Source organism: Pseudorca crassidens, chromosome 3, assembly GCF_039906515.1.
Source record: "Pseudorca crassidens isolate mPseCra1 chromosome 3, mPseCra1.hap1, whole genome shotgun sequence".
Lineage (NCBI taxonomy): Eukaryota > Metazoa > Chordata > Mammalia > Artiodactyla > Delphinidae > Pseudorca > Pseudorca crassidens.
Genome location: NC_090298.1, coordinates 141,115,732 through 141,179,503, shown reverse-complemented (window position 1 = coordinate 141,179,503; position 63,772 = coordinate 141,115,732). Strand labels below are relative to the sequence as shown.

At 47.8% G+C, this 63,772-nt stretch overlaps 4 protein-coding genes and 1 long non-coding RNA gene across 10 annotated transcripts; 2 read left to right on the top strand and 3 right to left on the bottom strand.

Moving 5' to 3' along the window:
- Positions 1-7,945: 7,945 nt before the first annotated feature.
- On the bottom strand, positions 7,946-11,359 carry LOC137222062 (uncharacterized). 2 transcript variants are annotated; one of them, XR_010942256.1, is made up of 2 exons: positions 10,855-11,359; positions 7,946-10,628 (listed from the first exon to the last, which is right to left on the bottom strand). It is a non-coding gene; the product is annotated as an uncharacterized lncRNA (long non-coding RNA). The 2 variants fall into 2 exon arrangements; XR_010942257.1 differs by having other exon boundaries at positions 10,933-11,359.
- Positions 11,360-11,548: 189 nt separating this feature from the next.
- Positions 11,549-21,369, top strand: ARL10 (ADP ribosylation factor like GTPase 10). 4 transcript variants are annotated; one of them, XR_010942255.1, is made up of 6 exons: positions 11,549-11,862; positions 12,485-12,686; positions 15,595-15,770; positions 17,864-18,210; positions 18,643-18,754; positions 20,064-21,369. XR_010942255.1 is itself a non-coding variant. In XM_067732788.1 (4 exons), exons 1-4 carry the CDS (start codon positions 11,680-11,682, stop codon positions 18,035-18,037), a joined length of 735 nt encoding a protein of 244 aa, XP_067588889.1. In that variant the 5' UTR covers positions 11,549-11,679; the 3' UTR covers positions 18,038-21,369. The 4 variants fall into 4 exon arrangements, 1 of the variants encoding a protein (XP_067588889.1); XR_010942253.1 differs by having other exon boundaries at positions 18,643-21,369; XR_010942254.1 differs by having other exon boundaries at positions 17,864-18,754.
- Positions 21,370-23,038: 1,669 nt separating this feature from the next.
- NOP16 (NOP16 nucleolar protein) lies at positions 23,039-27,559 on the bottom strand. The gene is made up of 5 exons (XM_067732792.1): positions 27,334-27,559; positions 27,135-27,243; positions 25,880-25,949; positions 24,256-24,362; positions 23,039-23,503 (listed from the first exon to the last, which is right to left on the bottom strand). Exons 1-5 carry the CDS (start codon positions 27,438-27,440, stop codon positions 23,360-23,362), a joined length of 537 nt encoding a protein of 178 aa, XP_067588893.1. The 5' UTR covers positions 27,441-27,559; the 3' UTR covers positions 23,039-23,359.
- A 113-nt stretch (positions 27,560-27,672) lies between these two features.
- HIGD2A (HIG1 hypoxia inducible domain family member 2A) lies at positions 27,673-28,633 on the top strand. Its single transcript, XM_067732793.1, has 2 exons — positions 27,673-27,877; positions 28,216-28,633. Exons 1-2 carry the CDS (start codon positions 27,724-27,726, stop codon positions 28,380-28,382), a joined length of 321 nt encoding a protein of 106 aa, XP_067588894.1. The 5' UTR covers positions 27,673-27,723; the 3' UTR covers positions 28,383-28,633.
- A 1,815-nt stretch (positions 28,634-30,448) lies between these two features.
- On the bottom strand, positions 30,449-48,666 carry CLTB (clathrin light chain B). 2 transcript variants are annotated; one of them, XM_067732789.1, is made up of 6 exons: positions 48,480-48,666; positions 43,422-43,468; positions 36,350-36,467; positions 35,977-36,088; positions 33,515-33,568; positions 30,449-30,900 (listed from the first exon to the last, which is right to left on the bottom strand). In XM_067732789.1, the coding sequence occupies exons 1-6, from the start codon at positions 48,664-48,666 to the stop codon at positions 30,729-30,731; spliced, it is 690 nt and encodes a 229-aa protein (XP_067588890.1). In that variant the 3' UTR covers positions 30,449-30,728. The 2 variants fall into 2 exon arrangements, with proteins under 2 accessions (XP_067588890.1, XP_067588892.1); XM_067732791.1 differs by lacking the exon at positions 33,515-33,568.
- Positions 48,667-63,772: the final 15,106 nt, after the last annotated feature.

The following is a 63,772-nucleotide window of genomic DNA, read 5'->3' as shown; positions in this document are numbered from 1 at the left end:
TACACTGGGAAGGGTCCCTGGATGTTATAGGCTGACTTGTGTCCTCCCAAAATTCATGTGATGAAATCCCAAACCCCAGTGCCTCAGAACTTAACAGTATTTATAGATAAGGGCTGTAAAGGGGTGATTAGGTTAAAATAAGGCTGGTGTCCTTATAAGAAGAAGAAGAGGCCCCAGAGTTACACAAGCACAGGGAAAAGGCCATGTGAGGATACAGTGAGAGGCAATTTGCAAGCCAAGAAGAGAGGCTGCAAAAGAAACCAAACCTGCCGGTACCTTGATCTTGGACTTCTAGGCTCCAGAACTGTGAGAAAATTAATTTCTGTTGTTTAAGCCACCCACTCTGTGATACTTTGTTATGGCAGCCCTACCAAACTAATACGAGGAGACAGACAACGAATGAGAGATTATGAATAATTAAAAGCCAGATATCAGGAGGCAATAGCACCAAGTGCTATGTAATAGGGGGACTGACTCTGGAACATCAGGGGAGGGTGCCCAGAGAAATACGAGTTACAGAGGCAAGGAAGTAGGTGGAAGAGGGTGCTCCACGTGGGGCACCAAAGCAAGGGAAAAGGCCCGGAGGCAGGAGAAAGCTTGTGTCTGAGGAGAATTGGAGGGTGGGGAGCAATTAGCAGAGTCCTTGAGGTGGCAGAGCCCCCACCAGCTCAAGGTTTATAGGCCAAGGTATGGATTTTGGTCTTTCCCCTGAGAGCCATGGGGGTGAGGGGCCACCTGGAAGTGGACATAGTGTAAACAAGTCCATAGTTGGCCTTGGGTGGGGAGGGGAAGAGAGGGGAGAGTTAGAAAGGTTAATGCAACGGGCCCTGGGGTGATTTTGTTAAGCCAGGTTTTATTAGGGTTGGGGTTTATCTGGACGGCAGTTTGAGCACATTTAAATGCATTGGGAAGAATCAGCAGAGAGGGAAGTGTGCAAGATGCAGGTGAGTAAGGGGTTAAGAGCCCTGAGATGCAGGAAGGGCCACCTGGCATTTGATCAATTACCTAGGGCCTACAGGTTTTTCAGAGACCCACAAAAACATCTTTGAACGCTAAAAGTTAAATGATTTTCCAAGAGTTTTTTAAAACTGCAGAATCAAAACTAATATGTTTAATTAAATGTCCGCACAACAGAGTATTACATCAACTTCCTTTATGATAATATTTAACTCTCATAAAGATGCCGTTGCATTTGAAAACAAATTGAGAGCTAGATTTTTCTCACCTTGAAAAATACTCCCAATGAGCAACTTAGTGCTCCCCCCGAAAAAAACAAAAAGCAAAAAAACATAGTCAATCACAAATTAGACAACTTGGGACTTCCCTGGTGGCACAGTGGTTAAGAATCTGCCTGCCCATGCAGGGGACACGGGTTCAAGCCCTGGTCTGGGAAGATCCCACATGCCGCGGAGCAACTAAGCCCATGTGCCACAACTACTGAGCCCACACACCACAACTACTGAAGCCCGCGCACCGCAACAAGGAGTAGCCCCCGCTCGCCACAACTAGAGAAAGCCCGCGCACAGCAACAAAGACCCAACGCAGTCAAAAATAAATAAATAAAATAAATAAATTTATTTAAAAAATTAGACAAGTTATCTGTAGCTAAGTAATTTTTAAAGAAAAACTTTTTAATTATTTAAATGTTTTACAGCAATATGTTTAACATGGGACATGAGTACATTTGAATATGTTTGTTTGGTACAGTATGTGGTGGAATGTTGTAAGGAAGGACAGGCTAGGGCAGAGGAGATCTAAAAACCACCCTGGGGTGGGTCCAAAGCATGTGACATGTGAGGGGCTGGCCTCGGAAAGAAGGAAGTTTTCAGTGTGTTTGGTGGAGGAGATGGGCAAGGCCCCCTCTACTGGCTTTTTTGTTGTCGGTGAGGTAGGAGATGAGCTGTCTCTTCTGTCTGTGAGCAGAGAGGGGGAGGTGAGGTGAGGGGCAAAGAGAGAAGAATGTAAAGATTTGAAATTGCCATTTCAGAGAGTGGAGGAGGAGAAACTGACGGGAAAGTGTGGATTACCCAGTTGAGGCTGGTCACCATGAGTAACTGATTGTGCCAATGTGTCTAGTTGTGTGTCTTCAGGAGCATAGTTTAATGGTCTGGAAGCAGGAACACCCTGGATTCACCCAGGGCTGGGGTTCAATAGGGTGAGCAGGATGAAGGGTCAAAGGAGGTGAGGAAGTTAACATCACTTGAGTGCCTACATCGTGTGCACAAGAATAGACACTCTTACATACACTGCCTCATCCATAAGGATCATTACATTGGTTACGATGCGTTTGGCTGCAGTCAAGAGAAAAACTCAACTAACAATGGCCTAAAGGTATTTGTTGTTTATTTAGGAGTCTGTAGGAAATTAGACCTCGGATTAGTTTGGAAGCTCCATAATATCCTCAGAGACCTGGGTTTTCCCTTCCCTTTTGTGCCTTCCCTCAGCAAGTTGGGTTTCATTTGCAGGCTTGGACCTCACGTTTGAACTGTGGTCGCTCCAGCTCACAAAGCAGAGCTTCCTCACATGACCGCACTCTCTGTGGGAAGGGAGAAAATTACTTCCTAGAAGGCTAGCAGTCTTCTACCTACAACCCCTGGGTCAGAACTGAGCCAGATGCTCACCCCTACACTAAAACTGATCAACAGGAACTGGAAGGCTCCAATCATCTTAGTTTTAAGTCATGACTCCTCCCAAGGCTGAGCACATACCAAATAAATAAAGTTGGGATTCTGTTAGCAAGAAAAACAGAGGGATGGCTCTGTTGGATATTCCACCAACAGTGTCTGCACAATCATAATCCTCATTTTACAGTTGAAGAAACAGGTTCAAAGAGGTTACGTGGCATGATGAAGGTCACAGTGGGTCTGGAAATTGAGCCCAGATCCTTCTGATACCATTATGCTGTGCCCTGTTCAGGTCTTGCTGACTTTAAGACCAGTTTTCTTTGCATGTAACAATGGTTCCCAACTAGGGGTCCCTATAGGCCCTACAGAGAGTTGGGGAGAGGAGGGAACTTCCTGGGTATTTATTTCCAGTGTAAAAAAATTAATAAACAGAAACCTTAATTAAATAGTCAGGAGACCAGAAGCAGGGAGCTCTCACACTCTGTGATGATGATAACAGAGCCCAAAAGGAATAAGAAAGATTCCTCTTGGGCTTCCCTGGTGGCGCAGTGGTTGAGAGTCCGCCTGCCGATGCAGGGGACACGGGTTCGTGCCCCGGTCCGGGAAGATCCCACATGCCGCGGAGCGGCTGGGCCCGTGAGCCATGGCCGCTGAGCCTGCGCGTCCAGAGCCTGTGCTCCACAACGGGAGAGGCCACAACAGTGAGAGGCCCGCATACTGCAAAAAAAAAAAAAAGAAAAAAGAAAGATTCCTCTTCCTTCCTGACAAGGACTCATCCAGTGAAAAGCCATGGACTCTTTGTTTACTGTAGCCCTCCCAGCTTCCTTTTCCCCTTTATAAAAGAGTTCTCCTTCCCTTGCCATGCAAGGACTTGCACATGGCTTCCCACAATTGCAGGCCCCAAATTGCAATTCTCTGCTCATCTTGAATAAACCCACCTTGGCTGGAGAAATATCTGGCAGTCTTTTTATTTTAGGTCAACATTTTGGTGGCCCATATGGGGGCCAGAGATGATCCCCGCTGGTTCGAGGACTGGTGAGCAAACAGATGCAGTACCCACAGTTGAGCCCACTGTCACTCACTGCTTTTCTCACCAACCCTGGTCTTCCTCCTGGATCAAGCTCACACTCTCTTTGCCTTTGAAGCTCTCCAGGCTTTTGGGGGGATCTACTTAAAGCTTTCGTCTTTCTGGTTAAGGTCTTGTTCTGTATGCGAGTACTTTTTTTGCACTTTGGTCTGATTTTTGAGATCAGAATGTTTCAATTGAAGCTGGCTGAGAAGCTGTGGGCCCATTCCTATGGGAACAAGAACTGCTTCACTGAAACTGTGCCAGTTCAGCTGTCAGCCCATTCCTTAGGAATAGGGGCTATTCTCTAGAAACTGACTGAGAAAGTCTTTGGCCTGGCTTCTCTGGGACCAACCTGTTTCCTTAGAATTGGATGGTATCAGCTTTCAAGTTGTTTGAGCTGTTTGAAAATTGTTCTTTTACTCTAGAGAAAAACCTGTAAGAAATAGGGTATCAGTTACCTAAATAGTTTGAGGGTGTCCTCCCTATAGTGACTCTGAATGATTTTATGTTTAAAAACTGCATCATTCTTCATGCACATTTCAACAAATGGACCAACCCAACCAAAGGCAATTTAGAATATCAATGGCCATTTGGAGGAACTTTTGAAATCCACAAACTTAATTTCATTAAAACCAAATTGGAGGGCTTCCCTGGTGGTGCAGTGGTTGAGAGTCCGCCTGCTGATGCAGGGGACACGGGTTCGTGCCCCGGTCCGGGAAGATCCCACATGCTGCGGAGCAGCTGGGCCCGTGAGTCATGGCCGCTGAGCCTGCGCATCCGGAGCCTGTGCTCCGCAACGGGAGAGGCCACAACAGTGAGAGGCACGCATTGGACTAAAATGGCTCAAAAAATTTCCAGAACTGAGTTGTATGCCTATTTCAATTGGTACTTTGAGGATTCCCAATGTTATCAGAAGTCTAAAATTGCCTCTCTGAAAAATAAGATTTTAAGATTAAGTATGGCAAATGAAGAAAAACAAAATGGCTCCCAAAGCCTTGGACTCTTCTTCCTTGGCTTCTTTGTCTCCCATTCTGCCTCTGACACCATCTTATCTCTCTCTCCCTTGGTTCTTCATGTTCAGGCCCTGCTCCCAGCGCCATCTTCCTCCTTCCCTTCTATACCACCTACACCTCCTCTATACTCTCAAGTCCCCCATGCTAAATCTCTCACCAAACTTGTCCTTTTTTCTGAAACTCTCCCTACCCCCTTTTCCTCTGAACCTTTAAAATTAAAGGTTCAGAGGAAAATCTGTCCCTTTAAAATTAAGCCTCCTGAGGACCCAGAGAAAAACCCTTAATTTCTTATATTCCCTGGATTAAAATTAAACTGCGAGCCATAGTTAAAAGATTTTCCCAGAGTAACTGAAGGTCCTCCCGGATTTGCTGAGGAATTTAAAAGTATAGTCATTCAAACTTATGAACCTGGTTTCTCCAACTTATATCAGCTAGTTAATATGCTTGTCAGTGGCCCAGCCTTAGATAAAAACCCCTAATTGGGAAAATCATGAAAGGGCTCTAGAATTACAACTGGGAGAGCAGCCCACTAATTGATTATATGATCAGCCTTGTTCAATTGCTAGGTGACTTCACTGAGCAATTTCTAGGGCTTTTCCAAAGCCTATTGATTGAGACAAAATTCAAGCTTGCCCACAAAAATCTGATGAACCTGTTCATGACTATTACAGTCAACTTCAGATTATTTTTTAAGAAAATTCTCATCTTCCTTCAGATGTTGATTCCCCATGGGTAACTTTTAACTCTGTTTATTAGTGGGCTGAACCAGGACCTTTCCCTTCTAATATAAAGGACCAGGATGAAGTGGGAAATTATGTCCACTCTAGATTTAGGTAATCGGGCAAACCAGCTCTCACACTGTAGGTGAGTCACCACCAAAATTCTTAATCTTCAACTCCAAAAATGAAGTCCCCTCAATAAAATCAACACCCTCCCAGTTTCTGCTATTACTGCAAAGAGCCAGGACATGGAAAAGAGGTTGTTACAGACTCAAGCACTTCAGGCACCATTATCCCTCTAACCAGCCTTTCCAACTTCTTCCCAATTCTCACTGACAGGGCTCCAAGGAACTACAGGGCCGCTTCCCAATCCTCCCTCTTAATCAGCTTGGAGAAACACTCCTCCAGATATGGGATGGGTCTCTTCTCATCCTAACTGACACTACAGCCACACTCTCAGTGCTCAACCCCACTACTATAAAGCAGCCCCTGCCTCGGAGTACTAATACAGTTCAAACAGTGGGGATCTCTAATGAACCTCAAGCGCTTCCTGTCCCTGAACCTATTCTTTTTTATCTAGACCCTTTGAAAGATATACATGCCTTTCTCCTCAGTTCCTCCACCTCATCCATTTATTAGGCCAAGACTTCTTACAGAAGTATCACACCAGGGACTTCCCTGGTGGTCCAGTGGTTAGGACTCCGTGCTTCCACTGCAGGGGGAATGGGTTCTAACCCTGGTCTGGGTCCTGAATGCTGTGTGGTGTGGCCAAGAAATAAAAAAGTATCATGCCAGAATTTCTTTCTCCCCAAAAAAGGAAATAATTCTAGAATTTGACAGTAGTCATCAAAGTCACCCACCAGGTGAATTAAATGATCCTTTGACATCTTTTATTTGTTCCATTTCTGACAGTATTAGAGCTTATTCTAGAAACACAGATCATTTGTGCCTATTGAATCAGCTACCATCCCCCTTCTGGGCAAAATCTCCAACTGATGTTGGCAAAATTCATAGCGTACCTCCCATCAAGATTCATACAGACCCCTCAAAACCTCTCCCCAGAATTAGTTAACACCCTATAAGAAGTTCTTCAGGGCATAAGGCCCATAACAGTTACAAGGCTCAAGGCCTCATTATCCACTGTAGTAGCCCTGTAACACTCCCATTTTACCAGTGAGAAAACCTAAGGGTCAAGGGTGGAGGTTTGTGCAGCACCTCAGAGCAACAAACAACACTGTTATCCCTCCACACCCTGTTGTTCCTAATCCTTGTATGTTGCTAACATCCATTCCCACCAGATGTAAATTTTTTACTGTAATTGATCTAGGATATAGGATATATCCTATATCTAGGATCTAGGATATTTAAAGCATGGTTTATGCAGTGCATTCTTTAGTATTCTAGTTGATGAAGCTACCTACCTACCTTTTTGCCTTCACTTGGGAAGAAAAACAATTCACCTGGACAGTAATGTCTCAAGGTTCTACTTGAGACATTATTTCTTATTTCTTGCAAATCCCAGAAGCTGATCTGGATGATATAAAGTCCCCTAGAGGTTCTACTTTGTTGCAATATGTAGATGATTTACTTCTTTTCTCTCTTTCTCAAGGTTTCTCACAGAAAGACAGCATCCACTTGCTAAAGCTTTTAGCCTCAAAGGGACCGAAGTTCACCAAAGAAAAATTGCAGTTTGCCCGAACCCAGGTTTGATATTTAGGATATCTGGTATCAGAACAAGGGCTACACTCAGATCCAGATAGACTTCATGGTGTCCTAAGTTTCCTAAAACCCAAAACTAAGTGCCCACTGGGAGGTTTTCTTGGGCTAGTTGGTTACTGCCAAAATTGGATTTCAAATTTCTTATGGCCAAACCTCTGTAACATTTTACTAAACAATAACAACCTGGACCCAATTTTATGAGAACCAGACAACATAGTTTCCAAGGCCTTAAAGGAGAGTTTGATGAACCCACTTGCTCTTGGACATTGCAATTATCAGATTCCCTTTCTCCTTTTTGTTTATGAAAAGGAAAAGAATGCCCTGGGGATATTCACCCCAAAACATGGGACCACCATTGATGCTTAGGGTATTATAGCCAGCAACTGGACCCTGTGGCATGGGGACACCTTCCTTGCCTTAGAGCCATTACGGCCACTGCCCTTTTGGTTAAGAGCACCAAGAAAATTATTGTGGGATCCCCTTTAACCATCTTTGTACCTCATGCAGTAGAAGCCTTCCTGAGTTCTCATCACACTCAACATTTCTCAGTCAGCTGCCTCACCTCCTATGAAGGCCTTTTGTTAACTGCTCCTCACATAACTCATTATGCTCTAATAACTTTTAACCCTGCTACTCTTCTCTCCTCCAACACATATGAGAGACTTCAGAGCCAAACTCAGTTTTGCTTCTTTTTCAGATGAAAAGTATGATAAAATGAGTGGACCTAGGTTCCAGCAACTGTAAAGGGGGATCTAGGATATTTAAAGCATGGTTTTGCAATCACACAGACCTGGTACAAACCCCAGTTGCATCATTTATTGACTGTGGTCTTGGGGAAGTCACTTCCTCTCTCCAGGCTTCAGTTTTCTCTTTTAGGAGGTGGAGATAAGCTGACAAGTTGACAGATAGCACAAGCCAGCCCCAGGTCAGGGGGATACCCAGGAGTCACAGGGAAGTTGGCAGATCAGAGAAACTAGCCCTGTGGCTACCAGAAGAGGGCCGGGCTGGGGTGTGGACAATGGCAGCCCAGAGCAGAATAGGACACAGCCCCATCAGAGTTTTCTGATAGACACACACTTTCTTCTTCCCCACCTTGCCCGGGGGCAGACCTTGGCCAGCCCTATAGCTGTCACCATACTATTACTGCAGGCTGAGAAGGCACTGGCTGGGTGGGGTGGCTTACAGCCTCTGGGTGGGGAGGGAAGTCAAAAACAAGTACAAGGCAGTGAACTGGCCTGTACCTTAGCTTCTCTTCCACCAATCCTCTCCGCCCTCCTGATACCTTAGGCACTAGGTTATGGCAACCATGGGTGGCAGCTTCTAGTAAGAGTCCTACTTGGATAGAGAGAGGTACAGGGAGATACTACAGGGATGCAGATGTCTGCTCAGGACAGTATAAACCAGGAGGTATAGACTGTACACGAGTCTCCTTCTCAACTCACCAGGAAAAGTTCAAGCTACACTTGGGCTTTGCCCCCTCCCCCAGGCACTCAGTCCTGGCCCCAAAGAAATAGGAGCTCACAGGGGCAGATAAGAGACAGCTGAGGGACACACACCCATCAAGAGAAAGACAACATACAGGGCAACCTTATCCAGACACAGCAGAGTTCATGGACTAGGCAGGACAGGAAATGAAATACCCATTTTAAGTATTATTCTAAAAAGGAAAAGAGAGGATTGGGGAAATATGAAGGAGGAACAAGAAGTCATACAGAAGAACCAACTATAGAGTCAGACATGAAAAATGTCATAGATGAAATAAAGACCTCAAAGTCTGGGGTGAATAGCAGAGTGGATATAGCCAAAGAAATACCAAATAAGCAAGTATTGATATTAAGATCAGGTTGAGAAAATCTCCTAAAAAGCATGAAAAAGGTATAGATATTTTACATGGTACCCCAGTACGTACACACACACACACACACACACACACCCTTAAAACAAAAGTTTCATGAGAGGGTGTTATTGTCCACTGTATTCCATATATATATATATATATATATATATAACATATATATGATATAAATTGATTTCACAATTCACTAATGGTCTTAAACTACAGTTTGAAACACAGGACTGGAGTCATACTCTTAGGCTCTCTTGCTAAGCATTACTTCTCTCCAGAGGAATGATTTCTTTGAATGGGGAGTTTGGGAGAAGACAGTAGGTATGCTCACCCCAGCTGCTTCTGGGCTCTTCTGCCCTGCCCATCTGTAGAGATGGTGGATCAGGATGCGCTCTGACTGCTCGGGAGGGGCCTGGCCCTGTAAGGTTTCTAGACAGTTTCTGTTCTCACTTCAGTGCCTACCTCTTTCTGACTATTTGGTGCCTCTGCCATACTGGCTGTTAATATTCTTAGTATAAAACTCCTGCCCTTGCATGATGAGTTGAGTCACTGATCTGGTGGGTAGTCCATCTGTTTCAGGAGAAAGTATCAGCAAGTCTATTTCGGCCCCATGTCTAAGCCACTTTCTCCAATTCAGCATTTATTGACAACAAAGATGACATTTTTCTCTCCATTTGAACATCTTCTTTGTCTTCTCCATTAGTTCTAAACTTGGGGAGCAGAAGCATTCTTTATAAACCTGCTGTTATGGACCAAATGGTGGTATCCCCCCAAAATACATTATGTTGATGCCCTAATCCCCAGTGTAATAGTAATGATAGTATTTGGAGGTGGTGCTCTTGGGAGGTAATTAAATTTAAATGAGGTCAAGAGGGTGGGGCCCCACTATGGGATGAGCGTCCACATAAGAGGAAGAGAGAGCAGAGCTCACTCTCTCTGCCACATGAGTACACAGTGAGAAGGTGGCTGCCTGCAAGTCAAGAGGGCACTAGCTGGGAACTGAATCTGCTGATACTTTGATCTTGGACTTCCTAGCCTCCAGAACTGTGAGAACTAAATTCTTATTGTTTTTCACCCAGTCTGTGGTATTTTGTTACGACAGCCCAAGAAGATTAAAACATCTGCTAAGATATAACAGTGTTGGGGCTTCCCTGGTGGTGCAGTGGTTAAGAATCCGCCTGCCAATGCAGGGGATATGGGTTCGAGCCCTGGTCCGAGAAGATCCCACATGCCGCGGAGCAACTAAGCCCGTGCACCACAACTACTGAGCCTGCGCGCCGAGAGCCTGTGCTCTGCAACAAGAGAAGCCACTGTAACGAGAAGCCCGCGCACTGCAAAGAAGAGTAGCCCCCACTCGCCGCAACTAGAGAAAGCCCATGCACAGCAACAAAGACCCAATGCAGCCAAAAATAAAATTAAAAAAAAAAAAAAAAAAAAAAAAAAAAAAAAAGGGCTTCTCTGCTGGCGCAGTGGTTGAGAGTCCGCCTGGCGATGCAGGGGACACGGGTTCGCGCCCCGATCCGGGAAGATCCCACATGCCGCGGAGCGGCTGGGCCCGTGAGCCATGGCGGCTGAGCCTGCGCGTCCGGAGGCTGTGCTCCGCAACGGGAGAGGCCACAACAGTGAGAGGTCCGCGTACTGAAAAAAAAAAAAAAAAGATTTAACGGTGTTAAATGGTGCCAGGAGGTCAAGCAAGATAAGAACTAAGATGCCACCAAGGGATTTACCAACAAGGGGTTTGTTAGAGACCCTGGTGAGAACAGCTTCTCTGGGTGGGTGGGTCAAAGAATAGGCAATGCAGGGCTAAAATGGAAAGGAGAGGTAGCAACCAGAGGCAGAGGAAACAGGAGAGATCTGAGCATACCGGGGGATGACTAGAAAAAAGCCCAGAGTCCTCCCTGTTGTATAAGATGGCTTGAGGTGGTTTACAGTAAAAATATACCCATTCTCTTCACAGGGTCCTCCTCTTAAGTACCCAGGCCCGTTTCTCCTGCTTTTCCTCCTTGTGTTACATCTGGAAACTTTGGCAGTCACTGGGGTCACGGAGGACAAAGTGGTCAGGTCTAAACAGACTCCTGGACCTGCCTGCTTCATCAGGATGCCAAGAGACCACAAGAGAGCAGAACCCCTGGGAACCAGGCAGCAGCCAAGGCAGGGTAGAGCGTACAAACAGTCATGGACCTGGGTTCCAGTCCTGTTTCTGCACTCCATAACCTGCCATCCCATAGAATTCCTTTCCGAGATCTTGAGGGATGCAGGAAACAGATCGCCTGGGTTTGAATGCAGGCTTCACCAAAGCACTACAGTGTGGCTTGGGCCTCGGTTTTCCCTTCTAAGAGGCACTGTTTTAAGGGGTAACCTAGAACAGCTGTGAGCTAACCCCTTGGCACACAGCAAGTGCTCGGTAGATGCCAGTATCACCGCCTCTTGTCCTGCCCAGGCACAGCCTCTCGCTCCACATCGCACCTTGCAGAGTGGGCAGAAGGTCCCCGCGCTCCGGCCAGCGCCCCCACTCCAGCCGCCAGGGCGCGGGCGGCCTGTCGCGACAGCGGCGGTGCATTGTGGGGCTTGTAGTGCGGGTCTCGGTTGGGTGGGTGGGCGCGGCCGAGGCAGTTCGCAGCGGGGCCATCTTCGGCAGGCCGGCTGGTTCGGCCTGTGCAGCCGGTACCCGCGCCCCTCGCCCGGCCCGATGGCGCCGCGGCCGCTAAGCCCGTTGGTGCTGGCGCTGGGTGGCGCGGCGGCCGTGCTTGGTTCGGTGATCTTCATCCTCTGGAAGACCTACTTCGGCCGCGGACGGGAGCGGCGCTGGGACGGAGGCGAAGCCTGGTGGGGCACGGAGCCTGCCCGCCTTCCGGAGTGGGAGGAATGGGACGTGAGTACCTGGAGGGGATCTGCGCCTCCGTGTGCGCAGCAGAGGGGTGTGACCGCCGCCCTACGGGGCGGGAGCTTGACGCCGCAGGCCTCGCGCGGGTGGACGCGCGTCGGGCGGCCGGGAGTCCCGGAACCGAGGAACGGGTGGGCGTTTGGGGGAGTGTGTTATGCTGCGCCGCCGTAGGCCTAGGGCTTCCTCTGGGCAGCCGTAGCCTGGCGGGCCCGCGCCGGGCCCAGCCCGCGCCCGCCCGGCGCCTGCGCAGTGCGCGCGGGCCGGGGGATGCCGGGAGAGGCCCTCCGCCCCCTCACCCGGCCCGCGCGGTTCATTTGCGCCTTACCCCGACTCGGTTGTTCCTTTCGCTGTGGAATGTGGGGATTGTCAGTCTGAGGAGGCTGACGCTCCGCGAGGGGTAGGAATTTGCCCGAGGTCACTCAGGAAAAACCTGAAGAACGGGTCTTGAGACTGAGGACTCCATAGGCCCCGCTAGTCCCTTTGCAGCAGACCGGGTCTGGCTGCCCCTTTAACGGTGGCAGGGCGGGGATGGGCGCTTTGGGCCTTCGGTCTTCTATGGGGAAGGGTCAGGCGGGAGGGTGCCAACCGCAGCCTGACCCGTACCCCACAGCCCGAGGACGAGGCGGACGAGGAGCCGGCGTTGGAGGAGTTGGAGCAGCGCGAGGTGCTGGTGCTGGGGCTGGATGGCTCTGGGAAGAGCACGTTCCTGCGCGTGCTGGCCGGGAAGCCACCGCTGGAAGGCCACATCCCCACCTGGGGCTTCAACTCCGTGCGGCTGCCCACCAAGAACTTCGAGGTGGACCTGCTGGAGAGTGAGCAGACCCTCCCCCCGTGTCTCCCGCTGTCTCCCCATCATCTCAGCTGGACCCAAGCTGTGGCTTTTTATCTAAGCAAGACACGCCCCTGTAGAAAGTCCTTCCCACGCCTCCCTGCGACACAGGATATAGTCCAAGCTCTGTACTCTGGCTTGGTCGACCCCTGTCCCTCACCCTTACTGCAGCCCACATGCCTAACACTGAGATACTAACAGCTAAAGTTTCCAGTATGCCAAGCCCTTGACAGACATCACTTTAAAAATCCTCCCAACAACTCCATAAAACCGGAAACAGTTACCACCTTCATTATATGTGAGGAAAGGAGGCCCAGAAAAATAATTTTTTTTTTATTTATCGAGGCCCAGTAAAATAATTTATCCAAGCGCACGCAGCTTGCCGGTCAGCTAATGCAGACTATCTGGCTCTGGACTCTCGATGTTAAGCACCATTCGCAGTGCTTGTTTCTGAAGGGTGCTTGCTGTTTTCTTTCTAATCTTCTGAAGGGTGCTTGCTGTTTTCTTTCTAATCTTCTGTGCTTTGCATGCACACTGTTCCCCCAGTCCGGAAAGCCCTTCTTCCCTTGTTAAACTGCTGTTCATCCTTCAAGATTTAAGTCAAACATGATATCCCTCTGAAGCCTTCTCTGACCCCTATAGGCTAGATTAAGAGCTCCTCCTGCTGCAGTGTTTGCCACATACCACCCTGTGTCCCTGACTAGGCATCTGGGGCACCGATAAATCCGATCCAGCTCTGGCCTCTAGGGCCCAGCCCCAATCAGGTACCTGGGAGAGCTTGTTGAGTGAGTGATCAGAGAGGGTCTGAGCATCCTCCTGCCCTCAGTGTTAGGCCTCTTGGGATCCCAGGAGAGGATGGGAGAGAGGGTATTGAGAGCGCAGCAGTACTTAACCACCTGTGTTCAGCCACAGACTCAGTGGGGATGGACGGGTAGCCTTCCTGCCAGCCAAAGGACTCAGACCATAAAGATTAGGTGGGTTTAGTTAGGTCCTAAAGTGGTGGGATCGGACTCTGAGGACCTGGCTTTTGGCCTGAATGGGTCCAGTTCCTCTGGTCTCAGGGCCTTGCCTGCTAGCCTGCCCTGGCTACATCTTTTCTCCCTGACTGTAGCAAACGCTGACATTCACCTGAGATTTAGTCCTTTCAACAAGCTTTCCCTGTCTCCATCTCTTGTGCCAGGGACACAGAAAATTCAAGTGGGGGTTCTGCACTTAAGGCCCACTCTGTCTGGCAGAGACAGTATCCCCCTCCCTTCACCTTGGAAGAAGGGGTTTGATGTTTTCATGTTACCCAGGGGTCTGCCCTGTTAACATCCCAGGCTCAGTAAGGTCACCCAACCTGGATTCAAACCCAGATCTCCCATTCAAGTCCTGGGGCTTTCCCCTCCCACAGCACACACTTCACTGTGGTCTCCTACAGTGCCTGGCCTGCAGCCCAGCTGAGAGTGAGCACTTTGTGCATTTTTGACGACTTTTGCCTTCCCCACACCTCCTATATCCATTTTATTAGCTAGTTCTGTCAGCTTTATCCTCCAGTCGAGTCTGCATCTGTTCACTTCTCCCCACCTCCATCTCTGCCTAATTGGTCCAAGCCGTGGTCACCTGTCAGGACTACAACAGTCTCCTTGCTGGTCTTCCTGCTTCCACTTCTGTCCTCAATGTTGGCCGTAGGTATCTTTCAGAAACCCGTATCAGATCATGTCATTCTTGCTTAAAATGCTTAAGGGGCTCCCCACAGACTCACTGTGGCTTTACAGGCCCTGTGTGGTCCAGCCCTGGGCAGCCTTGCTGGTCATGGCTTCCTCCTCTCCCCTTCTGGCGGCGCCTCAGCCTTCTGTTTCTCGAACACATGGATCTTGCTCTGCTTCTCTCTGCCTCATCTCATGACTAGCTCCTTCTCGTCATCCCAGACTCAGCTCACATGCTGCCTCCTTAGACCACCTTCCCAGACCAACCAGTCCAAAGCCACCAGCACATACAACCACCTCACCCCCCCCCTTTCACTTTTTCTGTTTTACTTCCTTCCTTTGTGGAATGTGTTTATGTGTTACTGCTGTGTTGTTTCTGGTTACGGAGGGAGCTCCTTGAGAGCAGGGCCCCTGCCTGCCTTGCTCACCTCTGTATCTCCAGCACCCAGATCAGTGCTTGGCACCTAGTAAGCACTCAGTATATACTTGTTGAGTGCCTGCTATGTGCCAGGCATTGTGCTGAGGGCTTTGGGGGGATCCAGAGATAAATAGCTCTAACTCTCAAAGAGCTTAGAGCCCACAAGTGTCAGAAGTATAACCAGAAACACTAGGATGCAGGATGACCAGTGGGGACTTTGCAGAGGGACAGAGGGGAACAGGAATAACCCAGGTTGGGGGTGCTACTTGGGCAGCCACTTGGTGACACTATTGAGTATGGTGTTTCCAAGGAAAGAAAATGGGGCGACTAGACTGAACAAGAGAAGCCGAATGGAGAATGGCTGTGCACAGGCAGGGCAGGGAGCCCTGGCTGCTGACCACAGCTGCCACTGACCCAGGAGGAAGCTAGGATTTGGGAGGAGGCAAGGCAGCCCAGGAGAAAGAACCAGAGTACTATTTATTGAGCATATAGTATACACCAGTCCTGTGAAAGGTGCATTGCATGTGGTACCTTTGGGTCTTGCTGCAACCTGTTAGGTAAGTTCAGTGAGGAGGAGACTGATGCTCGGAGGTAGCGACCTGCGCAGGGCGACCTAGCTGTCAGAGCTGGAGCTAAACCCAGGTCTGATTGGCTCTGGAACCTGTGGACTTACCCTTGCTCCTGGCCAGTGGAGCCTTGGAAGGCAGGAAGTGGGGTGGGGTCAGGCTATATGTAGAGAGCCAGGGCCCAGGGAGGCTCTGAGCTGGCCCCTGGCCTCTCCTCAGTCGGTGGCAGCCAGAATCTGCGTTTCTACTGGAAGGAGTTTGTGAATGAAGTAGACGTGCTGGTGTTCATGGTGGACTCGGCTGACCGGCTGCGGTTGCCCTGGGCCCGACAGGAGCTGCACAAGCTACTGGACAAGGACCCTGACCTGCCTGTCGTCATCGTGGCCAACAAGCAGGTGAGGGCCATAGGAGGCTGGCTCAGGCCAGGCGGGCTTGATCCACAGATGCCTGGGCAGGGACAGGGAGCACTGGAGAGGTATTCGGGCCCAGGCCCATGACCTGCAACGCTTAGCTGAGAAACTGTCCCCCACCTCTGCTACCTGTACTCTTTTCTCATTCCTAATCCTCATCCTCTCTCTGCCTTCCTCTTTGCCTGTCATTTGTCATCCTAGAGAAATGAGAAAAATTATTATTAAGTGTCCACTATTTCCCAGGTGTGGTTTCAAATAACATTTCATATTATGCTTCTGTTCACCCTACAAGATATGGGATACTCTTTCCATTTTACAGATGGGGAATCTGAAGCTCAGAGAAATTTTGTACACCTTGAAAATAGTAAAATTGGAATGTCTTAACTCCAAAACCTGTACCTTTTCCACTCTTCTATGTCCATATGATTTCTGACTCTAGATCAGAGAGCTATAGCTAGGAAGTGATAAGAAGTTGAACAGATTAAATAATAAGAACTAACATTTATTGTGTGCTTACAGCATGCTAAGCACCTGGTAATCGTGACCTCACTTCAGTCTTACAAAAACCCCACTATAGGCCTTGTTGTTAGCCCAAAGTTACAGCTGGTATGTGGCAAAGCCAGGAGTTGAGCTTAGATCTTCCTCAAAGTTCCTGCTCTTCACTCTACCTCTCCTGGCCCAGCAACTCTCGGCATCACACACTTAAGATGCCCTTCTCTGCCACAGTATAGAGTCCTGTCATATTTCATGTGGCCTGTGCCCATGGTCCTGATAGCTGTGGGGCATGTTTCCAGCCTGGCTTGGAGAGAGGCTGTCCATCTTTGACCTCAGGTTCCCTCTGCCTATCAGGAAATACTTGACCGTCATTTATAAATAGGGTAACCATATGTCCTGGTCTGCCTGGGACAGCCCCCATTTATGCCTGTTGCTCTGGTATAACTATTAATAATACCTACTTTGAGTCTCTGAAGTACCCCAGTTTGACATGGGGAGGGGGAAGGGTAAGCTGGGACAAAGTGAGAGAGTAGCAGTGACATATATACACTACCAAATGTAAAATAGCTAGCTAGTGGGAAGCAGCTGCAAAGCACAGGGAGATCAGCTTGGTGCTCGGTGCTTTGTGACCGCCTAGAGGGGTCAAATGTAAAATAGCTAGTGGGAAGCAGCTGCATAGCACAGGGAGATCAGTTCAGTGCTTTGTGTCCACCTAGAGGGGTGGGATAGGGAGGGTGAGAGGGAGACGCAAGAGGGAGGAGATATGGGGATATATGTATATGTATAGCTGATTCACTTTGTTATAAAGCAGAAACTAACACAACATTGTAAAGCAATTAGACTCCAATAAAGACGTTAAAATAAATTAATTAAAATAAAAAGAAGTACCCCAGTTTGGACAGTGAATCACATCATCATCTTGTATATAAACTATAATTTATAGTGATTTTGAACCTGAGGTCCCAGCACTCTTATGAATTGCTCCAAGAAGAATCATTTTAATCTTGGGCTAGGCTTGAAATTAAAATGTACCATCACCAGCCATGTTGTGTAGTGGCTTCTTTTTCATGTCACTGGGTTTCTAGAAGTCTAGGGAAGGTAAGGCCCTTGTCTGGAAGTGACCGTACTGTAAGATCTCTCTCTCCACCATTAAGTTTAGGAAACTGAGCTAGGATTCCTATAAAGGTTATAAACTTGGTCATCAAGCCAACCTGAGTTTGAAACCTGGCTCTGCCACTTATCACTGTTTCATTGGCTAAATGACTTCACCTCCCTGAGCTTATTTCCTCAGCAGTTAAGTGTGGACTGTGAGAATTAAGTAAGATTAAGTGCCTATCACAATGCCTGACTTAGAGGAAGTGCTCTTTCTTAGCACAGTGGCTGTGGGTAAGAATGACGGGGTGGAAAGAGATTGATACCAAGAAAGTCAGAGATGAGGAAGAGAGTTTAGACCAAGTGGCCGTGAGAGAACTTAGGCCCCAGTGTTCCCCCAGGGAGCCGAAGAACAGTTTATTTCATAGATGACAAGGGTGGGTTGTTGGGAAACACTGTCAGTCTCGCCTGACATCTCTGTTTCATCCCAGGACCTGAGCGAGGCCATGAGTGTGGTGGAGCTGCAGCAGGAGCTGGGCCTTCAGGCTATCGATAACCAGCGGGAAGTCTTCCTCTTGGCAGCCAGCATTGCCCCTGCAGGAGCCGGCTTTGAAAATCCTGGCACCGTGCACATCTGGAGACTGCTCCTGGAGCTTCTCTCCTAGGCTGGTACCCACCTGTTCACCAGCCAGCCCTGGGACCCCAGTTCTGCTCCTCCTGCTTCTTCATCCCCAGCCGGGGCCTGGGGCACAGGCTATGTGGCAGCACTTCCCTTCTCCCCTCCTCGCCCTCTCAAGAGCAGGGCCTGGGCAAGGCCAGGAACCATATGGAAGCCTTGGTGAGCTAGCCATGAGGCTGAAGCAGGGAGATGGGTGAGGCTGAGGGTGGGAGAGAATGGTGTCTTGCCCATTCTGGGCTGGGAGTGAATCCCACTTTCACCAGGGAAGGCAGCCTCGTCCTCTGACCTGTACAGTGAGCTGCTCAGCAGGGTTAGTTCTCCCTGCCCTATAGGTCCCAGTGGTTGAGGACCATTGTAGGTGTCCGAAGTATGCCCAGTCTAGACCATTCCCTCCTGGTGACTTCACACCCCTCTAATGTGGGCAGGTTCTGGGCAGTACGCTGTGAGCTCAGACCCCCACTCCTGCATTATCCTCCAACCCCAGCTGGCTCATGGCCTTGTGCAATCCCTCCCTCTCTGGCCCCAGGGCCATCCTTTTTAAAGAGAAGTGATTTCTATGTTTTTTTTCTAACTTGGAGATGTATTTCCCAGCCATGAAGATAAGAAGCTCAAGGACGAACCTAGAGATCCTAGCAAGGAGCTTTCTGAAACCTCCCTGCTTCCCCGAGGTTGAGGCCTGGCCCATCAGCCTCTTGACTACAGAGTAAGTGGTATTCACCCGCTAATCAGAAAAACTGAAAGCTTCCCCCAGCCGCCCACCCCACCAAAATCTGGAGACAGAAGCTGCTGCTCTTACACTAACTGTGCCAATGCCCATGTTTACATAAGTCTGGGGAAGGAAGGAGCCTGCCTGTGTCCCTGGGAAGAAGACTGTCAGTGGAGTGGGACGTTGCCCTCCAAACTGCATTTATTTATTTATTTATTTATTTATTTATAAAAGGAACAGGCCAAAGTTTAGGCTCTGTTTCTAGGTGCTGTTATTAAAACCCCAGATGATTGTCATGGAAAATTTGGATCTTTCAGGAAAATAACTGGAATCATGAATGACAGTGTGGTAAGCTACATGTGTCAGTGGAGACAGAGCTCGCACTCCCCTGACCCTCTGTGGCTATAATTGATGTCATAATACTTCACAATGATCCATATGAACTTGAACTCCACCACTTGACCCAGTAGTAAAAGGGACACAAACTCTGTGTAGGTAACATGATTCTGGGAGAGGCAATTTCATCATAGTTACCCAAATAAAAAGAAATGAGAATCAGCAGACCAACCAACAGGGTAGCCTTGGGTACATCACTCAGCCTTTCTAGACCTGCTGATTGCCCAGCTAAGGCAAAGTTGGACGGAATTTCTGCTGTCCTCTCCAGTACACATTCCACTATTCTCCTGTTTCCAGTGATCAGCCAGTTTAAGGACTGTCTCTGGATTGACACTTCTCTTTAGTGCAGACAAAAGAAGGAGTCTTTTGTCTGTCAGGGGCCACTGAACTGTCATCTCCACAAATGGGCCTTTTTTTCAAGGAGATATCCAACTCAGTTTGCTTTTTAATTGAGAATAGAGATTATGTGCCTTTCTTTCATTTGACCGGTGCAAAAGGGGCAGGCCAGGAAGGTGGGCTGTAGATGTCTCAGAATAGAATCACTTTCTTTGAAATTCTGATTAACTTTCTGCTTTAAGAAGTGATTTGACTGATTTTATTTTAAATATTTCGGGAATGACTTGGGTTTTAGAGTAGACTTTGAAGCTCTGCTGACACTTTTCATTTCGCCATTAGAAGGTTGAGAGACTACTTCTCTGTTCTATGAACTCCACCTCGTCCTCTAGTACTTAAAAGTTACCTTTGGAGCCAGCATTGTTGAGGGGGGCACCCTTTTCTACTAATTAAGATCTGCCTTTGGTCTAATGAGTATCACTATGTAGTAAGGTTTTTAAAGTCCCCACTGTGGGGAGGTGAACTTGACTAGAGTTTAACTATATGTACTTTAGTAACTTTCAAAGACTACTCTCAGAACTGACAGGTCCCAGTGGCACACCAGAAGACACCACTGAGGAGCACTGAAGGTCCCTGGTACTTGCACAGAGTGTATAGACATTCTTTTGGCCTGTGGCTGTGCCTCACGTGTGGAGCTGCTGGCCTGGCTGGGTGGCATACAGTACTCATCTGCTCCAGTTCCTACCAGGACCAGATTGGGCAAAGTGGGGGAAAGGCCTTTCTTAGGAACAGCTAACTGCCTGGCCTTGTGGTGCTCTTACCTAGTTGTTCCTGAATGTGACTTTGGTTCTGGAGCCCAGATGACTGCTTTAGGGAACCAGTCATTACCTGGAGCTGTTCATCTCAAAGTGAGGTTCCTGACTAGCCTGGGTGATGCTGTGTTCCCCCTACTGCCCTGACTCTACCTGAGCTTGGAAATAGGGAGTGAATGGCTGGGCAGCTCTCATATTCTAATGAAGACAATACAGTGCCCACTTCACATGGGAAGGAAGTTTCTGCACCTACTTGCTGGTTGAACCTGTGCCTGGATCACTTACCCTGGCTCTAGTGGCTTCTGTTCTTAAGAGTTATTTAAATGAAACCATGGCTTCTGACCTGCTGCTATCCCTCTGAAGAGAGGCCAGCCTGGCCCAGAGCTTGGACATGTGGATGGTCTAGGCAAGAGGGATCCTGAGGCTGCTGGGACCATCACCTTGGACTGGCTGCCTATTCTAAGAAGCCTCCTCTGGCACTTCTTGGCGCCCAGAACTGCCCGTTGCAAGCTTGCACTGACACATTGGTATCCAGCTGTAAAGACTGGGGAGGAGGTGAAGTTGGTCCATCCTGGCCTCCCGATCCTCCACAGAGAAATGCTAACGAAAAATCTCACAACTCTAGCCTGTCTGTCTGAATGAAACCCCAGGTTCTCCAAAATAATGTTTCCACTTGCCTTTGGGAAAGAAACATTTTGTTCTTATGCTAGTTTAGTATCAACTGCCAGCATCTCGAACCAGCTGCTAAAACTCGCCTGTGGTGTCCATTGTCGTCCTCATCCTGCTCCAGACCTCAGACCTGGGCAGTCTGAGCAGTCTGCCTCTCATCTTTGCTGTGTGCTCCCACATCCTCTAAGTCCTTTCTAGTAACTGAAAAGGGGCACCTCCAAGTTTTCCTGCTGCCTCCAGGAGGTGGGCCTATTAAGGGACAAGGGGAAGATTGCCATCAAAGATCTGAAGTAAAGGAGCCTTGCTGTCCCAGCCCATGCCCTGTGAACACGGACCCACGAACTGCATAAAACGGAGTGTTGGTGGCTGTTTAAGGTATACAATAAATGCAAAAAAGTTGGATATGGTTTCACATAAATCTGATTTTGAGGAACGTGTGCTTGGTGCTTATAGTTCCAGTGAGGGGCAGCTATGGAGGGTGGTCCCAGAACACTTCCTGTCACACAACGTGTCAAACAGCAAGTTCTAGTTCCCTGGCTCTTCAGTCCACGTGGGGGTGGGGGGGTTAAGGAACATCAGCTTTGGCCCAATTCAGTACTTTTGGGGAGGAACCCAAACCCTTTCTTGGGAGGAGTTCTAGCTGTCGGGGCCAGAGCTAGGCGTGGAAATGGGAGCGAGAACATCTTTTGAGTGCCTCCATGCCAGAGGTCAGAATGCAGGCGGCGCCATTCCACAAGCATTCCCCCAGTACCTGCCTTGGGCTGGGCTCTGGGATTCCCAGACAAGGTCCCTGCACTCAAGCCCAGTCTGGTAGAGAATGTCAGCCAGACTAAAAGGTAGTTATGACTTTGATAGGCACTGCTACAGGAAGTCTGGGGCATGGGAACTCCAGCCTGGGGGCAGAGGAAAGTGGTATGGAAGACTTCCTAAAGTTGGCACCTGAACTGGGTGAAGAAACAAGGTTAAGGGCCCAGCCTGGTCAAAGGCCTGAATTTGGAATGCTGTGAAGGGCAGAAGTTAGGAGGCCAAATCACGAAGGCCCCCAGGAGCTCTGCTGCAGACTCAAATCATAAAGGCTGTGCTTGAGGTGTTCACAATGGCCAGTCACTGCTGGAGTCTAGCAGACCGGATCTGATGGGGGGTGGTTTCTGTCTAGTTTCCAGCCTGCCTTAATGGTGTGGGACAGGTGGGCTGCCTTCAGGGTCCAAAGAGAAGGCCAGCAAGAGAAAGTCTAGGCTTAGTCATCGTGCAGACTTGACTTCAAACCCCACGTTAACGCCTCTCAAGCCTGTTTCTTTACCTGCAAGACGAGGATCCCACACAACCTTACAGGGTTTTATGTGAAATGTTCTATGTAAAAACATAAGCCCTTCTTTTCAAGAGCAGTGAGGAGAGACAAATTTTACGTGCTTTAAGGAGAAAGCTTAGGAACAGGTTTTCTGTATTATTAATAGCTGAGGATAACTGTATCAAGACAAGAAAATGCCCAGCACCCACCCCACACTTTGTGATCCTGCTACATACCAGCTGTGCCACCGAATTAGGCAGGCCTGGCCCCAGGGAATGGCCATGCAGTGTGTAGCCCAGTGCTTGGCACACAGCACAGTGGTATTCGGCAGTCCCCAGACGGTCTCAGAAAGCAAGTTTGGGGGCCTCAGACTCCCTTCAGGAAAGACAAGTAGCAAAGGCAGGTCACTTGAAGACAGACCAGGAAGCAGCTATACAGCTCCTTACCCTCTGGCCCTTGAGCCACAGCTGGCCTCAGACCAGGGCCATGGAGAACCGGTCCACCAGCCCCCAGCCTGGGGTGAGGCAAGCACTGGAAGCCCCTTCCAGGCAGCCAAGGGTTCCCAGCAGGCTTCTGTAGAAGCGTTAGTGGAACTGCTATGCAGGAAACCAAGGCAGAGAGCAGTGGAACCAGAACAGGGGAGAAGAGGAGGGAGGCTGTGCCTAGAAAGGCATGTGAATATGGAGCAAAAAGGGCTGAATGGCCTCTTTACCTTGGCTGAGTAGGTTTTTGCAGGGGCAGCCCCAGGGCTTGGCTGGGAGGGGCAAATACAAAACCATCAGAGAAGTAAAATACTGTATTTTATTGTACACAGACTATATTCAAACAAACCACCCACTCTGAAAATAGCAGGTTCTGGCTTTTCCCAGAGACTCCAGAAGAACATAAATTGAAGCCTCTGGGAGACAGTGTCTTCCCCAAAGGGAAGTGTGAGAGATTTTGTGTGTGTGTGTGTGTGTGTGTGTGTATGTGTGCGCTGTAACCTTTTGATTCCATGGGGTTTGGCTAGACTCATCTGTAGCCACACACCTCTCCTTGCCTTAAACCCTGGCTCAGCTTCTCTGGTCCAGGAGGAAGCCTCAACCTGGGGCAGGTGTAAACCAGTCACTCAACCTCCATCTTATTCTTTTGCAACGAATCGACAAAGGCTTGCCACTCCGCTGGGTAAAAACGCTTATAGACGTTGATCTTATTCCGAATCTGTTTTGGGGTATCTTGATAGTAATTCTTCTCATCCCGGGCCATAGCCTAAGAAGGGAGAAGGGCCACTTGAAGAAGGCTGGACAGGCAAGGTTCAAATCCTAGCCCTGAGTTGGGCAAGCTACTTCCCATCCCTGAGGTTCAGATTCCTCACCTTAAAAGCCATAGTGTATGTGGGGAAATGCCCTCAGGGACTAGGCAGGAACTGGGACCAACTGAGTAGCTCATTCTCCATCCATCGCCAACTGATCCCACCTGGGCACGGGGGTCCAACGTACCCAGATCTTTCAATTTTTAGGAGAAGCCAAAAATAAGGACTTCTATTTGAAACCTCCGATAATTAAAATGGCAACTACAGTTAACCCTTGAACAACACAGATGTGAACTGTATGGGTTGACTTATACACGGATATTTTTCAGTAGTAAATACTACAGCACTACATGGTCCATGGTTGGTTGAATCCCTAGATGCGAGGAACCGCAGACTTGGAGGACCAACTATAAATATAGACAGATTAACTCTCAAGTTGTTCAAGGGTCACCTGTAGTTCAAGTTGATTAATAAAAATACCATGCAAGCAAAACGTATTAATGAGTGTGATATGAACCACAGGCCACTCAGTCTCTCCAATTATAAGCATTCTGTCAATGGCATCCATTTCTTAGGGTCTCTCTTTCCTCTCTGTTTCCATTCAGTCTCAGGAAACAGGCAATAGCCAAGCATATCAGACCCTGAATGGTCCAGGGTACCTTCCCAAAGGGCCCCAAGTGGTTCCTCCTGCCAGGCCTAAGCCACTCACCTTATAGTCCTCCCCATGGTTCTCCACCATGTAGCAAACATAGTCAATGAGATCCCGAGATAGCGTATTTCCTTTCTTTTCTGGAAGGCTGGCTTCTGCCTCCAGGTCTGGGTTGAGAGAAGCCGAGAGACAGGGAATGAAGCTTTGCTTCCTGCACAAGTTGAGCTGCTCAGTCAATCCCAAGCCACAAGAGTTGCTACACCAACCATCGGATGAGCTTTTCCATCTGCAAATTCAGTGCTAGAAACTTCTTTTTAGCCCCTCAGGTCCCAGGCTCTGTCTATGGCACAAGCATCTATCAGTATAGCAATGAACTAAAAGGCAAGTCACCGCTCTTTGGGCCTCAGATGGGTGAAAGAAAGGCACCAAACTAAAAATCTCTACTTAATGCCAGGTCCTGGGGACAGAGATGAAGATGCAGTGCCTGTCCACAGGACAGGGCTCCCTTCCAGCTCTAAAACTCTCTGAAAATCTCTTGAAGAGTTAATAACAATACGTGAAATGGAAAGGTGTGAATAAATGAGAACTCCAGCTGTAAGAACTAGGGCCTGAGGCACCTCTCTACTCCTTTGTGTATCTACTACTTTGTGAGGGGAAAAGCCAAGCTCCAATAATGGCCTCACACCTAACATAGCTAGGTAAATACTCCCCCATTCCTCATCTATGAAGGGAGAAAAATAGCTACCTCATGGAAATGAGGTAGTCAAATCTTATCCAGGGTCAGGTGCTAAAATTGCTTATAGTCAAAATTATCTTTAACTTGGTTGCCATGGGTTGTGAGGAGGGGAGAACAGGGCATTACTGTTTCATGAGTAAAGAGTTTCAGTCGTGCAAGATGAAAGTTCTGGAGTTCTGTTGCAAGACGATGTGAATATAACACTAATGAGCTATACATTTTAAAATGATTAAGATGGTAAATTTTATGTGCTTTTTAACCACAATTAAATTTTGTTTTAATTAAAGAATTAAAAATAAAACTTTTTAAGATTAGCTTTGACTACAGAGAGTACACACGATTTTGTATATACAGTCCTGTGCAGTCAGTAACTCTTACAAGAATCATTAAAATAGACTACAGACAGGAACTCACAGAATTCTATATCAAATGTCTGGTCATTCAGATACTTTAAACTTTAGGAGAACTGTTAAAAACCACAGACAGGAAAGAGGAAGGATGGGTAGAATATTCCAGAGTATTCCTGCTTCCCTGCAGAATTTACCCTCTTCTGTTTTAATATTCAGTCTCTATAGCCTTAATATACATAAAATTGGATTTATCATTGGAAAGATTACATGGTGGAATCTTTAAAAAAATCTGTTCATCCTTAAGCTCATAAGAAGCTGAATGTATGCCTGAGACTTACCGTTTTCTCTTCTATCCTCTCAGGCACTAGTTACATCCTCCCTGAACATCTCTGACCTCCCTTCACACACTGGAGCTTAGCCAGTAGACTGAAAATGTCTCAGCCGGGACACAGTCCTAACTCTGCAAGCTGAGCCCTAGAACAGCTCACTTTTTCCTCTGAACCTCAGTTTCTCCATCTGTGAAATGAGAACATCTGAGGGTCCTTTCCAGCTCTAACTGAGCAGGATGGTGACCTAGAGGAATGTGGCCCACACCCACCATTGAGCACATAGGGCTTCCGCATGAGCTCCTTAGGCCCCTCCTCCACGTCCACTTCCAGGGCCTTTACCTGCAGAGAACACAGACCGTGAGATTAGGAGACACAGGAAAAGATCCTGGATGAGGGGAAATTCTAAAGGCTCCTGCCCGTCCCAACACAACTGCATTACCCACAAGGATCCCTCCACAAAGGCAAGAAGAGATGACAAAAAGAACGAATGCCCTCCCTGGAAGCTTCGTGGTTCCCAAGAGGCTCAAGTAAGCAATTCATCTTTCTGTGCCTAACTATAAAATGGGCATAATACCGCTTGCCTGCCTCACTTAACTGTGCGGTTAGCAAATGAAACAATGCACGTGAAAGCACTTTATACTTTACAGTGAGGGAGAGATGTCAGACATCTTCTCTTATGCAGAAGAGCAAGCTGACGGTGCTTGGCTATTAGCTTCATAATTGTTCGAGAAACAGTAGCACCATTTTCTTCTGGCATGAAGGGATAAAAAGAAACATGTCTGAAGGCAATGGGACAAATCCAATCAGCAAGCCCATTCATTAGGTTGACTATTTATTGAGCACTAGTCACATCCTAAGCAGCACAGGATTTAGTAGTGAATGGAACACAGATTCTTGTCCCCAGGAGATTATGTTGGTGGAAAGAGTCACAGACAATAAGCAAATATACAAATATAATATACCATCAAGTATTTACAACTGCCAATGAATTAAAATAAAGCAGGAAAGAAGTTACTGAGTGAAAAGGGGTGCTATTTTTGAGAGCGGGTCCAGAAAAATAATTATTCCGGAGAAATTAGCCCTGGGAAAAACTACCCCTAGGGAAGCCTCAGACCAAGAACGACTGGATAACTGAGAAAAGGTGTAAGGAACAGTAAGTAAAGATTCCAAACTCCTTATTAGAAAAGTTAAGGGCAGAAAAAGATAAATTCTGGAAAATATGGCTGAGATGCCAAGGGACCCAAACAGTTTAATTTCAGAGGAAAAAAAGTAAGTGCAGAAGGAAAGGGGAAGTTCCAACCCAGGTCCAATATGTGCTGCGGGAGGGAATATGAAGGGACCCTCAACCACAGTCAGTACAGCCTGGCCGAGTTGGCTGTGGGGAAGTCGCAAACCCAGGAAGGGCGTGAGGGAGGTAATAATAGACAGGACTAAGTTCTGAAACCCAGCTAAGTATGGCGGGAGTGGGGGGCGGGGGGGTGCTGGAGATGGAGGGCAAGGGCCGGGACCCTACCACGTCACTACCTTTCTCTTAAGAAGGGGCACTGCCCTGTTGGGGTCCATAGCCAAACCCATGTCGGCCAGGTTCTGCCGCACCGATTTGGTCTGGTCCCAGGCATGTCGGATGTGGGAGCTACGGGAAAAGAGAGGGCGATCGCGTAACCATCATCTCGCCGGCTGTCCCGCCCGAGGCCCCCTGACTCCTGAACCTTGGTCCCCTCACCATTCGATCCGCGGCGCTGCCTTCCGTCGAGCATTCCGGTTCAGACGCTTCCGGTTAACATTATAACCGAACTTCTGCCTCCGGGTCTTCCCCTTGGCTTTAGGCATCGCGCTGACCCCAGCACGGGTAACTCAGACTCGGTGCCTCTCACTCCAAGTACCTCGTGTAGCGACTCCTTCCGGCTAGTGATCGCGTGGTTTCGCAGGCTTTGGGGAAATGTAGTCCTCCACGCAGCGACAGCAGACTGATTACTACGACTCCCAGAGTGCCATGAGGGATTACACCTGCGTACAACACTGAGCAAAGTCCTTTTCCCCCGCCCTCTTTGATGACCTCATCAGGAGGCGGGGTTTAGCGTCCGGATTTTCTTCTACCGCTGTAGCCTAAAACATGGCGACTCCTGGCCCCGTCACTCCGGAGGCACCCTTTGAACCATCGCAGCCCCCAGTCATTGAGGGCTTTAGCCCCAGTGTATACAGCACTTCGGAAAGCTTCAAGGAAAAGTTTCTTCGCAAGACCCGCGAGAACCCAATGGTACCCATAGGTAAGCAAGCGGGCGCTAAAGGTACTGTAGACCAAGAAGACAGTGATGTAGAGGGGAATGAAATCGGGGAGGACCGGGGACGCCAGGGGGGACTGGAATGAGAGTAGACCAGAGATGTAGCGAAGGGGCCGGGCGGTGATTGGAGCAGGAGCTGGACGGGATTGGGGCGCTGAGATGGGGCCGATTCTGACACGGAGGACCCCCGCTTTGGCCAGCCGCTCCCACCTCAGCTCCACCCCATACCCCCCTCTCCTCAGCTGCTGTTTAGAGATTTTGACCCTGGGGGCGGGAGCCCAAAGCGGGGAGGGTGCTTCCCACCTGCTTTGTCGCCTCTTCAGGCTGCCTGGGCACAGCGGCCGCCCTTACCTACGGCCTCTACTGCTTCCACCGGGGTCAGAGCCAGCGCTCCCAGCTCATGATGCGCACCCGAATCGCCGCCCAGGGCTTCACGGTCGTAGCCATCTTGATGGGTCTGGCTGCATCCACTATGAAATCTCGACCCTGAGTCGGTGGCCTGCCCTTGAAAGCTCCGCGGAGATCGTTCCCAGCTCCAGGAGCAACCACCGGTCCTGCCACTGGCATTATTCCCTCATGTCCTCTGACAAGCCCCTGTATCAGTGGGGGCAGAAGTGGCCAATTGTGTAACCGACAGATTTTTTTCAGGAATCTCAGGTTCGGTTCAGTTTGAGTGTTGCATACTTCTAGTTGTGCTGCACCTTCACCACTCCCTACTTAATAAACTCTGATCCACTTGTAGTTTGGTGAATTCATTCCCAGTCTCACCCCCATGCTTTTTGGTCTTTGGTTTTAGGAGAAAACAGACTAAAGACTGCAGGGGCTCTTAGAATTCCAATAGTCTACTGATTCTCAAACTTTCCTGGTAGCAATCACCCTGGGGTACTTATTAAAAGTAGAGAGTCTCTACAGTGATGTTATATGAAAAAAAAACAAAAAACTGAGCTTTCCAACAGTTTTCAAACTTTCAGTAGAAAACCTTCCTTCATATGAGGCTTGCCATGGTTCTGTCAGAGGCAGGGGGCTCTGCCTTCCACTTCTGCTCCTGACCCCAATCCCACCTCCTGAGAGCACCTAAGGCTCCACTGATCTAGACCATCTCAGCTTGGTTCTTGATGCATTTTATGGACCAGGAAACTGAGGCTTAGAGAAGCAGCGTGGTGTAACAGAAAGGGCATAAAGCATAATCCCCAAAGCTTGCCAGTGGTTTGTGGCAGCACCTAGTGTTTTATGGCTAAGGAAAAAAGGAGGCTGGGGACCTGAGCAACCTCTAGAAGAGAGGCAACTCATGAGTTTCTCATTCATGTAAAGTCTCAAACAGGTGTTCCTGGTCTGCAGTCATCCCTAAAGTGTTGATTCGGATTCAGGTTCCTTCCATCTGTGACTCCATCAGTTTCAACACCAGCTGAATGACTTAGGCCAGCTAAGTTTCTTGCCCCCACCATGCTCTTTCAGCTGTAAGACAGAGATTATAAATGTAAAGCAGTACTTGTGGTGACCCTTGGCCTCCACAAGGAACAGATATGAAGTGGTGAGGACTACGGCACTTCTAGAGAGGATGGCCACTATTTTTAACTGTTGGTGTTGTGGGCTCCCCTCCCTCCAAAAAAGAAAAGATTAGTTGAAGTCCTAACCCCAGTACCTCAGAATGTGACCTTATTTGGGAATAGGGTCTTTTCAGAGGTAATCAAGTTAAAATGAGGTCAGTAGGGTGGGCCCTAATCCAATATGACTGGTGTCCTTATACAAAGGGGAAATTTGGACACAGCAACAGACACGTATAGAGAGCAGGCGATGTGAAGATGAACTCAGGATTGTAGTAATGCTTGTACAAGGCAAGGAACACCAAGGAACACAGATACTTCCCTAGTGCCTTTGGAGGAATCATGGCCCTGCTGACACCATGATTTCAGATTTATGACTTCCAGAACAGTGAGACAATAAATTTCTGTTGTTCTAAACCAGACGCTGTGGTATTTTGTTATGGCAGCTCTAGGAAACTAATACGGTTGGCAATTAAATATTTTTAAACATTGTTCAGATCACAATGGCTTGAACATAACCTGTTTGCAACTCTCTTGAAGGGGAAGGTGTTGTCACTGATTGTTTCTCCCAAATCCACAGAAGAGCACAGCTGAAAGAGGCAGAGGGTCCTGACCAATCCCAAGGAAGGGTTGTGGCAGAGGCTACCTTCACCAGCCCCTCACCCAGGCAAAGAGGAAGCACCCACCGGGAACCTCTGGTCTTGCCTCTTCCCTCCAAGCTGCTTCCCCTCTGGGTGTCTGTGGCTATATGACAGACCAACAGAATCCCTATGTCATGGGTTTGTTCAAGGATCAAGCTTGCAAAAGCATTCTGTGAGAGGTTGTCTTTCCTCCTGGGGCTGGAGGCAGCAGACATAGACAGATTGGGATGCCCTCTGCCAGCTGGGAGCTCCTGGGTTATCAGGGAAATAGCCCTACCTTCTCTCAAGCCCAAGCTGGGAAAGTTCTAAGCACAAACAGCCCTGACACCAGTTTGTGGCTTCCAGAGAAATGAGAATGAAATAAGTGTAAAAAGAGTTAACAACACACCCTTTAAGCCAAGAAAAAAAAATACATCAGGAGGGACAGTCACAATTTTGTGGACTGAGAGGAGATGTGAGGGGCTGGGCCGTAGGGCCGTGAGGGAATGACAGTTGAGAGGGGTGAGGGTTCCCCTTCCCGGCCCCGGGAGATGGCGAGGAACGGAATAGGCTGTGTAGCAGCTGCTGGAGGCATTTCCCCCCTGGCCAAAGCAGCTGCTCCTCCTCTGCCCGGCCCGACCCCTGTATGGCGGCCATGTTGGTGGCAGGCTCCTAGCGGGACAGCGGCGTCTGCTTCAGGGACATGAGCACCGAGCGCAGGCGGGACACGTCTTTGCACTGCTTGCTGCTCTTGGGGTTGAAGTCACACAGCTGGGCCACCTTCTCCCACTCTGTGCCTGGGGTCTCCTCCTTGGATTCCTTCACAAAAGCCTCCTCAGATGCCCTGCAAGTGGAGATAGGACAGAGATTTCATAGCTGTTTGCCTTTCCCCTTAATCAGTGATGCGCTGCTCCCACTGAGCAAGGCTGCTTTGTCCAGCCTACTCTGGGGTCCTTTGTCTAGACGTCTCCTCCCCAGCCCCGGGCCTTCTGACCTCAGGCCCCCAGGAACAGCCTTGCCATCAGAGGAAGCCTAGTTTGGTCCAACCTCAGGGCCTTTGTACTTGCGGTCACCTCTTCCCCCAGACCTGTTCATGGCTTGTTGCTTCTTGTAATTCAGGTCTGAGTGCAGGCCTTACCTCCTCAGAAAGGTCTTCCCTTGCCACTGTAGCTCAAGTAGCCTCCTACCCCTGCCCCAGCACTGTCTGTTCATTACCTCTCTATCAAGAGTTCCCAAACTGGGTCTCCTGACACCTAAAGGCCCTTGGAGGAACTAATGCAGTATCTCAGCTATTTTCAACATTTCCAAAAACTAAGCAGGACATTGACTAACCACCTAGCTGAAGTCTCTGGTTCAGCATTGCCTCGGGGTTCTGTGGACCCTACAAGTGTTCTTTAGAAAAGAGCTGTGGTCAAAAATGTATAGAAGAATCAGTTAAAGAAGATCTTCAAAACAAGACTTGCAAAGGCTTTAATGTGCTTATGTGCACCACGAATGTGAGTACACGATGGATATAGAATCTGCCATATCCCAAGCATACTTGACTACAGAACTCTTTTTAGCCCCAAATGACTATTATCTCTTTGGCACCACAGCCTGAGGAATGCTCCACTGGAGTCTTTGCCTTTGATTGGAATCAAATTAGGATGGAAACTGGTGGGTTTTTCATCAGAAGTTCTGGCTGACAGTTACAGAAGCCACTGATTAAAGAACAATGGGGAAACAAAGTATAATAAATGTAGTTTAGTGGACAAAACCTAAACATGCGAGTCATTAAGAGAAAAGCAATGAGGGATTCTGGGGGGGGAGGGCTGGGTCTCTGTCCTGTTTCGCCAACAAGTGTCCCTAAAGCCCCTTTCTCCTTAGAAGCCCCCTGCATCTCAAGCAGGACCAGTTCTGCCACATGCCAGGCACTGACTGATGGCAGGGAGCTCTCCACGTGATCCCCAATGGCTCAGGATGAGCCAGCCCCAGATCAGGTGACCCGGCCCCTCGCTAGTGATCTTGCTTCCCTGGTGTGTGCTTATTTCCTAACCTGGGAAGGGAGGATCAGTGCCTCCACCTTGCTGATCTGTGAATCAGAATCTCCATTTTGACAAGAGGCCCTGGTGATTCATAGGCACATGGAAGACTGAGAAGCGCTGGTCTAGACTATTCCTCTCTTCAGGACTCCCTTGGGTGCTCCTTGGACCATTTCTTCGGGTGTAACAGGAGCACTGAACGCCCTGTGGTATTCCTCAGCGCTGATGCCCTTCTTCCATCCCCACTCTCCTGCTTGAAACCTCCCATGGCTCCCCGCTGCCTTCAGGATCAAGTCTGAGCTTTTTAACATCTCACGACAGGCTTTTTGCAGCTGGCTCCAAACTGACCTTCTCTCCCCATTCCCACCGCTCCAGGCGCTGCAGGCCGCTAGATATTTCCCATCTCATCGCCTTTGCCCCAGCAGCTTCCCACCTAGGATGCCATTCCCTTCTCACCCTCCCCACCCAGCACACTCCTTCTCACACTTTAAGGGCCGGTGGACTCTGACCTCTGAAGCCTGCCTGGGCTCTCCCTGAGCCCACTGTGTCCTTGCATGTGGCTCTTATCACAACACACTCTTGATCATGAGCAACTTGGGGGGACAGACCATGTGTGTCTTACTCCTGTCTGACCAGAGACTGGCACTGGACAGATGGGAGAGTGGACGGAAGGAAGGAGTGGAAAGCTGTGTGTCCCATGATCTGTGAGAGAAGCGTTAGCCCAGACAGTGTCAGAGGCCTGCCAAGGGCGTATCCAGAGCAAGGAACAGCAAATATTTGGCACATACACACGTGGCAATCATCACACATTCATCACTGCATTATTTTCTTCGGCTTCACAATCCCCAGCACACTGTCCAGGCTGTCACTACCAGCCAGCGGGGCGGCATAAGAGGAAATCTCTGCCATCTCTGGTCTGGATCAGGCACAGGACCAACTAGACCTCAAAGCAGAAACACGTGAAAGGGAACCACTGGTGGTCTGGACAGGGGCTCATGACCAAATTCAGGCTGAAGTTCTAAGGAGGAGCAGTGCACTTGTGGGCAGGAGCGGGGAATGGCTGTGCATTCTTTATACCTCTAGTACCAGCCCTCAATGTTTGTTTGTTCAATAGAAGACTCACGCCACCTCCCCCCTCCAAGAGGCATCTCAAAAGGAGGGAGTTGGGCTGCTTTGCCCTTTGCCTCTCTCACCTGGGGATGGCCGGACATTCCGTTCTTTTCTTTGCCTGGATTTTAGCAAAGCTGTCGATGCTCAATAAACATTTGCTGGAGAGATGGAGGTGAGGGTTGGTGCCTGTACCTACCCCTCGGGCTCACCTCCTGCTCTGATCATTGCCCCAGGCCCAGCCATACTCATTTATACCCCACAAGGGGGAGACTCAAGAAACTGCCAGCCACACACAGGCCCTTGCAGAGGAGCAAAGGAGACACGTACACGTAGCCGATGATATCAGCATCTGGCTGCTGGTAGAATGCTTTGTCGGCGATCCTTGAGGGAAGGGGGTTAGGTGGGGGAAGATGGGATGGCAAGATGGACAGACAGGCAGAGGGTTAAAGAGAAAGAGAGACAGCGTTAGTACCTCCAGTTGGAGACGTGTTAGGAAGCATAGTTCTGGAAGGCTCAGCAACTCTCCACAGTCCTGAGAGGAGAGCAGGGATCCTCCACCCACCCGAGTGGGTGGCCTTTTCTAAAACTCAGCCCTATCATATTAGTCCCCCTGTTTACAAACCTTCAGTGGCTCCCCACCGCCTGTGTCTGCCCGCCCCTCGCCTCCGAGGCCCTGCACATGGGAGCCCTCATTCCGGCCCTGTCTCCCGCCACTCCCTGGTGCCCAAGCACAACATCCTTTCTTTCATATCATGCTGTTCCCTAGTCTAGAATACCCTCCCCCACCCCCTGTCCTCTTTCTCCTGGTGAACTCCTAGCCACCTTCCAAAGCCCAGGTCCCTAGACACAGAGGTCCCTCCGCCACCCACATCCCTTGCTTCCACAGCTTTCCTGCAGAGGGCCCTACTACTGAGTTCAGCTGTACCCGTGTGTTTCCCTCCTCTGCTCTTTGAGGACACAGACTGCGTCCTTCTCAGCTCGGCCTCCGCAGTGCTCGGCCCAGGGCCTGGCATGCAGTAGCTTCCAGCTGGTGGCTTCCCAGAGCCAGCCTTTTCCTTTCTGGCAAGTCTTGTACCTTGAAGTGCACAGCCTCAGAGGTAGGGGCTGCTGGCAGTCTCTAGTCTGAGACCATTTCTGCAAGGTATTCTCCGGTGGGCCTCTGCTATCTTTCCTGACCAACATCTGTCCCCCTTCTTCCAGGAAGGGCATCCTGATTGTCCTTTGAAGCATCAGCTGCCCCCACTCAGTCCCTGTGGTTTGGGTGGGACCGGACCCCATGCACAACCCAAGTAATGGGACTATCGACCAAGCTGGGTCTATGGGAGAGTCCCTCCCCCGAGACAATCACTGGGCCTGGGGTGGGCACGTGACCCACACCAGACCAATGAAGGTCAGGTGGAGGACTTCAGCTAGAGCTGTTGGGAGCAAGAGGCTTATTTTCACTGAAGTTGCCAAGAAAATCGAGCAGAAGCCTGGAGCTGCTAGTGGCCACCTTTGCCCCCATCCCAGGGGTGTGTGCCCAAGAGTGAAGGCCACGTAGGGGAAAGCAGACCGAGAGACAGTAAAAGTGAGCACTGACGAACTTTGTTTCAGTGCCTGAGTCCACTGGGTCTGCAGCCCTTACCCCTGGCCTTTCCAGTTATATAGGCCACTAACTTCCCTTTATTCTTTAGCCACTTCTGGGTCGAAGCATTATCATTTCTATAAGCAATAAAAGCCTGCACACGGCTTGGTTCTTCCCTTCCTGCCAGGCCTGTGTTCTCTGTCATGATAACCATGGCCACAGGGGGCCCAGGTCGAGCTGTTGGCCACTGGGCTCCAGGACGGCCTGGCTTACATCCCACTGGGTCCCAGGACCTCGTCTGCTTACTGGCAGACTCACTTTTGTCTGTCGTGGTGAGGAGGTCAGAGCTTAACGGCATACCAGCTCTGCAGAGCTCAGCGCACTGAGTTCCACAGGCCACTGAGGAAACTTCATTGTGGGTTCGGCTTCTCCTTCCTCCGCGTTCTTGCCACCAAATCACCCATCCTCAAGACAGTCCCCCCACCATAGTTCCTCTCATTGTCCCCATAGGTCCTCTCATGTCCCCATCAGTCCTCTCGTGTCACCATAGGTCCTCTTATGTCCCCATAACTCCTCATATTCCTGTAGGTCCTCTCACGTCCCCATAGGTCCTCTCATGTCCCCATAGGTCCTATCATGTCCCCATAGGCCCTCTCATGTCCCCATCAGTCCTCTCATGTCACCATAGGTCCTCTTATGTCCCCATAGCTCCTCATATCCCTGTAGGTCCTCTCATGTCCCCATAGGTCCTCTCATGTCCCCATCAGTCCTCTCATGTCATCATAGGTCCTCTTATATCCCCATAGCTCCTCATATCCCTGTAGGTCCTCTCACATCCCCATAGGTCCTCTCATGTCCCCATAGGTCCTATCATGTCCCCATAGGCCCTCTCATGTCCCCATCAGTCCTCTCATGTCACCATAGGTCCTCTTATGTCCCCATAGCTCCTCATATCCCTGTAGGTCCTCTCATGTCCCCATAGGTCCTCTCATGCCCCATAGGTCCTCTCATGTCCCCATAGGTCCTCTCATGCCCCATAGGTCCTCTCGTGTCCCCATAGGTCCTCTTATGTCCCCAATAGCTCCTCATATCCCTGTAGGTCCTCTCATGTCCCCATAGGTCCTCTCATGTCCCCATAGCTCCTCATATCCCTGTAGGTCCTCTCATGTCCCCATAGTTCCCTCATGACCCTACAGTCCCCTCGCACCCTCACAGCTCCTCTCACCGGTTGTTGATCTTGTTCTTCTCAACTTGTTCACTCTGGCGCTGGTTCCATTCCTCCAGGTCCTTCTTGGCCTTCTCCCGCCACTCCTGTTCCATCACTTTGGAGGCAGCATCTGCAACCCACAACAGGTGAATGAACAGGAGCTTTCCAGGAGGGATGTGAGGCACAGCTGGCTGTGCTTCTGGCTGCTGCTTCTCCCCTCGGCCCCGGCAGGCAGCCCTGGGTCCATCCTCAGCCAATCCCACATTAAGGTGGGGCAGGGCCCCATATAGCCTAAGGCTTCCCCACCCGACCGTGTCCCAGAGAGCCAACCCAGTGGGGAGCCCGGGGCCAGGGGGACCAGCCCAGCTTGCACACTCAGCCCTGCCCTCACCTAGCTCTTGCAGCCGTTTCCGCTGCTCCTCTCTCCATTTGCGGATGCTCTCGGGTTCCTGCGTCAGCCTGTCGACCTGGGCAATTGCAGCATAGCCATCAGCTGGACCGTTAGCCTCCTAGGACACAAACACACGGCAGTGTACCCAGCCTGTCCACCTGCCCCTCTGTGTCTGGCGCCTGAGTACCAGGACACCCCCTCACATCTCAAACCACCTCATACCCACTGTCTCCTGGGACTGTACCCTGCCTTTGCACTTGCTGTGCCCTCTGCCAGTAATTCTGCTCCTTGTGTGACCGTGGGCAAGTTGCTCAACCTCTCTGTGCCTCACTTTTCTCATCATAAAATGGGCTACAAAATAGCACCCACCCCACAGGGTTAATATGAGGATGAAACGAGTTAAAAAAGTGTAAAGAACTTCAAACGCTTCTTGGCACTCAGAGAGTTCCCTGTGTTTCTATCATTAAAGCCCTGCCCTATTAGTTTTATTTACCAAATAACACAGTCCCAAATGGCCTCACTTTATAATATGCTTACTTGTCCATTGTCTGTCTCCTCCATCAGAATGTCACCCTTGTGGCAACAGGGACCTTGCCTGTCCTGTTCACTGCTGTGTCCCCAGCATCTAGCACAGTGCCTGGCATGTAGCAGGTACTCAGTAACTATTTGCTGAGTGAACGAGCAGCCCTGAGATAGGCAGGGTGGCCATGGCTACGACTGTACAGTGATGAAAAACTCAGACTCTGCAGCTGGACCATCTGGGTTCAAATCCCACCTCTACTGCCTGCTATATATGTGTGTAGCCCAGGTAAGTTGCTCAACCTTGCCTGGCCTCAGTTTTCTCATCTGAAGTGAGAATAGTAATAAAAGTACCTCTAAGAGCTAGTTGTGAGGATTTGATGCAACAATATTTATAAGACATTTACAAGAGTGCCTGGCATGGAGTGATGGCTCAGTAAATGGTAGCTAGAATTATTATTATTATTAATTCCCATTTTATAGTGGAGGAAACTGAGGCCAGGAGAGATGGCACAACACAGTGGCAGAAGCAGGGCCAGAGTCCAGTCCTCTGGCTCCCAAGCCAGGGCTCTGCCCAGTTCTCCACGCCACCTGCCAGGGTGGTGACTTGAAGCATTGCAGGCTGAGAGCTCAGCCCAGCAAGGATGGGGCTCCCCTCTGGTCTCGCAAAGCTGGAGACTTTATGATCCAGCCCCATCTCCTGGCACGCCCACTCTGGTGCTCTGTCCGCCCCGTGCATTCCTGTCTGCACACATCCCACACGCCCATGCTGCCCGCTTTCGTCTCCTTTGTGCTTTTCGCCTTCAGTTGTCTTCCCTCCTTTCTCTGGCTGATGAAATCTTATTCCACCCCACAAGTTTCCAGCTCAGAGGTCACCAGCTCTGGGATATTTCCCAGCCCCAAAACAGATTTCACACCCTGTCCTCTCTGTGCTTCTTGTCACACCCTCACCTTCTACTGCAGGTGTCTCCCCGCTGGACCGTGAGCTCCCAGTGGGCAGGACAGGACCTTGTTTATAGCCTCTGAACTCCTGTCCCATCTTTTTATTGCTCCCTGTGCTCCTCCTGCAAGCACTCATTAAAACTGTCACGAGTACCAGCGTATCTTCTCCCCACCCAACAACATCTGTCCAGTGGTGCCTGCTGTGGGCATACAGCTGGTGCTCAGTAAGCAGTGGCCATGTGGATGAAGATCCCCCCCGGGGCCAGCATGTGCCCGGTTCAGAAGAAGGGCTGGGTAAGCGTCTGCCCAAGGGACTGTGAGCAGCAGAGCGAAGGAGCACGCAGATGGAACATCAGGGCTGCATCTCCAGCTGTCTTTGGGGAGAAGGAAGGGCAGGCCCAGGGCGGAGAGGTGCAGCCTGGCTCCTTGGATCAGGCCCACCCTTGGGTGGGGCAGTTGGGGCGCTGTCCTTATTCCTCTTTCCTGCCCAGCATTACACTTCAACTGAGAGAGTCTCTCAAGACATCTCGAGGGGCCTTTCCAGGGCCCTAATCTGGACAACACGAGTTGATCACGGATGTACCTTTCCAGTTCTGGGAACAGCCCTGTCCTGAGGCTAGGCTACCAGGACCTCTGCCCAATCCTATAGACTGTCCCATCTGCAGACAAATGCAGTTACTTTTACTTTCTACGTGTTTATCCAGGTGCTACATTTTATTTCTTCTTGGCACTCAGGATATCTTAAAAGCCTGGTTTGTTAACATGTTTACTATCTGCCCACCCCACCCCACCCTACCCCGCCCCCCAGTAAGGGAATTCCATGAGGACAGAGACTGCCTGTCTCTTTATAGTATGTAGAACATGGAGGGCCTGGCTGTAGGAGGATTTCAAGAACATTACTTGAATGAATTAACAGATGTTCAGGCTTGGGGTCAGGGATGAACGAGACAGCCCTTCATCCGGGAGCTTGCAGAGGGAGTCCCTCACAAATGAGGACCATAGCTGGGGTACATGCATAACACGGGTCATGAAAAGAGTGGGGACAAGGGAGGGCATGACCTTTCTAGCCTGGGAGCAGAGTAGGCTGGGAAGAGATAGGGAAAGGGCATTTCAGACCAAGAGCTGGCCGCTTAAGGACCACATGAGGCCGGTGCCTTTGCAAACATCTGAGTACAGAGATGCTACCAGGTGTGGAGCAGATGGGGTGGGAGAGGTGGGCTGGAGGGGGTCCTCTGGGTAAAAGTCATCCCATGGTGTCCTTCAGGACCCACCATCTCCATCAAGACTGCCCCAAAATTAAGACTCACAGGTTACAGCGTTTTAAAACTGGCAGAGAACTTGCAATTAAATGGTTCCCTTTGGTCTTTACAACCCTACATGGTGGGTTTCATTATCTTTGTTTTACAGGTAGGAAAAGTCTAGCTCCGAAGTCCCAGGGTCACCTGGCCAGGAACTGGCAGGGCCAGAATTCAAACTGAATTCCTGGGTGTCACACATAGCCACACGTGTGTCCATACATAGCCAATAGGGACCAAAGTTACTTCTGTGTCACGTGATTTTGGTCTCCCTGATAAGTCTACCATCCCAAGATTAGAGACTGCACCCCCTCCTCCCACTGCCCCACGCCCCATTCCCCGTCTGTCTCTCTCACACCCACACACGCACCCCACTTGGCTCACTCAGTGGCTAGGTCAGGGATTTAGAAGCAGCTTCCAGAGCTACAGAGCACTTTTCTCAACAGACCTGCGGAGGCAGCAGTGCAGGGCTTCTAATCCCAATTTCACAAATGAGAAATCCAGCTCAGGGCAGTAACTAGTCCAAAGCCGTCCGGCTGGGAAAAGCCAGAAATGAAGCGCAGGTTGTCTGACTCCATCCAAACTCCTCTGCCGCAGCCCGCCACAGCGCCCCGCGTAGGAGCAGTCTGGGTGTAGGAGCAGCTTGAGAGTCCCTGGGGCTTCTCTGGGGCGGGGGGAGCGCAGAGCCTAGAGCAGCTGCACTGCACATCCAGGGGCACTGCTCAGTGTGGTCCAAGCATGCTGTGCCCCGGCCCTGGGCACAAAGCCTGGCCAAGCTGGGCCCGCGTCCTCCACCAGCACAGCCTAGTAACAGGCTCTGGCTGGGAGCTGTGCCCGCACCCCCAACCCGCGTCCCTTCCGCCTGCGGGCACAGCAGCCCTGCACCCATGGTCTCTTCAGGTTCCCCCAGCACACCCTTCTCTGCAGCAGGTGCCAGGCTCCAGGCAAGCCCCAGAATGCGTATCTTATCCTCTGTGCCTTTGCACATGCTGTTCCTCTAGCCAGGACCACCCACATGCCCCTGGGCAGCCTGGAACCCACTTCCAACATCCGTCCCTGTCACACTCTCTGACTTCAGTGCAGCGTCTGGCGCCTGAGCCTGGTTCAGGTCCCAGCTCTTCCCTGCTGTGCAACCAGAGCTATTAAACCTCCCTGTGCATCCTCCTCCTCATCTGTAAAATGGGGATAATGACGGAACCTACATCGTAGGGGTATTGGGAGGATGAAATGAGTTAATCCACATAAAGCTTTTGGGTGGTGCCTGACGCATAGTAAGAACTCTTGAGACCAGCCCCACACCCAAGCCCTTGCCATCCTGCATGACTTTCAGGTCTCTGTCCTTTGAGCTCTTCGAGGACAAACATCCATGGGATTTGCCTCTACATCTGAGGCCCTGAGCACAGCGCATGGCACTCAGAATGCGAGTTGACTAAATGAAGGAATGAGGGGCTGCCTGCAAAGCGATGTGGAGGGCACGGGGACACAGCATCAGAGCGACTGGGCTTTAAGTCCCCTCCTGCGACTCACTGGATGCGCGACCTTTAAGAAGTCCCTTCCCTGCGCTCCTTAGGTTTCGTCACCTGTCAAATGGGAGTGACAACATCCCACTCGGGGTGCAAAATGGGGCCTGAATGCGATAACTGCCCTGTGACCCCTGTAGCCTGTAGCAGACATGCACATGCACATGCATGGGTGGCAGAGCTGCAGGGCTCATCATTGCCCGTGGCATGCCCCCAGCAGACTGGCTTGCGCTGTACCATCACCACAACCAGGAAGAACACAGTGGTGCTGCCAGCAGCCAAGGCCCTGAGAAGGCCTTTTGCTGACTCCCCTTCTCCAGCTGCTCTGGACTTATTTTCCTGCCCTGCCCCTGCCAGTGAGCAGTGAGGGCGGGAGGGCCACAGCCGGGCTCCTCTTTAATCACTTGACTGTCGCAGTGAGGAAATCGGGTCAGCCGCCAGGGGGGCTGGCAGCCCAGGAGGGCTCACCAGGGGCTGCAGGAATGCTCTGAGTCCCTCCCAAGCTCGAAAGGGAAGAGGTCAGGCAGGAATGTCCTGTGGACCAAAAGGCCACAGGCTACAGTCAGGGCCAGGCTTTCTCAGCCCAGCTCCCCAGCACTCCTCTCCCGAGGGACCCCTCCGCTGGACACTGGATACCACCACAAGGGCTTCCGGGGGGCCATGCTGGCCGAGCATGTACTGTGACTCCAGGGACAGCCAGGAGGATGAGGCATAACCAATCTGTGGGATTGACCAGCTAAAGCTAAGCTGAGCTGAGCTGTTGATTCCTCTAAGTAGCTCAACGGGGATGCAGGCTTATCCTTAGGCCTTGTTGGGGACCAGGTTCACAGTTGGACCCCCTAGTGGCCCATAGCCTTCCAGAAAAGATTAAGAAAGGTAGCAGGAAAGTTCTGCCCAGGACCCTTGAAAGCCTGGGGTGCACAAGCCAGACCCTGCTCTATGCTCCATCCTAAGAAAAGTCTGCAGGGGCTTCCCACCCGCCAGCCAGGGGCTGTGGCCTGCCTGCTCCAGCAACAAGGGGATGGTACAAAGGGCACCAGATCAGGGGCCGGAGATCTAGATGAACCTGAACTTGGCCACTAAGCTTCTGAGTGACTCGCCTCATCTGTGACCCCTCCCCTGCCTGTTAGGATGCTAACGTGGCACAGATGTGAAATGAGTTACAGATAAACATAGCTGGGGTTATTCTTGGTAGCAGGGAGAATAAGAGTTCCCACCGAGATTGCGGAGGAGGCCCAGGGTTTCTCAGATCCATTAAATACAAAGCGAGGCCTGGGGCAGGGAGGGAGAAGGCCTCAAGATCCTAATGTGTAGAAAGGGAAAATTATCCTGCTCATGGTGTTCTAGGTACTTCTCCGGTCCCAAGTGTATCTCCAGCTCCAGGGCCACTTTAGGACACAGACCTTTTGGGTCAGGCCACGTCCTTTTGAGTGTGCCCAGGACAGGAGCAGCCTGAGTCTCAATGCTCTGCCAAACTGTACCGGCGTCAATGCTGCTTATTTGGTGCTCTCAGGCCCAGGGAGACACGAAGCCCTTAAAGTCCTAGAGACTGACTTTTCTAGCTTGCTGGTAGTTGAGTAATTTTCTAGAAATGGGACTTGGCCAGTTGCCCTGTGTAAGGTACCAGCCCATCTCTCTTACATAAGAAAGTATTGTTTGTTCTCCCTGAGGATTTAGGAGGCCAGCTCCTCAACGAAGCAGAGCTCAGGAGATCCTGCAGCTGCAGCCCCAGCAGTCAAGGGTCTTTGAGCCAGTCCAGTGGGAATTAAAGTTTATCCAGTGAAGGTTTTGCCCCCACCCAGGTATCTGCAGGTTGGGGGTAAAGACTGTTGCATCTGTGGGGTCCTGGGGATGCTATTTGTGGTCCAAGTTCTTTAAGTACTTTCAAAATGAACTGTGTATGTATGAAGGGAGGGGGGTTAAGTGAGTGTGGAGAGAAGCACTATTTAACTAGAAATATCTTTACTAGCTGTTTTTTTGTGGGGGGGGTGAGTGTGTGCGCATGTGTGTTATAGGATCACTACAAAGAATTTTAAGACAATCCAGTGAAAGTGAAAGCCCTCTCCTTATCCCCCCTTCTCCCGCAAGCTCGGGGCTAACCACTGTTAACAGTTGGTACACATCCTTTCAGATCTTTCATGGAAACATATTTCTAAAATAAAAAACAGGACCATACTGTGCATATTATTCTGCAAGCTGCTTTTCCATTTACTATATTATAGGCATCTTTTCATGTCAATACAGAAAGCTCTGACTGCTCTTTTTAACAACAGAATGGTTTTCCAATTTACCTACCCAGGCCCTCAATACTAGGCACTTAGGTTGTTTCCAGTTTGTCTGCTATTATAAATAATCCTGCAAAGAATCTGGGTGTCCTTGTCCAGCTATTTCCTTTGGGAAAATTCTGAGAAGTGGAATCTCTGGGTCCAAGGCTCACCCAGTTAAAATGCTCAGACATGGTGCAGATGACCACTGGCTTCAGCCTCCCACCAATGGCACACACGTGTGCAGGGCCCTGTGTTTCCTTTAGTCCATGCCACTGCAGGCCACTTAATCTCTCCCTCTGGAAGCTGGACATCATCACGGGCAACCTGAGGCAACACCCCATTGATCCCTGTGGTCCTTATTCTTCATCCCCTTCTCCTACATGACCAAAAGAACCACATCAAAATCTTTCTGATGTTCCCATCCCAATGAACAGAACTTGAATCCCTAATCCTACCCATGATGGGGGCCAAAAGTTACTGAGACCCAGGCTGTCGGTCCCTTCCCCTGCTACGACAGAATCTTGCTTACCTGATACACATCTCCATTGACTGTGGTCCCCATGTCCTCAGAACCCGCTGGAAAGAGAACAGAAGACAGCATCACTCATTGCTCAGCTTATAGCAAGCAGGGTCTTACATTAGCCCCCGAAACCTCTGTATATGTCCATGTGCGTATTGACTCCCCGCCCTACACGCACACATAATGGATATGCAAATAACCTGGGCTCAATCCTTGACTGTGCACAAAGCCTCCTCACAGCCATATGACCTCTGATTTTCACCATAGCCTTGTGACAAAGCTGTTATCAACCCATTTTACAGATTCTCAAATTGAGGCTCAGAGAGGCTACATGATTGCCCAAGGTCACCCAGCCAATAATAGGTCCTCACCTACCCAAAACTGATTTCCCCTCAGCCACGGCTGGGAATGGCCCAACTGTCTGTGGAGCTTGTGCCTGGTGAACAGGCAGAGGCTCTGGAGGCTCAGGGCAGGGTCTGAGAGGGCTCAGGAAGAGGGGCCTGCAGGTCTCTGCCTGTCCCTGTGGTGCCTTGAGCAATGGCTCCACCTCAGAGAGCAGGAATCACTGCCCCCACCAGGCAGCACCTGGCCTACTTTTCCTCCTCCTGCCCCTCCCAGAAGGAGTCGATTTTGCCCTCACCTAAACAGTGACTCCTCCCAGTCCCTTTCCCTGACATCTGGTTAGTCACAAATTCCTGTGGCTTCTGCTGCAACAAGAATCCTCAAAGTTGCCCTCCGCCCTCTGCCCCCAGCCTGGCCCACCTGTACAACTACTTTGGCCTGTCTGTCCCGCTAGTGGCAAGCACCTGGACGGGCACGCCTGTGTCCATTATCCTCACCGCTGTCTTCCCCAGAGCCATGCACGGTACCTGTGACTTAGGACGCACTCAGAAACTAATTGTTGAATAAGCAAATGAATCAGTGCATTAAAGAAAGAAGGAATAAATGGTTTTTGTCCACTCACTGGCCTCCCTGCCTCCATCTTCACCCTCTCCCAAACCTCTTTCAAACCAGCTGCCAAGGTTGACGTTTTGAAAAGCATACACTTACCTATGTCACTCCTCTAATTAAAAATATAATGAACACAAACCAAAAGGAAATCCACTTCCCGTGGACCATGGTGGCCGATAGGGCCTGCTCCTTCCTTGGGGCCTTGGCAGGTGCTGTCCCCTCTCCCTAGAAAGCTCTCCTGCCCATTTCTATGTGGACTGCTGCCTCACGCCCTTCAGCTGCTGCTCAAACACTGCCTTATTAGAGGCCTTCCCTGACCACCCCTGACATTCATCCCCCAGCACCCCTACCTCCTCCCCTGGGCAGTTATTTTCTCTGTAGCACCTACCACAGCCTGATATGTTTATTTTTGTATGTGCTTATCTGTCTTCCCCACTTGAATGCCCTCTGGGAGGGCAGAGACTTTGTTTTGTCCACTGCTGGGATCCAGCACCTAGAACAGTGCCTGACACATAATAGGAGCCCAATAAATATTTGTTGAATGAGTACATTGAACTTTGGCCCATAGCTCGTGAGGATCTTTACAATCTGGCCCTGCCCATTTTTCCTGCCTCACTTCCCACCAGTCCCTCCCACAAACCCTATTCTGGTTTCCTCCTTCCCCAAACACACTATGCCGCATCCCACACCTTTCTTCCTGCTTCCCTCACTAAAGAATGTTCTTTGGGATCCAGTTGTTTTCCAAGGCCCAGCTCACAAGTCATCCCCTCTGGGAAGCCCTCTACTACTTCCCCTACTTCCCTGGGTGCTGATGGAAGGTCTCAACTCTGGGGTATCCCAGAATATCGTACAGAACCCCCCACGCTCTTATGCGATTACTGTGACCTCCCACGGGTCATTCACTCCGTTATAAGGCTCTGTACCCCATTCAGCTCCTAAGGGTGAGCAGTTTTGGCTAAATGGAAGCTGAATTGCTCTTTGGGGGCCCACTGTTATCTACAAGGCCTGAGGACTCTCAGAAACTGCAGTGCCTCTTAGCCAAGACCCACAGGAGGCTGCACGAGATCACCGCAGACGGACAAGTACACTTTACCAGCCAGGTAGAGCTGTGAGTAATGGTGACAGTGTTTTCAGCTTGGGGACTGAAGAGAAGGATACTTAATCCCATGGAAATAATGCCCAGCTGATATAGATTATAATCAACTTTGTTTGCACAGCCAAACATTCAAACATTGGTTGATTTTGACCAACCGTTGTCAGCCACCCTCCCTACTCATTCAGATGGGGTTTCTCCTGCATGGGTGGCCTGGCCCCTAAATTAGTGGCAGCATCTTCTGCAAAGTGGCTTCTTCTCCTGGGGCATCTCCTCTACCAGGGCCTTACGTTACCAGGGTCCATTCACGATGATGCTGGTCTGTGCACCTGGCATTTCTGGAGGGGAAGTTGCAGCCCTGCCTCCCCGACCAGTCCCAGCCTCAGGCTCCTTGTCCACAGGTGCCCACCCTGGCCTTCAGAAAGTCTCTGTGCCCCAGTCTCTCAGTCCCATGAGTGTTCTCCTGGAATGAGGCTTAACCTCTTTGGGAATCCACACATACCCACACACAGAATTAAAAGTCTCTGTCCCCACAATGAGTAGCCCATGGCACGTTGATAATCACGTGTCCATAGTCCGAAGCCGGCAGAACCGGAGTACGGCAGATACGAGTCCCAAGGATAACCCTGTGGGTGTTGCTTCTCTCAGATCCCTGACCCCTTTTGGAACGGGGGCAGACAAGGGTCCAGAACATTCCTGGGAGGTTACTGAGGCCCATCAGGGGAAATGGACTTGCCAGGAAATGACTGGACAAGTCGGGGTCAGAGCCAGGTGGAGTGCTTAGAAATCTGGGTGTGAAAATGTACACACCTCCTGGGCCCTACCCAAGGCTGATGAATGGAAACAAAGTATCCATTGCTCAGGCTGGCCGTAGTTCCAGCCCCAGAGGAGAGACTCAAAGTGGCTCAGGCTCAGGCCTACACTAAACAGTTTCCCTGGGAGCCCAACGTCAGTGCACTCAGCACAGGGGCATCATTTAAGAGACGAGACTCAGTGGTGATGAGTGGTGCTGGCTGCGGGAGCTTCCACCCAGCTCCCAGCAGCCCAAGGCACATTTTCCGCACCTCATTTGGGCTTCTGGCACTCATCACTGGTCTCGGGGGATTACTTGCTCATCACCGTCTAGGCCTAGGAGGATCAGATCAATTCCATCCTATCTGGCCACCTATTGAGCCGCCATCCCATAACCCCTCCCGGATCCCCATGCCCCACTCAGCAGAGCAGCTGAGCATTTGCAGCTTTACTGGTTGTGAGTCTGGGAGACCCTCAGAGGGCCACGTCCCCGCTTCTCTCCCTGCCACCTCAGGTCTGGGGGCCAATCTGTGCACCACCCCTGCCGGAGAGGGAACCTCCCATCCAGGCTGTAAACCCCTGGAGCCCCATTGTCCTGGGAGAGGTCACAGCCTGCTCAACCCCCAGCCACCTCTGCGGCCCTCTGCCTGACTTCTACCTGCTTCTCTCTTAGGTGGTTCTGACACTGGCTCTCCCAGCAGGGCCTCTCCCAGGCCAACCCGACTGGGGAAGTTGGTGGTCTCAAGGGGAAGATGTGGACAAATGAATACTGGTACATGAACGTGGGCTCACATTTCCTAGGAATTCCCTGGGATGTGTGAGGGTCCCGCTGAAGTGCTAGGAGCTGCTGCTTCTTCAGAAGTCCTCCACTGCTGGCTTGGTTGGGTAGCAAAAGACCCCCCTCCCTACCTCTACATCTCATCACCTCCCAGGGTGACTGCCACAGCATTTGAAAGAGCATGGAGCCCACAGTTGAGAAGCCTGGGATCAAGTCCCAGATCTGTCACTCATGGCTGTGTGACTTTGGGCAAGATATTCAGGCTCTCTGGGCCTCCAGTTTCTTATATGTTACAAAAGGCTTGTTATGTTTCTCATACCAAGAGGATACAGAGATGCTTCAAGCTCCTCAAGCCACAGGAACTGTCTTATTCATATCTGTATCCCCACTGGGCCTGGCACACAGTAGGTGCTCAGTAAATGCTGAATGAATACAAACATGATTAAAAGAGTCCTTACTTGTAAACATTTTTTAAAAATATGTAAGGTACCACTTATTCCAACAGGCCCATAAACTCCTACCAAAACGACAACATTAACAAGAAGCAAGCGCTGTTTTGGAGGTACCCATGAAAGTGATATCTACTTTTTTACTAGATACGTTAAGAAATTGCCCTTTCAGGCAAAGCCAGAGCAGGAACATTGTTGATAAACACAGTACTGCAAGGACCAGGCCCCAAATCCTGAGTCCTGGACCTCCTTTGGAAAACCATTGAGCTACAAACCCCAGGAGGACAGGACCACATCTGACGGAAGCCCTCTGTGCTCCTGCCCCCACCCTGGTGTCTAACTCAGAGCCTGGCATATGGAAGACAGTGTGGTCAGGTGGAAAGGGTTAGAGTTAGAGAGAAATGATTTAGAGTCCTCACTCTGCCACTTACTAGTTGTTTCAGTAGTGTACCTTTTGAGCCTCGGTTTTGCCATCTCTGAAATGGGTTTAATAATGAATATGAAATGATTAAATGTAAGAAAAGTGCCTAGACCAGTGACTGCAGGATGGCAGGTGTTCCCCAGGGAAGGTCTGTGAGTTCTTGGAGCACCCAGCGTCCCCTGCTTTCCCAGCTGTTAGGAGGGAGCTACTTCTGAGGAGCAGGGAGATCTGGGGTTCTGCCCACACCTGCAGGGCTCGGCCTGGGGCAGCCAGCCTACTGGGAAGCTCAAGCCTGAGCTGTGTTGGATTCCAGAGCCAGGCAATAGTGGAGTTGGCTTGGGGATGAAATGTCACGACGAATTTCTGTCCTGGGAGCCACCAGATCCACAGCCCCAGGCAAGGCCTCAGATGGGGATCTCCAAAAGATCCCCCCGTCCCCGCCGCATCTCCTCCAGGTCCCGGTCAGGTACACACTAGCCCCAGGCCTGCTCCTGGCTGGCCATAGCAGGCCCTGTTCACTCCACCCGGTACCCCGGGTGCGAGCCCCAGGTCCCCCAACCCCCAGGCCACCAGGCTGACTCACCCCCATTCGCGGGTCCCGGCTGCGTGAGGGCCGCCTGGCTGCCAGCAGGTGCCCCGAAGCCCTCGTCATTCTCTATGCCCGCGATTTCACTCTCCTGCTGGGCCAGGAAGGCAGCCGCCGGGTCCTCCTCGGGCGCCTCGGGGGCCCCGCTCTCCGTCGACGAGAAGAAGCCAAAGTCATCAGCCATTTTCCCCACGTCTCTCTGAAGCGTCCGCCTGCCGCTCGGCTGTGCCCGGCGCGTGCCCCGCCCTGCGCCCGGCGGCCGCGACACTGTCACCCGAGCCGCCCGGGGAAGCCGGCCTCGGCGGGGACAGGCTCGGCGCGGCGGCCCCGCACTTTCTTTCCGCCACCGGGCCCGGCTCGCCTGTCACTGCGGCTGCAGGCGGGAGGAGCCGGGACGGGAATGCGGTGATGTCACCGGCCGAGGGAGGAGGCCCGCAGGACGGCCGGAGGTCGCCTCACAGCGGCCACAGGAGGGCGGCAGCAGGACGGCGGCGCAGCCCGAGGGGCCCAGAGGCCCGGGCCGCACTCCCAGCTCCGGGCCAGCAGCACGCATTTCCAGGACACCAGGACAGGGCGCAGCTCCCGCAGGGTCTAGAGGCGAAGCGGACTGCAGAAAGTGACCATAGCGTGTACAGGGCCACCGCAGGTTGGCAGCCCGGGCTTCGGGAGCACCGAGGGGGTGGTCGCTGCGCAACCTGGCTCCTGATTCATTCTGCAAAAGTTTCTTCTCCTAAGCTAGGCGGGTATTATGAAGCCCATTATCATGAGCCTTGGAGAAATGACAGTAAGTTCCACGGCTTTATTGTATCTTTCCTGCAAGTCCAGGGCCTTTCCCGCAAGGCCGTGTTGCTTCCGTGCATTTCTTCAGCACTTCCTTTCATTCGGTGAGGCTTCAGCTCAGGCCGCCAGAGTTTGTGTGTCCTGACTGGGTCCCTACTTGGAGGCTGGGTCCCTTAAAAGTCCCTTAAGTATGAACCAGCTTGGGAAAGGCAGACCTAATTTATCCAGGCAGCCTGCCGTTCAGTCACCCTGAATAAACAGTCTCCAAAATACAGTAAAACCGAGACTTGGCGATGGGGAGATTACAATCTAAGAGGCCTACAGATGGGAAATGGCCAGACAGCACAGCGTAAAAGGCGCTCTGACATTTAAACACAGGGTATTGGGGGGCCCGGAGAACCGCCATTGGATTTGGGATTTTCTCTTTCTAATTTGAAACCTGAAAGCCAACTATAACCTGGAAAAGAGAAAGGAAAGATGTGCTGCAAACTGGGGGTTCCCTTGGGGGTGGGGAGCAGAAGCCTAGACCGAAGGGCAATTTCAGTTTTGCACAGTAATACTTTGATGTAGTTTTCACTGTTATGATGAGAATATAATTATTTTTCAGTGTAGGAAAGAAAGAAAGAAGCTTCAGGCCCTGCACAACCTGGTCCAAGCACAGCACTCCACCATCATCCATCTCATTCCTCTCCCTCATTCCCCCAGCCGCAGGCTCAGGTGCTGAAAAGACCTTGGAAGTTTCCTAGTTTAACAAACCAGCCATAAGTGTGGACTCCAGGTTTCGTAGAGACAGAAGGACTAGTGAACATGCTCTGTGCCCGCTGTGCTCTCCCCTGGATGTTCTTACTTGGTTCCCGGAGACTTCGGTGCCACTACAGGCACTCTTCCCAGCTATTTCTTCCTTCCTTCCTGCTCCTTCCTAATTTAACCATCAGCAGAATTTAGCTCCATGCTTAATTTATAGAAATTACTGGTCCAGATCATTCTGCAACCATGCTTGCTCTTGTACATGACTCTTATTCTTAATCATGAATATTAAAAATGATCGTTAAAAAGTTATCTTTTGAACCATGCAGCACTTCTTTGTGCTGGAGATTCCCACTTTCTTGACACCTCCCTAAATATCTTTGGATAACTCTAAACACAGTTCTTGTCTTCTAATTCTCCATTTAATTGTGAAGCTCAGTAATGGTCAAAAGACATGAATAAATAAAGTTGAGTAAAGATATGGGACAGTCGCACAGAATCTAAATTTCAGCTTATGAAGTCTGAAGTGGAGAAATTTTAAAAACATTTTTAATGGAAAATTTCAAGCATGCAGAAGAGTAGAAAGATTGGTATAATACAACTCCACATAATAACCCCTGAACCTCAGTGTTACCAACATAGAGTCAGTCTTGTTTCATCTGCAACCTTTATTCTTCCCCATATATTATATAATTTCATCTGTAAATCATCCACTATGTTAACTTCTATTTTTTTAATTTAGAGATTTTTTTTAATTGTGGTAAAAAATACATCAAAAGTATGGCCTTTACCATTTTTAAGTGCACAATTCAGTAGAGTTAAGCACAATTCAGTAGAGTTAAGTACAATTACATTGTTGTTCAACACATATCCAGAACTTTTTCATATTACAAAACAAATTCTAGGACTTTCCTCGTGGCGCAGTGGTTAAGAATCTGCCTGCCAATGCAGGGGACACAGGTTTGAGCCCTGGTCCGGAAAGATCCCACATGCCGCAGAGCAACTAAGCCCGTGCGCCACAACTACTGAGCCTGAGTTCTAGAGCCCGCGAGCCACAACTACTGAGCCCATGTGCCACAACTACTGAAGCCTGCACGCCTAGAGCCCGTGCTCTGTAACAAGAGAAGCCACGACAATGAGAAGCCTGCGCACCACAATGAAGAGTAGCCCCCGCTCACCGCAACTAGAAGAAGCCCGCGCACAGCAACGAAGACCCAACACAGCGAAAAATAAATAAATAAATTTATAAAACAAACAAACAAAAAAATTCTATACCTGTTAAACAATTCCTCACTTTCCCTTCCTCAATGCCCATGGCAACCATCAGTCTACTTCCTGCTAATATAAATTTGACGGCTTTAGATACCTCACAAAGGTGAAATCATACAGTATTGTATCCTTATTTCACTTAGCATGTTCTCAAGGTTCACCATGTTCTGACAGATGTAGCATGTGACAGAATTTCCTCCCTTTTTAAGGCTGAATAATATTCCATTGTATGATGTATATACCGCATTTTCTTCATCCATCCGTCCATGGACACTTGGGGTGGTTCCACCTTAGTTACTATGAATAATGTTGCTGTTAACACAGCTGTGCAAATATCTCTTTGAGATCCTGCTTTCTGTACTTTTAGATATATACCCAGGAATGGCATTGCTGGATCATATGGTAATTGTATTTTCAATATTTTGAAGAATCACCACACTGGTTTTCAGAGCCACTACACCATTTTACATTCCCACTAATAAGCTCCTTTTTTTTTTTTTTTGATTTTACTTTCAAGGTTCCCCCCCACCCTTTTCAACTTTTAATTTCAGACTTACAGAAAACTGTAAATAATTCCCACAGGCCTCTCACCAGATTCCTTAAATGATAACACTTTATCACATTGTCTTTATTCTTTTTTCTTCTGTCTCTCTCCTATACTGTTGGAGAGTAAGTTATAGACACCATGACCCTACATCCCAAAATATTTCACTTTGTGTTTTCCTAACAATAAGGACATTCATTTATATAACTATTATACAATTATCAAAATCAAGGTATTAATATTGATATAATACCATTATCAAATTGACATAACCTACTCAGATTTCACCAAATGTCCCAACAATAGAAGAAAAGAAAATCCCAAATAATGTATTTATGTACTGCATTCAGTTACCTTCTCTGTTTGATCTCCTTCAATCTAGAACCGTTCCTCTCTTTATTTCTTTCATGACATTGATGTCTTGAAGATTACTGGTCAGTTATTTCATCCTTCAATTTGAGGTGCCTTTGTTTCCTCCTGATCAGATTCAGGTTAAACATTTTTGGCAGGAATAATACAAATGTGATGCTGAGTTCCTTTCAGTGCATCATGTCAGGAAGCACATAATGTCAATTTCTCCAGTTACTGGTGATGTTTATTTATGTATTTTTTATTTTTTAGCTGCTGGCATGCGGGATCTCAGTTCCCCAACCAGGGGTCAAACCCATATCCCCTGCATTGGAAGCTCGGAGTCTTAACAACTGGACCGCCAGGGATGTCCACTGGTGATGTTAACATTGATCACTTGGTTAAGGTGGTGTCTGTTAGGTTTCTCCACTGTAAAATTACTACTTTTCCCTTTATAATTAATAAATGTCTTGTGGAGGGTACGTTAATACTTGTAAATTTTATATCGCTCTGTAAAATTACACCGATTCATTCATTATAGCATCTACTGATTTTTACATGATTCAGGTATTATAATGATAGTTGCCAAATGGTAATTTTCTAGTTCCATCATTCCTTATACATTTATTAGTTGGCTTTCTACTATAGGGAAAGTGTTTGTTTGTTTGCTGTGTCTGCAAGATTCATAGACTCATTTGATCCAAGTGTGTTGTAGTATTTTGCTATCATTATTTATTTTAGTGCTCAAGTTGTCCAAGATTGGGTCACTGGGAGCCCCTTCAAGCTGGCTCCTGTGTTTCTGATATGTCTACATCATTCTTTGAGAGCATTCTCACTTTCTGGCACAGCAAAATGTTCCAGGCTTAAGAATAAACCATTTCTCTATCATCAAAAAGTCTACAAAGAATAAAATGCTAGGGAGGGTGTGGAGAAAAGGGAACCCTCCTACACTGTGGTGGGAATGTAAATTGGTGCCACCACTATGGAAAACAGTATGGAGGTTCCTTAAAAAGGCTAAAATAAGAGTTACCATATGATCCAGCAATCCTACTCCTGGGCATATATCTGGAAAAGACAAAAACTCTTAATTCAAAAAGATACATGCACCCCAATGTTCATAGCAGCACCATTTACAATAGCCAAGACATGGAAACAACCCAAGTGCCCATCAACAGATGATTGGTTTAAGAAGATGTGCTATGTATATATATATATATATATATATATATATATATATGGCACAGCAACAGCAACATGGGTGGTCCTAGAGAATAGGCCTAGAGAAAGTCAGACAGAGAAAGACAATTATTATGTAATATCACATATATGTGGAACCTAACAAACAATACAAATGAATCTACATACAAAACAGAAATAGACACACAGACATAGAAAACAAACTTATGGTTATCAAAGGGGAAAAGAGGGGAGGGGAGAGATAAATGGGGGAGGAATAAATTAGGAGTACGGAATTAACAGATACAAACAATTATACTATACATAAAATAGATAAGCAACAAGGATTTACTGTATAACACAGGGAACAATATTCAGTATCTTCTAATCACCTCTAATGGAAAATAATCTGAAAAAATATATATATAACTGAATCACTTTGCTGTACCCCTGAAACTAACACAATATTATAAATCAACTATACTTCAATTTAAAAAGAGAAAGAAATGGTGATGATTAATGTCATACATGTGCAGGCTAAAGCTATGGTGGTAATTATTTTGCAATATATGAATGTATCAAGTCAACTGGTTGTACACCTTAAACTTACTCAATATTGTATGTCATTCATATCTCAATAAAGCTGACAGGGGAAAGAATAAACAATTTCTATGAGAACTTCTGGTACCTTTGAGAGGAAGATGAAGAAACCAAGATCACGTGCCAGGTGTGATCCTTGTTATGGCTGAAGCTTCTCCTCTTCCTCCTCCTTAGTCCTTATCTTCATCTTCTTCTTTACATAACCACAAAATTATTATAACATCAAAAAAAGTTTCTCCTCCAAATTCCGCAGCGTCATCCATTATCTAGTCCGTATTCAGATTTCCCCACTTGCGCCATAAATATCTTTCTATTGTAGGTTTACTCACTTAGGATCCAGACAAGGTCAAAACATTGCATTTGGTTGATATCACTCCTAAGTTCCTTACAAAAAGTTTTTATTATGGACAATTTCAATCATATACAAATATAGAGATAACAAAATTAATATATAATATAATAATAAAATTATAATTACAATAATATACTAAACCGCAGTGTGCCCATCAGCCAGCTTCAATAATTATCAATATTTGGCCAAACTTGTTTCACCTACATCCCCACCACTGCCCCGTGCTTTAATTCTTTTAAAGCAAGTCCCACATGCTATATCAATTCATCTATAAATATGTCTCTAAAATAGAAGGATTTCTTACACCCTCTTAATATAATCACAATATTAATTATCATAGATAAAAATAAAGAATATTAATATCAGCAAATATTCAGTAAGTATTCAAATTTTCATAATTGTCTTATTTTTTTGCATTGGTTTGTTAGAATCAGGATCTAAACAATGTCTCCATATTACATTTACTTATGTCTCTTAAGTCTTTTTGAAAAATCAGCTTTATAAGGTAAAATTTATAATCAATAAAGTGTGTCCATTTTAAGTGTATAATTCCATGAGTTCTGATGTGTATACCTGTATAGCTATCAACACACTCAAGATATGAAACATGTATTACCCTAAAAAGCGGTACGCGGGCCTCTCACTGTTGTGGCCTCTCCGGTTGCGGAGCACAGGTTCTGGACGCGCAGGCTCAGAGGCCACGGCTCACGGGCCTAGCCACTTCACGGTCTGTGGGATCTCCCTGGACCAGGGCACAAACCCGTGTCCCCTGCATTGGCAGGCAGACTGTCAACCACTGCGCCACCAGGGAAGCCCGTGCTACTTCTCAGTCAACTCCCCCTACTGCCTGCAACCTCCAACCACAAGCAGCGACTGCCTTCTGTTACTACAGATTACTTTTTGTTATTCACCCATGTTGTTTCATATATCAGTGTTTTACTGCACTGTAGAACTTTGTAATAGTAGGGACTTCACTGGTTGTCCAGTGGTAAAGAATCCACCTTCCAATTCAGGGGACGCGGGTTCCACCCCTGTCGGGCAACTAAGATCCCACATGCCGCAGGGCAACTAAGATCCCACATGCCGCAGGGCAACTAAGCCCACGTGCCACAACTACTGAGCTCGCGCTCCTCAGCTAGAGAGCCCACATGCTGCAAACTACAGAGCCCACACGCGACAACTAGGGAGAGAGAAAAAGAAAAAAAAAACAGTGACCACCCAGACGGGTGGGATAGGGAGGAGATATGGGGATATATGTATATGTATAGCTGATTCACTTTGTTGTAAAGCAGGAACTAACCATTGTAAAGCAATTATACTCCAATAAAGATGTTAAAAAAAACCCCAAACTGCAGGCCACAACTAGAGAGAAGCCCGCGCCCCCCAAAGAAGAGCCTGTGCACCGAAACGAAAGATCCCGTATGCCTCAACAAAGATCCAGGGTGCGGCAACTAAGACCTGACACAGCCAAAAAAAAAAAAACTCTGTAATACGAATAAAACATAAATTGTTTTATCTTTTCACCTACCGATGGGCAATAGAATTGTTTCTAAGTTTTTGCTATGATGCAAAAGCTACAGCCTTTGGACATATTTCCATTTCTCTTGAGTAAACATCTAGGAAGGAGTTACTGGTTTGTATGGAGAGTGTACGTTTACTTTATAAGGAACAGCTAAACTGTTTTCCAAAGTGGTTGTACATTTTACATTCCTACCAGTAAATTGTGAGAGTTCGTGTTGCTCCACATCCCCACCGACACTTTGTCTTTTTAACTTTAGCCTTTCTATGTGTGCAGTGGTATCTCATTATGGCTTTCATTCGTGTTTCCCTGACAACTAATAATGTTGATCATTATTAATGCACTTATTAGCCATTTGTGTATCTTCTCTTCCGAAGTGTCTGTTCAAATCTTTTGTCCATTTTATTATTGGATTGTTTTCTTATTGTTGAGTTCGTTATGAATGCTTTACGTTTACCCTAAATTCAAGTTCTTCAATAGATATATGTTTTGTGAATATTTTCCCATTGCCTTTCCACTTTTGTAACTGTGTCTTTTAGAGACCGGAAGTTTTTAACTTTTATGAAGTCCAATTTATCAATTTTTTTCTTTTATGGTTCATGCTTTTTGTGACTTTTTTTTTTTTTTTTGCGGTACGCGGGCCTCTCACTGCCGCGGCCTCCCCCGTTGCAGAGCACAGGCTCTGGACGCGCAGGCTCAGCGGCCATGGCTCACGGGCCTAGCCGCCCCGCGGCATGTGGGATCTTCCCGGACCGGGGCACGAACCCGCGTCCCCTGCATCGGCAGGCGGACTCTCGACCACTGCGCCACCAGGGAAGCCCATTGTGACCTATTTTTAAAAATCTTTGCCCTACATCAAGGTGGCAATTTTTCTTCTGCTTTCTTCTAGAAGTTTTATCTTTTATGCTTAGGTCTATGATCCATTCCAAGATAATTTTTACGTAAGGTGTGAGATAAGGATTGAGGCTAATTTTTTTCCATATGATGTCCAGCTGTTCCAGCTTCATTTGTTGAAAAGACTATATAATTTCCCTCACTTAAGTACTTTGCCTCTTTGTTGAACATAAACGTACCATATATATGTGGGTCTACTTCTTGATTCTCTGTTTCGTTCCATTAATCTCTGTGTCTATCTTTATGCTAATACTACACATCTTGATTACTATAGCTATAAGTAAGTTTTGTAGTCAGATAGTGTATTTCTTCCACCTATGTTTTTCTTTTTCAAAATTGTTTGCTTCTTCTTGATCCTTTGCATCTCCGTATAAATTTTAGAATAAGCTTTTAAATTTCCGCCCAAAAAAGCTGTTGTGATTTTTGACTGGAAAGGAACAAAATCTACAGATCAACTTTTGGAAAATGGACACTTTGACAATATTGAGTCTTCAGATAAATGAATATAGTATATCACTCCACTAATCTCTTCTTCAATTTCTTTCAGCTGTGTTTTGTAGCTTTCAAAGTATATTTCTTGGCCATCTAAGTGTTTCATGGTTTTTGATGATATTGTAAAGGACATATTTCAAATTTTCATTTTCTGATTATTTATTGCTAGTATATAGAAATTAAATATACTCAATTTTATTGAGATATAATTGACATATAACGCTTTAGAGTTTAAGGTGTAGAACATAGCGATTTGCTCTATGTATTCATTGCAAAATGATTACCACAATAAGTTTAGTTAATATCCATTACCTCACATAGTTACAATTTTTTTCCTAGTGTTGTTAGATTTTTTAAATATATTGACCCTGTATCCTATGGTTTTTCTAAGCTCATGCATTCTAATAGCTTTATTTATATATTTTTGGCTGCGTCAGTCTTAGTTGCAGCACGCAAAATCTTTGTTGAGGCATGCGGGATCTTTTGTTGCGGTGTGCAGGCTCTTTGTTGCAGCATGCGGACTTCTCTCTAGTTGTGGCATGCAGGCTCCAGAGCACGTAGGCTCTGTAGAGCATATGGGATCTTAGTCCCCCAACCAGAAATCGAACTCACATCCCCCGAATTGGAAGGCGAGTTCTTTACCACTGGACCACCAGGGAAGTCCCCTCTAATAGCTTTAAAAAACAGATTTCTTAAGATTTTCTATGTACATGATTTTCTAAGTTTTGCTAGAAAACAATTTACCCCAAAACGTAGCTAGATAGGGCAACAAACATTTTATTATCTCTCAGATTTTCTTTGGTTCGGGAATTTGGAAAGTGCTCAGGTGCAGAGTTTTGACTCAGAGTTTCAGATGGTAGCTAGAACTGAAAGAGCAAGGGGGCTAAAACCAGGGAGGCTAAGGTGGACATCTCTCTCTAGTCAGACAGTCTCAGAGCCTTTCTGTATGCTCTTACTGTGTGGGCTATTTGAGCTGTCTTTATTGCATAACATCCTCAGGGCAATCAGACTGTTTATATGGTGGCTGAAGGCTTCAAGAACAAGTACTATTGTGAGCAAGGCAGAAGCTATATCACCTATGTGTCCTATAGCCTTCAAAGTTTCAAAGCATCACTTTCACAATACTATATTGGTCATGAAAGTCACAAAAGGCCATCCAATTTCAAGAGAAGGAGACACAGAGGCCATCTCTCAATTGGGAAAGTGTCCAAGTCACATTATAAGAAGAGCATATGGGATGGGAGATATTTGTGAAAGCATCTTCCGAAAATACAATCTGCCATAATTATCATATCATCTGCAAATATAATTTTATTTTCTGTTTCTAATGTTGCATGCCTTTTTTTCTTGCATTATTGTGCTGGCTAGGACCTCCAGTACCATGCTGAATAGCAGTGGTAAGAGTGGATATCCTTGTCCTTGACTCAATTTTAGGGGAAAATCTTGAGTCGTCCATCATCAATATGATGCTAGCTGTTTTTCATACATGCCCTTCCTCAAGATGAGGAAGTTCCTTTCCACCTAGTATGTTGAGAGATTTTATCATGAATGGGTATTGAATTTTGTCAAGTGCCTTTTCTGCAACTACTGAGAAGTTAACTAAAGAATAGTTTATTTTTTAACGTTAAGCCAACATTTCCTGGAATAAATTTCACTTGGTCATGATGCAGTATCATTTCTGTATATTGTTGGATTCAATTTGCTAACATTTTGTTATTTTGTTTTTATCACTCCATTTCTTACACTTTGAGTTTGAATTTGGGCTTCTTCTTCCACCTACTTAGAGAAGCTTAGTGTGCTCATTTTAAACCTTTCTTATTTTTTTATTTTTTTGCCACACTGAGCAGCTTGCGGGATCTTAGTTCCCGGACCAGGGACTGAAGGGACTGAACCCATGCCCCCTGCAGTGGAAGCATGAAGTCCTAACCACTGCACTGGACTGCCAGGGAATTCCCCAAACCTTTCTTACTTTCTAATACAAATACTTAATGCTATAACTTTCCTTCTAAGCACTGCTTTAGCCTCATCTTACAAATTTTGATATATTGTTTTTAATTTTAATTTACTTCAAATATTTTCTAATTTCCCTCATGATTTTTTTGACTTCTCAGTCATTTAGAAGTGTGTTATTTAATTTGCAAATATTTAGAGGGTTCTACAGGGAATATATTCTATATGATTTCAATAGTCTGAAATCTTATGAGTCTTGTTTTATGACACATACAGTCTATCATGTGCTCTTGAAGAAATATGTATTCTACAGTTTCAGGGTGGAGTATCTTACGTCAGTTAAGTCAAGTTGGTGGGTAGCGTTGTTTGTCTCTTATATCCTTACTGATTTACTTTATACTTATTCGATCAAATACTGAGAGAGGAGTGTTCAAATCTCCAACTATAGTTGTGGATTTGTCTTTTCCTCCTTTTAGTTCTATCAGTTTTTGCTTCTCACCATTTTGAGGCTTTATTATTATTAGGTGCACACATACTTTGGATTGTAAGGTCTCCTGATGAATTTCAGCCTTTTACATGATGATATGATCCTTTTTAACCTTGATAATCTCCTTGTTGTGAAATCTGTTTTGTCTGATCTTAATATAGGCATTTCAGCTTTCTTATGATTAGGGTTTGCATGGTATATCTTTTCTCATTCTTTCCTATTAACCTACCTGTGTCTTTGCATTTAAAGTGATTTCCTTATTGAAAGCATATAGTTGTCTAGCTTTTAAATCCAGTTTGATATTCTCTGCTTTTTAATTGCAGTGTTCAGACATTTACATTTAATATAATTATTAATCTGACTGGGTTTAGATCTTGCTATTTGTTTTCTCTCCTCCCTCATCCTCTTTGTTCTTTGTTTCCTTTTTATTGCCTGAATATTTTTTAGGATTCAATTTTACCTCCATTATTGGCTTACTAATTATGCCTCTTTGTGTATGTTTTTTGTTGTTGTTTGCTCGTTTGTTTGTAGTTGCTCTAGGTTTTATGATACTCATCCTTAACTTATCAGAGTGTATCTTCAAATAATGTAATATCATTTCATGTATAAAAACTTTACAACATTATACCTCCATTTCTTCCCTCTCATTTTTTGTGCAATTTTTATTCTACACTTATTTCTATGTATGGTTTAAACCACACAATACATTAATGATTTTTTGCTTTAAACTGCCGATTGTCTTTTTTCCTGTCAATTTGTCTAACTTTTTTATTGTGTGAAGTACATATACCATAAAATTTACTGTCTTAACCATTTTTAAGTATGTGGTCCAGAGCATTAAGTACATTCATATCGTTGTGCAAACCATCACCACCATCCATCTCCAGAATTGTTTTCATCTTGTAAAACTGAAACTCTTTACCCATACAAGGGGGAGAATAACTCCCTGTTCTCCCCTCCCTGCAGGTCTTGGCAACCACTCTACCATCTGTCTCTGATTTTGACTACTCTAAGTATTTCTTATAAGTGGAATCATGAATTATTTATCTTTGTATAACTAGTTTATTTCCCTTAACATAATGTCCTCAAGTTTCATTCATGTTGTAGCATATGTCACAATTTCCTTCCTTTTTAAAGCTGAATAATGTTCCATTGTATGTGTATGCCACAATTTGTTTATCCATTCATCTGTTGATGAACATTTGGGTTGTTATCACATTTTAGCTATTGGGAATAGTGCTACTGTTAACATGGATGTGAAAATATCTCTTCAAGACCCTGCTTCAATTCCTTTGAATATATCCCCAGAAGTGGAATTGCTATATCATATTGTAATTCTATTTTTAATTTTTTTGAGGAACTGCCATACTGTTTTCCACAGTGGCTGTACCATTTTACATTCTCACCAACAGTGCACAAAGGGTTCCAATTTCTCCATATCCTTGACAATACTTGCTTAATTTTCTGCTTTATTTTGTTTTGACAGCAGCCATCTTAATGGGCATGAAGTGGTTTCTCAATACGGTTTTGATTTGCGTTCCCCTGATGGTTAGTGATGTTGAGCATCTCTTCATGTGCTTACTAGTCATTTGTATATCTTCATTGGAGAAATGTCTGTTGAAGTCCTTTGTCCCTTTTTTAAAAATTAATTAATTTACATACTTATTTTTGGCTGCATTGGGTCTTTGTTGCTGCGCACGGGTTTTCTCTAGTTGTGGCGAGTGGGAGCTACTCTTCATTTCAGTGTTGCAGGCTTCTCATTGCGGTGGCTTCTCTTGTTGAAGAGCGCAGGTTCTATGCGCACGGGCTTCAGTAGCTGTGGCACGTGTGCTCAGTAGTTGTGGTGCACGGGCTTAGTTGCTCTGCGGCATGTGGGATCTTCCCAGTCCAGGGCTCAAACCTGTGTCCCCTGCATTGGCAGGCGGATTCTTAACCACAGGACCACCAGGGAAGTCCCGCTTTGCCCATTTTTAAGTTGGCTTGTTTGTTTTTGTTGCTGACTTTTAGGATTTATTTATGTGTTCTGGATATTAATTCCTTATGATTTGTAAATATTTTCTCCCTTTCTGTGGGTTGCCTTTTTACTCTGTGTATAGTGTCTTTTGATGCACAAATTTAAAGTTTTTCCATGAAGTCCAATTTGTCTATCTTTTCTTTTTTTTACCTGGGCCTTTGGTGTCATATCCAAGAAATCATTGCCAAATCCAATATTGGGAAGCTTTTGTCCTGGGTTTTCCTCTAAGAGCTTTATTGTTTTAGGTTTTACATTTAAGTCATAGATCCATTTTCAGTTAATTTTTGTATGCGGTGTTAGGTAAGCGTTCAATTTCATTCTTTTGTGTGTAAATATCCAGTTCTCCCAGAACCATTCATTGAAGGAGTTGTTTTCTTAATTTCCTTTTCAGACCTTCATTGTTAGTGTAAAGGAATGCAACTTAAATTTGTATGTTGACTTTGTATCCTGCTGCTTTATTGAATCCATGTATTGGGTGGGCCAAGATGAGCCTTCGGTTTTTTTGTTGTTGTTGTTGTTGTTGTTTTGCGGTACGCGAGCCCCTCACTGCTGTGGCCTCTCCGGCCGCGGAGCACAGGCTCCGGACGCGCAGGCTCAGCGGCCATGGCTCACCGGCCCAGCCGCTCCACGGCATGAGGGATCCTCCCGGACCGGGGCACGAACCCGCGTCCCCCGCATCGGCAGGCGGACTCTCAACCACTGCGCCACCAGGGAAGCTCGAGCCTTCGTTTTTTTAAGTAAAAATAGAAGACACATTTTTCATTTTCACCAAGAACTGTATTGAACAACATATTCACCTTTTTGTTCCACTACCTTCTGCCATTTTTCAGGTAACTTCATAATTCCATCTTCCCAAAACTTTTAATATTTTTGAGCAAAGAACTGTTCTAGATGCCTTTTAGGGAATTGAAATTTTTTCCATTAACAGAATTTTGTAAAGACAGAAGTAAATGGAAATCCGAAGGTGCAATGTCTGGTGAATGTGGTGGATGAATCAGAACATCCCAGCCAAGCTGTAATAGTTTTTGCCTGGTCATCAAAGAAACATGCGGTCTTGTGTTATCCTGATGGAAGATTATGCATTTTCTGTTGACTAATTCTGGATGCTTTTCATTGAGTGCCACGTTCAGTTGGTCTAACTGGGAGCAGTACTTGTTGGAATTAATCGTTTGGTTTTCTGGAAGGAGATCATAATAGAGGACTCCCTTCTAATCCCACCACATACACAACATCAACTTCTTTGGATGAAGACCAGCCTGTGGTGTGGCTCGTGGTGGTTCATTTAGCTTACCCCACGATCTCTTCTGTTCCACATTGCTGTACAGTATCCACTTTTCATAGCCCGTCACAATTTGTTTTAAAAACAGAACATTTTGGGCTTCCCTGGTGGCGCAGTGTTTAAGAGTCCGCCTGCCGATGCAGGGGACACAGGTTCGTGCCGCGGTCCGGGAAGATCCCACATGCCGCGGGGCGGCTAGGCCCGTGAGCCATGGCCGCTGAGCCTGCGCGTCTGGAGCCTGTGCTCTGCAACGGGAGAGGCCACAACAGTGAGAGGCCTGCATATCGCAAAAAAAAAAAAAAAAAAAAAAAAAAAAAACAGAACATTTTCATTACGTTTAAATACAGAATCGCATATGGAAATATGGTCAAGAAGGTTTTTTTGCTTAACTTATGTGAAACCCAAATATCAAAGCGATTCACATAACCAAGCTGGTGCAAATGATTTTCAACGCTTGATTTGGATATTTTGAGTATTTCGGCTATCTCCTGCGTGGTATAACATTGATTGTTCTCAATTATTGTTTCAATTTGATCGCTATCAACCTCAACTGATCTACCCGACTGTGGAGAGCATTGTCCAGTGAGAAATCTCCAGCCCGAAACTTTGCAAACCACTTTTGACACGTTTGATCAGTCACAACATCTTCTCCATACACTGCACAAATCTTTTTGTGCATTTCAGTTGCGTTTTTACCTTTCTTGAAATAATAAAGCCTAATATGCCAAAAATGTTGCTTTTTTTCTGCCATCTTCAGTATTAAAATGGCTACACAATTTTGATACGTCTTTTTTTAAATGCATGCTGATATGACAGCTGTCACATACAATCTAATAAAA

What these genes read in the sequence shown, in the direction of transcription:
- NOP16 (XM_067732792.1), bottom strand. Translation starts at nt 27,440, where the DNA reads ATGCCTAAAGCCAAGGGGAAGACCCGGAGGCAGAAGTTCGGTTATAAT. An exon ending in GCAGCGCCGCGGATCGAATG is followed by an intron (nt 27,244 to 27,333) that starts GTGAGGGGACCA and finishes CTTTTCCCGTAG; the next exon opens with CTCCCACATCCGACATGCCT. An exon ending in ACCATGGGGAGGACTATAAG is followed by an intron (nt 23,504 to 24,255) that starts GTGAGTGGCTTA and finishes CTCCCTTCTTAG; the next exon opens with GCTATGGCCCGGGATGAGAA.
- HIGD2A (XM_067732793.1), top strand. Translation starts at nt 27,724, where the DNA reads ATGGCGACTCCTGGCCCCGTCACTCCGGAGGCACCCTTTGAACCATCG. An exon ending in GAACCCAATGGTACCCATAG is followed by an intron (nt 27,878 to 28,215) that starts GTAAGCAAGCGG and finishes TCGCCTCTTCAG; the next exon opens with GCTGCCTGGGCACAGCGGCC.
- CLTB (XM_067732789.1), bottom strand. Translation starts at nt 48,666, where the DNA reads ATGGCTGATGACTTTGGCTTCTTCTCGTCGACGGAGAGCGGGGCCCCC. An exon ending in TCAATGGAGATGTGTATCAG is followed by an intron (nt 36,468 to 43,421) that starts GTAAGCAAGATT and finishes TTTGTGTCCTAG; the next exon opens with GAGGCTAACGGTCCAGCTGA. An exon ending in AAGAACAAGATCAACAACCG is followed by an intron (nt 33,569 to 35,976) that starts GTGAGAGGAGCT and finishes CCTTCCCTCAAG; the next exon opens with GATCGCCGACAAAGCATTCT.
- ARL10 (XM_067732788.1), top strand. Translation starts at nt 11,680, where the DNA reads ATGGCGCCGCGGCCGCTAAGCCCGTTGGTGCTGGCGCTGGGTGGCGCG. An exon ending in CGGAGTGGGAGGAATGGGAC is followed by an intron (nt 11,863 to 12,484) that starts GTGAGTACCTGG and finishes CGTACCCCACAG; the next exon opens with CCCGAGGACGAGGCGGACGA. An exon ending in CGAGGTGGACCTGCTGGAGA is followed by an intron (nt 12,687 to 15,594) that starts GTGAGCAGACCC and finishes GCCTCTCCTCAG; the next exon opens with TCGGTGGCAGCCAGAATCTG.